Raw genomic sequence first — 72,089 nt, 5'->3', positions numbered from 1 at the left:
TCTAATGAATGGGAACTGGGCAGCACATGTTTATGTAAATCATAACTGCACTTGCATAGGGATTTTTAAGACAGAGGAAGCAGAGATGGCATATGATAGTGTCGATGAAAATGTATGCTAGTTGCTTCCCATGCGATTCCCATAAGCTAGCTTTCTATGACCAGTCGATGACACTCTGGAATTTTCGCTATGGTGTCTGGAAGGGAAGTAACAGTTATGTCTTATCTAGTGGCTGGAAAGATTTTGTGCGAGTAAAGGATCTGAGATCAGCGGACAAAGTTATTTTCTTCAAGTGTGAGCTTTTTGAGATGGGGTCAGCTGTTCACACTTATTTTGCAATTGATGTGGAATATAACAGGGGAAAATATGTCATTGCTGATGGCGAAAAATTGCCTTTGAAGGAAGGGGTGCAGAACTTTGGCCTTGAACAGAATCACAGTGGAAATGAACAGGCTCGAATAGATGGAGCCTTGAACTTTGGCCTTGAACAGAATCACAGTGACTTGAACATAATCACTTAATCTCATCTACCTGTACTTGTCTATGTTCTTGATTCATGCAGGTATTGCAGTTTTGCAAGGCAACAAAATTTTGAGTATGCTTAATTTTTTCATTTTCTTGTTGGTTTTAAATAAAAAGAGCCTTCAAAACATAAGCTCAAACTAATGTGATTCATTTTGAGTCTCAATCAAATCTTGCATTAATTTCTCTTATAATTTTCTTGTGTCATGACTTCATTTTGATATTTTAATTTAAAATTACCTATAACATCAACTAGGACCCAACAATATGACTCTATTAAATATATCATTTCTATGTGTTAAAATTTCAGGAATTGAGCTCATTAAATCCATCACAATAGCCCAGGTAGATATATAGGTACTATCCTTCATTCTTTTGATCTATTTTACATAAGATCATCGGTGAGACCCTCAAATCCTTGGATGGAGCCCATTTATCAAATTATTGTTAGAATTTATTGTATGCAATTCTTGTTAAATGAGTGTATAATTTATTTTTACCTACTTTTTATGAAGTTATGTACTTAAAGATTTATATGTTACTTTTGTAAATTAATAAAATTTCATTTATAATCTATAAACGAGTTATATATAATTCACATATTTGTCAGTTATCTATTTAAATCACTCTAAAATGTGGTAGAGAATAAAATATTATTTTTTGTTAATTTTAAGTGGTTTTAGAATTTGGCATTTATAAGTTATATTTCTTTTGATATTATAGATCGGAGTTAGGTTAAATAGCAGCATTATAAAATATTTTAAGAAGAAATACGAGTTACGAGAATCTTCCATTCTCTCATTATTTAAAATATATTTTCCTCCCCTATACTTATTGCCTTATCATATTTTGTCCCCCATACTTATTTTCTTATGATATTTTGTTAAGTTGATATATGTACACTTATTAATCGTACTTGGCCACATTTGTTGTTCCTTAACCATTTTGATCCATGTTTCACTATACTTGATTTGTCACGTACATATTTTATTTTCAGAACTGTTGGAAACATTTTGTATCCATTTCTTACGGGGTGTTAAACTTATATGTGTGGGTAAATTACTCATAAAATTTTTATAGTCTTTGGTGTTCTCGATACTAAATCTTATTAGTTCTGTGAGTATACGAGCACGTCTCGGCGTATGAGGCATGATTAAGATCATGATCTTTGTTTGTTTGTGAGAATATTTAAAATTTTGATTTTATCTTTCTTGTGGATAACTGGAGAAGATACTGTTTGTACTATTCTATTCTTTGCTCAGTAGTGTTTACTAGGGAGCAAAGGTTTTATACGATGCACTTATTAGTACCCACCTTACTTGTTCTCAACGATTTGTTTGATTTGTCTGATTAGTTTATTTCTATGACTCTAAATATATACTGTCATATTACTCCTGTTCATACCTAATTATTTATATCAAAGATACTCATTTATTTTACATTTTAATGATATTTTTGTATTGGACATTTGACTCACTCGTGTTTATTTCTTTTCACATATAGTCAGTGGTACAGCAGGGGTCTGATGAGTAATGCCCAAATTTTAGCTTGTTTATCTACTTGAAAATAAAGTCAAGGATATGTTATATTCCATATTACTTTGAATCTTGTTAGAGAACTTTATTTTGAAGATTTTAAACTTCTGTTAGTTTAATAAATTAAGTTTAGCTTGTTTTTGCTTCCATTAATAATAAGACTTATCTTGTGTAGCCTCTACTTGTTTAAGTGGGGTGGTACCGTATGAATAGTTATTATGTAATCTCTGTTTGGATTGTTGACCGAATACCAATATGAAACATGTTCGAATACTATTCACTTCTATGGTAATAACCGGATGATTGAAAGTTAAACTGTCAAGCTTATTTAGAAGATCTAAAGAAGAAGACCATCAATGTTCAATCTTTATGTATCGATTAAAATTGTAGCAAAAGTTGTTGCTCTAGTTGGAGTAACTCGATACCAAATTTTGCTAATAAGGCGAAGTTGAGAACTTGGTAAATTTTTAATACATGCCCGCTTTTAGTGGGGATATTATATCAAATTTATTTAGGAGAAGAAAGGTTTTTTCTTTATCCTTCTTGAGGATAACTGGAGAACACACTGTTTGCACTATTATATTCTTTGCTCAGTAGTGTTTACTAGGGAGCAAAGGTAAATCTTGTTTTTGCTTTCATTAATAAATAAGACTTATCTTGTGTAGGCTCTACTTGTTTAAGTGGGGGTGTTACAGTATGAATTGTTATTACGTAATCTCTGTTTGGATTGCTGTCAGATTACGAATATGAAACATGTTCGAATACTGTTCACTTCTATGGTAATAACCGGATGATCGAAAGTTAAACTGTCAAGCTTAGTTAGAAGATCTAAAGAAGATGACCATCAATTATCAATCTTTATGTATCGGTTAGAATTGTAGCAAAAGTTGTTGCTCTAGTTGGTGTAACTAGATACCTAATTTTGCTAATAAGGCGAAGTTGAGAACTTTGTAAAATTTTAATACATGCCCGCCTTTAGTGGGGATATTATATCAATTTCTTTTTAGGAGAAGAAAGTTTTTCATGTGATAAGGCTTTTATGTTGCATAATTACTTAACAATTAATAAGTTTGAAGATGACTCAAATTAAACATTACTTCTAGCATTGTCATTAAGCCATATTATGAGAAACGCATTTCTGAGTTACATATAGATTAATACTTGGAAAGGTTTGATTTTGAATCATACGAAAGATGCGAACCTTGTCTCATTTTTAAAATGACTAAAGCTTCTTTTACCCGATAAGGTGAAAGGGCCAACGAACGATTAAGACTTATACATTCTGATTTATGTGGTAGAATGCATATGATGGTAAGGGCTAGCTTATACTACTTCACAACGGTTACTGATGACTTCATTAGATATGGATATGTATGTCTTATGCAGAATAAATCTGACTCTTTTGAGGTGTTTAAAGAATATAAGGCCAAAGTAGAAAAGCAAACATGGGAAAGTATAAAAGTTTTACGATCAGATTGTGGAGAAGAATACTTAAGCCTCAAAATCAAGAGATTCTTGAAGGAGTGGGATATTGTATCATGACTTACTACTTTTGGAACACCTCAATGGAATAAAGATTCTGAGAGGAGAAACCATATTTTGTTGGACATAGTACGATCGATGATGAGTCAAGCGGATCTTCCAATCAGTTTCCACGGTATGCTTTAGAACCGATTGCATATACACTTAATCAAGTTCCGACTAAAGTGTGTCAAAAGACAAGTTCGGACCAAAATTAAGAAAATGATATTCTGTGAAATACCCAAGTGAGACTAAAGGGAATAGTTTTTATAATCCTTGCGAGAACAAAGTGTTTGTTCCTCAGACCGTTGTATTTTTTGAGTGAGAACTACTTTTTAATAAAACCAGTGGGAGGATAATAGATTTCGATGAAGATCTGGAATCACATGATAACATTGAACCAGAGTTGAAATAAGATCAGGATGTACATTAAAATATTAAAACTAATCTTGTTAAGGAAACACGGATTGTTCGTAGATCTAGTAGGATTCAACATGAGCCCCGGAGAAATTATGGATTTCTCTTGACTATGAATAGAATTATTATTAAATTATGAAAAATATTTACATAAATTATTATAAAATCATGTATTATTTTTTAAAAAAATATACATTTATTTATTATATATATATATATATATATGTTCATTACAAATATTAAAATTTAATTAAAAATATTAATTGTCATATATTAATTAGGGTGTGACATATATGGTAAAATTCTACAAGAGCTTAGTGACAAAAATATGCACGAGCCATATAGAATTGCAACAGATTGGTAATAGAACAAATACAACTGATCTACAATCATAACAGATTAGCAAGGAAACAAAGATAACGTATTCATAGTTATTAACCGATTACTAACGGAATACAAGTTGGGCTAAAATGGGAAAATGCAGTTTACTTTACTAATCCCTTAGTAAACTATTAGTTTTCTGTTAGTATTCTATAGTTATATATTTGTTGGAAATTCATTAATAATTCCGTTATAACTTTTGGTTTTGCATACAGAAAATTTTGTTGGCAACTTTTCATTACTCACCCGTTTGGAGACAGTTGATGTTGTGTATACCTTTCAAAAGTTTGAAATTGGTCGGCAATCAGTTGATAATTATTAACAGATAGATTTTTGTTGGCAATTTTTTTGTTAAATTGGAGATTTCTTGTACTGATTTAATGATTCTAATTTCTATAAATGTTTTTTTATATAATTTGATCAATTTATTTTAAATTAAATTGCAGCGTCTTTCAGATTTCCATTATCAATTGAGATAAAATCCAATTTCAAACACATTTGAAATTTTTAAATAAGGATACAAAATCCAAATCATAACTAGAAAGAAGTCTCTAACTCAAGTATATATACACACATCCATCCCAATGGGTCTTTTTATTCTATTTTCCCAATTAATCCCCGATCACCAGGTAGAAACACAACCCAAGTTTAGGTAGCACTCGTAGCTTAGTTAAGTTTCAGTCAGTTTATTATTGATCGAATTTGATTTTCTGTCAATACGAGATTTGTTAAAACATACACCAGTATAAGCCTAATTATTTGGAAAAGGGGTCATCATGCCTAAATATGTCAATCCTTTGTTGAATAAGGTCCAGGATGCTTCACAATGGTACATGCTCAAGGCTAAAGATCTCAATGAAAATGTTTTTTTGGAAACGAGGACCTGTCTAAAATCAGTGATAATAAGGATACAGAGTTAACATACAAACCCTTTATTAAATTCTATCGAAACTCTTTCCCCGTGGAATTTGCTCAAGAAAGAAGATGGCATGTCTAATTGTCATCACATTAAATTGGAGTGAAAGCAAGTCAGCAAGACAGTTGCACGAAGTCTGAAAGTGAGTTCGAATGGTTATAACTTTTGCGAGAAGCAAAGTTATTTATACGTGATAAATAAATTCTAATTAAAATATTAAATCACAAATAAATAAAATCCTCACCCAGGTCACCTCGCGTACGCGAGATGCTGAGATATTCTCCCAAATCGCCCTTCGACCCGACCCGACCCGGTCTGGTCCGGTGTGTGGCAGGGCGGGGCGGCGACACGCGCGTGTGTGTATATGCGCATGAAGCACACAAGAACACAATGCACCATCACACACCTTTGTAGTTGTACACTACCCATGTGTGTGATACTATATAAAGCCAATACCCCCTTTATTTATTTTTAATGTGGGACAAAACATATTCTCTTTTTTCAAGTTCTTTCAAGCCACTAAGTTTAACTCTAATTCTCTATGGATTTCATTATGAAAAATTCTTAAAACCATACATGAAAGTTTAAGTTCACATATCATTGAATAACTTCCAATCATTAGATTTTATGATTATCATCAAGAACATAATAAAACTATGATCTAAAATCCAATTTTTTCTAACAATTCCCCACAAATCCATATAGAAATGAGATCAGTTTTTTTCATCATGACTTATTTTTCAGAGTCGGTACCCTTTCAGGTTTGAACCCTCCTAAGTTCTCTACTTCAATGGCTACCGGATTCAGATGGAATGTTTCACCTTGAATCTTAATATGTTTAGTATAACCATGTTCCATAGACGACGACAAGTCAACGGCTATGGTTCCAATCTACGGCTTTGAGACATTAATGGTTTTATCTCCATCCTGTTAATCGAATGCTTCAAGGAATAACCCTTTCTCCTCTAATTACGATCACATAATTACATTCGCTTAGCTGGGCATCTCCTGAGATATACTGCCTCTATCTCGTCAAATGACTTGATCCCATTCAAAGTTTTAACACTCTTACTTTTCTAGCAGTGTCAGTACCTTCTAGGTTTATAGGGGATAGACTCAGATGCAGCAGTATCATCAACGTAGCAATGGTACTACCAATTCATCCTTACAGCTTGTTATTACCATATTGAATACACTTCGAGGGATCTCTTCTCATGTGTATTGGGTTCCCACTGTTGATGAATTATGATGGGTTCACAGTCCCATCCCCAACCTTGACTTGAGGACCACTGCAGGTTCCAGTCCTTTAGTCAAAGGATCCGCTATATTATTCTGAGTTCCTATGAACTCTATAGCTATAATCCTATCAGTCACTAAACCCCTTATAGACTTGAGTCTAACTTGGATATGTCTCTTTGTTTTAGTATTATGCTTTTTACTGCTAATCTTGTCGATAGTTGTTCGACTATTACAATAAATAGCAATAACAGGAAGCGGTCTACTATCGCAGACATAAGTCCGTGTAACCATTCAGCCTCCATCCCCGTGGCATCTAGTCCGTCTTCATGACTTCCAGGATATTGCTCCACCTGCCAAGGTGAACACATATCCAGTCACTCCATCGGAACCAGACTGCTTAGCTATCCAACTTGCATCATTGTACCCTTCAAGCACACTAGGAAATCTCATGTAGTGTAAACTAAGGTACATTGTGCCTTTTAGATATCTAAGTACTCTATCAAAAGCATCCTAATGAGTTCTGTTTGGACAGCTTATATATATAGCCAACTGAGACACAAAATTTGAAATATCTGGTCTAGTACAGTTAGCAAGGTATTGCAAGCTCCCAATAATCTGAGAATACCTTAACTGAGACACAGGAACTCCTGAAGTATTCTTGACAAGGGAAACTTTAGGATCATAGGGTGTACTAACGGTTCTACACTGTGAATAACCATATTCCTGAAGTATAGATTTCTCTATATAATGAGATTGTGTTAAGGTTATTCCCTCAGCTGACTGAATCAGTTTGATTCCAAGAATCACACTAGCCTCACCCATATTCTTCATTTCAAAATGCCTTCTCAAGAATTATTTTGTCTTGTTAATAATCTCAATATTGGTTCCAAACAATAAGATGTCATCCATATATAGGCACAGGATAACACACTCACTACCTTTAACTTTGGTGTAGACACACTTGTCACTTTCATTAACCATATAACTGAATGGCAACACAGTTTCATCAAACTTTTTATGCCAATCCGTGGGAGCTTGTTTCAATCCATGGATAGACTTGAACTACTAGAAATATGGGATCAGACATCGGCTTAGAACTAATGTTAAAAAAAATCTGAATCGATGTCTTCGCATGTGATGTTAAATGTCATCAGCCTTTGACATCGGTTAACAGCCGATGTCTATTACAGTGCTATATATCGGTTTTAAGATTAAATGTGATGTCTTTGCAACAAATTTCAGCTTATATTACAGTATTTCTAGGTGAATATGAGTATATGATGAGGTATTTATCCATTAAAACATGAAATCAACAAGCTCTAAAAGCCATTAATTTAAATTCTTTCGAATAAACCGATGTAAAATGCTAGATCAGACATCGGTTAAATTAGTTGCCCGATGTGAAATATTTGATCAGAAATCGTTTAAATTAGCCCCCGATTTGAAATGATGGATAAGACATTGGTTTTCTTCACGAAACCGATGTTAAATCTTTTAGTTTAATATCAGCCAATTCCTCTAACCGATGTTATTTGACTTAAAATATATTGAGTTTCTTTTCAGAACTGATGTCAAATGACTATTTCATATTGGTTTTTAGTTCTTTTTCATTTAATATTATTTTACATGATGTCTTTTGTACATTCTTTATATCGGTTTACATGTACCATTGTGATGTCAATGTTCTGGAAATTGCATGCCATCCTGGTACTATTTACAGCCACAGGGAACTAAAATAATGCAACATCACAATAAAAATATCCAAACAGAAATAAAAAGGTACTCATCCAAATTACAAGTCTAATACCAATATATTACTCATACCATATTATACATGTATTTCAAATAAAATACAAGCATTTCATTAGCCAACTCATACTATACTAATTTTTAAATACCCTATTCATAAATTCCGACAACTCCATCCAATTTAGCCAATCAACCCAATTTTAAAAAACTAAAGAAGAGTCTGACTTCTGCATGATCAAACCAAAGAGCAGCAAATCAACCCTGCAGGACGATAATGTGTACGTCTGGTTCTAATGGTGCCGATGATTTAGACTGTAATAAAAATAAACAATATCAATCATTATTGCGGAACATTTGATATATAAACTATTATTAATAAAAAGTTTATGTTAGATGATAATATGATTTCATAAAAAGAAGTAATAGAGATATAAAGTATGATCCCAATAAAGATCCGAAAGCCATGTAAAATCCTCCTCTGCAGAACTCTCCACAGACTCATCTATTGGGTCTCTATGAGCCTCGATATTTAACTCTTTCATTTAATACAATTCCATTTCTATAGTGATATTAACTCGGTTATCTATCAGTATAATTTAAATCCTTACCAGATGATAGAACGTAATTTCAACACCTTCATTTGGCAAACCATCTACATCTTCACCATCATTTGTAGAATGCCAAAACATCTTGATGAACACTTGAAATGCATCCATATGATTTTTAACATATATTAATCTTTAAAAGATAACTGGGTCTTCGAGTAAACTGGAGGGGTAGTAGATCTCTCATTCTTACAATAGGTAGTTTTAATTATATATTTTATTCTACTAGTGTTTCTCTAACTTCACCTTACTATAAATCATATTTCATGATATTATATAAAATGTTTGGTCACAAGAAAACAGACGCAATGGTATAAAAGAATGGTAAAAGAAAAGGGACTGGCGACTAACAACAAACTTAAAGATACATAGTGGCTAATTTATGTGATTAAAACTTAAAGATTCTGCAATGGTTTTGAGTAATTGGATACTGTAAATAAAACCGAATATTGATACATGTAGCAGCTCACAGACTTGAAATATTATAATTTTAATCTCCCGGGGAAAAGAAAATGCATCACTTGTGTCCAGAGCTCAAATTATTGACAAATTTAACACACCTACAATTTTATTACCCGGTGAACAAATTTTATTATTTGACTATTTGAGAATATAATATCACTAATACCTATACCAAATTTAAATATGTTATCCTCTGTATAGCAGAATGCTCCTCTAGCCATATAGCAAAACCTGAGAAAAATTAACTGAGTGAAAAGTTTGAAATTAGGTTCGAATATAACTGAAGAAAACACAAAGATGATTTAATGTCTACTGATAAATATAAGATAGACAGACAATCCATAATAAATCAAAACTACAGAATTTAATCAGTGGATCACACATGTAGCATGCTCACTCCCTAGTGAACAAAAAGGTATTAGTTCCATTTTAACTTTTAAACTTTCAGGGGTGTATTTGTAGAGTTGTATTTAAAAAAGCAACCATCAAACAAGAAGCAGCTAGAGCTCCTAAATTATATTAAGAGCAGCTAACTCTCCAGCCTTACCTCTTCGGCCACTAAAGAAAAAGCCAGCTAACTTTCTAGCTGGTTAGCCGAAAAAATTTGCAAGGTTATTGTACCATGGTCCCTCTTGTTATTAGGCTGCAAAATCATGCACAATCTGACTCAAATCTTCAGTTGGAGTATCTTACAAAACTGGTTTCTACTGAAGAATCAAATATAGCGAAAGCGATTAACCAGGCCACTAATGAGATTGCTGGAAATGAAAAAGGGATATCTCATACACCACTGACCCTTGTTGTAAAGAAAAATGGTGCTCCTCATTTAACTATGATTAATTTACCTGGTATGATCATTCTCATTGTTAGTTCTCCAATCATTGTTTGGTAGATATCAAAGGATTGTGGAAAAAAAAAATATAAACATGCTAATATAAAACAAAAAAACTAACTTGCTAGTGTGACATGCTATATTTAATAAAGTATTTGTCTATTTATTTGTCTATTACTTGTTCTCAACGATTTGTTTGATTTGTCTGACTAGTTTATTTCTTTGACTCCAAATATTTATTATCATATTACTCCTCTTCATACATAATTATTTATATCAAAGATACTCATTTATTTTACATTTCAATGGTATTTTTGTACCATACATTTGACTCACTCGTGTTTATTTCTTTTCATAGGTAGTCAGTGGTACAGCTGGGGTGTGATTGCTTGTTTATCTACTTCAAAATAAAGTCAAGGATATGTTCTATTCCATATTATTTTGAATCTTGTTAGGGAACTTTATTTTGAAAATTTTAAACCTGTGTTAGTTTAATAAATTAAGTTTAGCTTGTTTTTGCTTCGATTAATAAATAAGACTTATCTTGTGTAGCCTCTACTTGTTTAAGTAGGGTGGTACAGTATGAATAGTTATTACGTAATCTCTGTTTGGATTGTTGACCGAATACGAATATGACACATGTTCGAATACTTTTCGCTTCCATGGTAATAACCAGATGATTCAAAGTTAAACTGTCAAGCTTATTTAGAAGATCTAAAGAAGAAGACCATCAATGTTCAACCATTATGTATTGATTAGAATTATAGCAAAAGTTGTTGCTCTAGTTGGAGTAACTCCATACCTAATTTTGCTAATCAGGCGAAGTTGAAAACTTAGTAAATTTTTAATACATGTCCACCTTTAGTGGGGATATTATATCAATTTCTTTTTAGGAGAAGAAAGGTTTTTAATTTTATTTAAATAAATAACAGTTTTTATTCTATTTCAGTGATAAGGCTTTTATGTTGCATAATTAGTTAACAATTTATATATTTTAAGATGACTCAAATAAAACATTACTTCTAGCATTGTCGTTAAGGCATATTATGAGAAACGCATTTCTGGTTATATCTCTGTATATAAATACACATTCTATTAGCTATTAACTACAAGCACTAGCCTCTTAGAGATCTTTCTTTGAGCTCAACAAATTGAGAAGAATTTAACAGCTATTTCTGTAAGTTTTATTGTCATTATTCCAATCATGATTTAGCTCTTACAGGATAGTTATATGCCATATTTATAGATTTTATTAAGTCTTAAATATATATGTGTGAACCAATTTGATTTTATTATTGATTGCGGGTTTTGTGTGTCATGTGTTCTTCGAGGTTATTTGAACATTTTATTTCAAATCAAATGTGTAATGTGTAGTCAAAATTATAGTAATTGTTTAAAAGGAGACATTTCTTGTATTGATTAAAGCATATTTGTGTCTATCATTGCCCGTTTTTACATTTATTCCTAGAAAGGGTTGTGATCATTTTATTGGGAATTTTTAGACATCTGATGCATGTTTGATGTATGAAAACCCCCTCTATTACTTTGGTTGTGAGAGATCCAGGAATTAAATTACACTGATATATGGATCGTATTTTGTGAATACACTGTTATAATTTTGTATTTTCAGGGGGCATTTTCATATATTTTCAAAAAAATTAATTATAAAAAATATAAAATTATGTTTAAGGGTGACACATGTCCCACATAGCCCCTTACTAGATCCTCCCCCTGACTGGGATGAGAGAGTTGGGAAACATAGAATGCAGAAAATGTAGTTCCAAAAGTAGTTTTTTAGTTGAGCTAATTAATAAATACATAAATGAGATCTCTTTTTATTCTTATGTGAAAAAATACATTATATTCTATATTTTAGTTTAAATCATAAGTATGGATGTGTTTCCTTCAAACCTTTTTCCTTTCCAGTTTCTAGTTTGGACTTTAAATATGAGTTACTTGCTGCAGATCATTTTCTCTGCAGGTTTTGATAGTTTAGGAATGAAATGTATTAACTTGTTTCATTTACTAACTTTCCTGTGATTGCAGTAAACAATGAAGGATCTCATGAATGTCAGCACATATGTTCGGCAAAGCTTCAGGTTCGACCAGTTTGAGTCATAATCAATCATGTACCAAGCGTGCAAGGCATGATAAAACTATTCGTAGTTCGAGTTCTAAGGGAGTCGTTGCTCTAATGAATGAGAACTGGGCAGCACATGTTTATGTAAATCATAACTGGACCTGCATAGGGATTTTTAAGACAGAGGAGGAAGCAGAGATGGCATATGATAGTGTCGATGAAAGCTTGCGAAAGACAGACAACATTGCACAAGAACCAAATATTCAGAAACAAGTCTGCATTGCTGGTAGCCTTTCTTGCAGGTCTGTCAATATTTTCCAGGCACAGAGGCAACAAGATTGTACACGTACCTGTCTATTTGAAAAGGTACTTACTGCTAGCGACGTAGGTCATAAGCTAGCTTTCTATGACCAGTCGATGACACTCTGGAATTTTCGCTATGGTGTCTGTAAGGGAAGTAACAGTTATGTCTTATCTAGTGGCTGGAAAGATTTTGTGCGAGCAAAGGATCTGAGATCAGCGGACAAAGTTATTTTCTTCAATTGTGAGCTTTTTGAGACGGGGTCAGCTGTTCACACTTATTTTGCAATTGATGTGGAATATAATGCTAATAGAGTACAAGTTGAGGAAGCTAACAGGGGAAAATATGTCATTGCTGATGGCGAAAAATTGCATTCCAAGGAAGGGGTGCAGAACTTTGGCCTTGAACAGAATCACAGTGGAAATGGAGATACCAGGCTCGAGATGGATATCGAGGGTGACAGTGACTTGAACATAATTGATTCCAGGAAAGCACCGGAGACTAGTGTCATGCTCTTAGGGGTGAAAATTGCTTAAGGAGGTATCTGGGAATTTTTACTCTAATCACTTAATCTCATCTACCTGTACTTGTCTATGTTCTTGATTCTGCATGCAGGTATTGCAGTTTTGCAAGGCGCGCAACAAACTTTTGAGTATGCTTAAACTCAAACTAATGTGATTCATTTTTCAGTCTCAATCAAATCTTGCATTAATTTCTCTTATAATTTTCTTGTGTCATGACTTCATTTTAATATTTTAATTTTAAATTACCTAACATCAACTAGGACCCAACAATATGACACTATTAAAGGTATCATTTCTATGTGTTAAAATTTCACGAATTGAGCTCATTAAATCCATCACAATAGCCCAAGTAGATATATAGATACTGTCCTTCATTCTTTTGATCTATTTTACATAAGATCAGCAGTGCTTGGATGGAGCCCATTTATCAAATTATTGTTAGAATTTATTGTGTGCAATTCTTGTTAAATGAGTGTATAATTTATATTTACCTATTTTTTATGAAGTTATGTACTTAAAGATTTAAGTGTTACTTTTGTAAATTAATAGAATTTCTTTTATAATCTATAAACCAGTTATATATAATTCACATATTTGTAGTTATATATTTAAATCACTCTAACATGTGATAGAAAATAAAATATTATTTTTTGTTAACTTAATTTTTATTGGTTTTAAAATTTGGCATTTATAAGTTATATTTCTTTTGATATTATAGATGGGAGTTAGATTAAATAGCAGCATTATAAAATATTTTAAGAAGAAATACGAGTTACGAGAATCTTCCATTCTCTCATCATTTAAAATACATTTACATCCCCTATACTTATTGCCTTATCATATTTTGTCATCAGTACTTATTTCTTATCATATTTTGTTTAGTTGATATATGTACACTTATTAATCTTTTTTAGCCACAGTTGATGCTTGTTGTTGCTTAACCACTTTTGATCCATGTTTTCTAAGAGTATACTTGATTTGCCACATACATATTTTATTTTCAGAACTGTTGGCAACATTTTGTATCCATTTTTTATGGGCTCTTAAACTTATCTATGTGGGTAAATTACTCATGGAATTTTTATAGTCTTTGGTGTTCTCGATACTAAATCTTATCAATTATGTGAGCATACGAGCACGTCTCGGGGTATGTGGCATGATTAAGATCATGACCTTTGTTTGTTTGTGAGAATATTTAAAATTTTGATTTTATCTTTCTTGTGGATAAGTGGAGAAGACACTGTTTGCACTATTCTATTCTTTGCTCAGTAGAGTTTACGAGGGAGCAAAGGTTTTATACGATGCACTTATTAGTACCCACCTTACTTGTTCTGAACGATTTGTTTGATTTGTGTGATTAGTTTATTTCTTTGACTTCAAATATTTACTGTCATATTACTCATCTTCATACCTAATTATTTATATCAAAGACACTCATTTATTTTACATTTTAATGATGTTTTCGTACCGGACATTTGACTCACTGGTGTTTATTTCTTTTCACAGGTAGTCACTGGTACAGCTAGGGTGTGATGAGTGCTGCCAAAATTTTAGCTTATTTATCTACTTCAAAATAAAGTCATAGATATATTCTATCACATATTATTTTGAATCTTGTTAGAGAACTTTATTTTGAAGATTTTAAACTTCTATTAGTTTAATAAATTAAGTTTAGCTTGTTTTTGCTTCCATTAATAAATAAGACTTATCTTGTGTAGCATCTACTTGTTTAATTAGGGTGGTACAGTATGAATAGTTATTACGTAATCTCTTTTGGATTGTTGACCGAATACGAATATGAAACATGTTCGAATACTGTTCACTTCTATGGTAATAACCGGATGATTCAAAGGTAAACTGTCAAGCTTATTTAGAAGATCTAAAGAAGAAGACCATCAATGTTCAATCTTTATGTATCGATTAGAATTGTAGCAAAAGTTGCTGCTCTAGTTGGAGTAACTCCATACCTAATTTTGCTAATCAGGCGAAGTTGTGAACTTGGTAAATTTTTAATACATTCCCGCCTTTAGTGGGGATATTATATCAATTTCTTTTTAGGAGAAGAAAGGTTTTTCATTTTATTTAAATAGATAACAGTTTTTATTCTATTTCAGTGATAAGGCTTTTATGTTGCACAATTAGTTAACAATTTATATGTTTTAAGATGACTCAAATAAAACATTACTTCTAGCATTGTCGTTAAATGATCAACGCATTTCTGAGTTACATATAGATGAATACTGGGAAAGGTTTGATTTTGAATCTATACGAAGGATGCGAACCTTGTCTCATTTGCAAAATGACTAAAGCTTCTTTTACCCGATAAGGTGAAAGGGCCACCGAACTATTACGACTTATACATTGTGATGTATGTAGTAGAATGCTTATAGTGGTAAGGGCTAGCTTATACTACTTCATAACATTTACTGATGACTTCATTAGATATGGATATGTATGTCTTATGAAGAATAAATCTGACTCTTTTGAAGTGTTTAAAGAAAATAAGGCCAAAATAGAAAAGGCAACATGGGAAAGTATAAAAATTTTACGATCAGATCGTGGAGAAGAATACTTAAACCTCAAATTCAAGAGATTCTTGAAGGAGTCGGATATTGTATAACGAGTTACTACTTTTGGAACACCTCAATGGAATAAAGATTCTGAGAGGAGAAACCATACCTTGTTGGACATGGTACGATCGATGATGAGTCAAGCGGATCTTCCAATCAGTTTCCAAGGTATGCTTTAGAACCGATTGCATATACACTTAATCGAGTTCGGACCAAAGTGGGTCAAAAGATAAGTTTTGACCAAAATTGGATAAATGCTATTTTGTGGGATACCCAAGTAAGACTAAAGGGAATAGTTTTTATAATCCTTACGAGAACAAATTGTTTGTTGCTCAGACCATTGTATTTCTTGAGTGAGAACTACTTTTTAAGAAAACCAGTGGGAGGACAATAAATCTCGATGAAGATCTGGAATCACATGATAACATTGAACCAAAGTTGAAATAAGATCAGGATGTACATCAAAATATTAAACGTAATCATGTTCAGGAAACACGGGTTGTTCGTAGATCTAGTAGGATTCGTCATGAGCCCGAGAGAAATAATGAATTTCTCTTCACTATGAATAGAATTATTATTAAATTATTAAAATATTTACATACATTATTATAAAATCATATGTTCTTTTAAAAAAAATATACATTTATTTATTTTATATATATATATATATGTTCATTACAAATATTAAAATTCAATTAAATATATTAATTGTGTATCTCATAGTATGTTTTGAACCTGAAAGGTAAATACAAAATCTACCGACACTAAGTTTTGAGTATTGTGTTTATAATCTTTCATGTGATATACTTAAAATGAAAATACCAAAACCAAATTTTCTTGTTGTTTTCAGAACGTGAACATATAATTCGAACAATACTTTAATCTGTGACTCATAATTAATTAGTTGGTTACCAGCGTAATTTATTTCTTCGTTGAGTCTGCATGTATTTTTTATCCAAATATGATAATATAGTTGTCGTACATTAATTAGGGTGTGACATATATGGTAAAATTCTACAAGAGATTAGTGACAAAAATATGCACGAGCGATATAGAATTGTAACAGATTGGTAATAGAACAAATACAACTAATCTACAATCATAAAAGATTAGCAAGGAAACAAAGATAACGTATCCATAGTTATTAACCGATTACTAACGGAATACAAGTAGGGCTGAAATGGGACAATGCGGTTTGCTTTACTAATCCCTTAGTAAATTATTAGTTTTCTGTTAGTATTCTGTAGTTATATATCTGTTGGCAATTCATTATTAATTCCGTTATATCTTTTGGTTTTGCCAACAGAAAATTTCGTTTGCAACCTTTCATTACTCACCCGTTTTGAAACAGTTGATGTTGTGTATACTTTTCAAAAGTTTGCAATTGGTCGGCAATCAGTTGATAATTATTAACAGATATATTTTTGTTGGCAACTTTTGTTGGTAAATTTGAGATTTCTTGTACTGATTTAATGATTTTAATTTCCATAAGTGTGTTTTTTCTATAATTTGATCAATTTATTTTAAACTTAAATCGCAGCGTCTTTCAGATTTCCATTATCAGTTGAGATAAAATCCAATTTCAAACATAATTCAAATTTTTAAATGAGGATACAAAATCCAAATCATAACTGGAAAAAAGTCTTTAACTCAAGTATATATACACACCTCCACCCCAATGGGTCTTTTTATTCTATTTCCCCACTTAATCCCCGATCACCAGGTACAAACACAACCCAAGTTTAGGTAGCACTCGTAGCCTAGTTTAGTTTCAGTCAGTTTATTATTGATCAAATTTGATTTTCTGTCAATACGAGATTTGTTAAAACATACACCAGTATAAGCCTAATTATTCAGGAAAAGGGGTCATTATGCCTAAATTTGTCAATCCTTTGTTGAATAAGGTCCAGGATGCTTCACAATGGTACATGCTCAAGGCTAAAGATCTCAATGAAAATGTTTATTTGGAAAGGAGGACCTGTCTAAAATCAGTGACAATAAGGATACAGAGTTATCATGTAAACCCTTTATTAAATTCTATCGAAACTCTTTCCCCCGAGGAATTTGCTCAATAAAGAAGATGGCATGTCTAATAGTCATCACATTAAATTGGAGTGAAAGCAAGCCTGCAAGACAGATGCACGAAGTCTGAAAGTGAGTTCGAATGGTTATAACTTTTGAAAGAAGATCCTCGCCCAGGTCACCTCGCATACGACCGGGTCGGTGTGTGGCGGGGCGGGGCGGCGGCACGCGCGTGTGTGTATATGCGCGTGAAGCACACAAGAACATAATACACCATCACACACCTTAGTAGTTGTACACTACCCATGTGTGTGATACTATATAAAGCCAATACCTCCTTTATTTATTTTCAATGTGGGACAAAACATATTCTCTTTTTTCAAGCTCTTTCAAGCCACTAATTGTTTAACTCTAATTCTCTATAAATTTCATTATGAAAAATTCTTCAAACCTTACATGAAAGTTTAAGTTCACATATCATGGAACAACTTCCGATCATTAAATTTTATGATTATCATGAAGAACATAATAAAACTATGATCTAAAATCCAATTTTTTCTAATAATCCCCCACAAATCCATACAGGAATGAGATCAGTTTTTTCTCATCATGACTTATTTTTCAGAGTCGGTACCCTTTCAGGTTTGAACCCTCCTAAGTTCTCTACTTCAATAGCTACCGGATTCAGATGGAATGTTTCACCTTGAATCTTAATATGTTTAGTATAACCATGTTCCATAGACGACGACAAGTCAACGGCTATGGTTCTAATCTACGACTTTGAGACATTAATGGTTTTATCTCGATCTTGTTAATCGAATTCTTCAAGGAATAACAATTTCTCCTCTAATTGCGACCACATAATTACATTCACTTAGCTGGGCATCTCCAGAGATATACTGCCTCTATCTCGTCAAATGACTTGATCCCATTCAGAGTTTTAACACTCTTACTTTTCTAGCAGTGTCAGTACCTTCTAGGTTTACAGGGGATAGACTCAGATGCAGCAGTATCATCTACGTAGCAAAAGTACTACCAATTCATCCTTACAGCTTGTTATTACCACATTGAATACACTTCGAGGGATCTCTTCTCATGTGTATTGGGTTCCCACTGTTGATGAATTATGATGGGTTCACAGTCCCATCCCCAACCTTGACTTGAGGACCACTGCAGGTTCCAGTACTTTAGTCAAAGGATCCGCTATATTATTCTGAGTTCCTATGAACTCTATAGCTATAATCCTATCCGTCACTAAACCCCTTATAGACTTGAGTCTAACTTGGATATGTCTCTTTGCTTTAGTATTATGCTTTTTACTACTAATCTTGTCGATACTTGTTCGACTATCACAATGAATAGCAATAGCAGGAAGTGGTCTACTTACTACAGGTATCGCAGACATAAGTCCGTGTAACCATTCAGCCTCCATCCCCGTGGCATCTAGTGTACACAACTCAGCCTCAAATGTAGAATGAGTCACTATAGTCTGTCTGCTTGACTTCCAGAATATTGCTCCACCTGCCAAGGTGAACACATATCCAGTCACTCCATTGGAACCAGACTTCTTAGCTATCCAAGTTGCATCACTGTACCCTTCAAGCACACCAGGAAATCTCATGTAGTGTAAACTAAGGTACATTGTGCCTTTTAGATATCTAAGTACTCTATCACGAGCATCCCAATGAGTTCTATTTGGACAACTTATATATCCAGCCAAATGAGACACAAAATTTGAAATATCTGGTCTAGTACAGTTAGCAAGGTACTGTAAGCTCCCAATAATCTGAGAATACCTTAACTGAGACATTAGAACTCCTGAAGTATTCTTGACAAAGGCAACTTTAGGATCATAGGGTGTACTAGCGATTCTACATTGTGAATAACCATATTTCTGAAGTATAGATTTCTCTATATAATGAGATTGAGTTAAGGTTATTCCCTTAGCTGACTGAATCAGTTTTATTCCAAGAATTACACTAGCCTCACCCATATCCTTCATTTCAAAATGCCTTCTCAAGAATTCTTTTATCTTGTTAATAATCTCAATATTGGTTCCAAACAATAAGATGTCATCCACATATAGGTACAGGATAACACACTCACTACCTTTAACTTTGGTGTAGACACACTTCTCACTTTCATTAACCATATAACTGAATGGCAACACAGTTTCATCAAACTTTTTATGCCAATCCTTGGGAGCTTGTTTCAGGCCATGAATAGACTTGCACTACTAGAAATATGGGATCAGACATCGGTTTAGAACTGATGTTAAAAAAAATCTGAACCGATGTCTTCGCGTGTGAAGTTAAATGTCATCAGTCTTTGACATCGGTTAACAGTCGATGTCTATTATAGTGTTATATATCGGTTTTAAGATTAAATGTGATGTCTTTGTAACAAATTTCAGCTTATATTACAGTATTTCTAGGTGAATATGAGTATATTACGAGGTATTTATCCATTAGAACATAAAATCAACAAGCTCTAAAAGCCATTAATTTAAATTCTTTCGAACAAACCGATGTGAAATGCTAAATCAGACATCGGTTAAACTAGTTGCCCAATGTGAAATATTTGATCAGATATCGTTTAAATTAGCCCCCCAATTTGAAATGATGGATAAGACATTGGTTTTCTTCATGAAACCGATGTTAAATCTTTTTGTTTAACATCAGCCAATTCCTTTGACCGATGTTATTTGACTTAAAATACATTGAGTTTCTTTTCAGAACCGATGTCAAATGACTATTTCAAATTGTTTTTTTAGTTCTTTTTCATTTAATATTATTTTACATGATGTCTTTTATACATTTTTTACATCGGTTTATATGTACCATTGTGATGTCAATGTTCTGTAAATTGCATGCCATCCTGGTACTATTTACAGCCACAGGGAACTAAAACAATGCAACATCACAACAAAAATATCCAAACAGAAATAAAAAGGTACTCATCCAAATTACAAGTCTAATACCAAAATATTACTCATACCATACTATACATGCATTTCAAATAAAATACAAGCATTCCATTAGCCAACTCATACTATACTAATTTTTAAAAACCCTATTCATAAATTCCGACAACTCCATCCAATTTAGCCAATCAACCCAATTTCAAAAAACTAAAGAAGAGTCTGACTTCTGCATGATCAAACCAAAGATCAGCAAATCAACATGAACACTTTAAATCCTTACCAGATGATAGAACGTAATTTCAACACCTTCATTTGGCAAACCATCTACATCTTCACCATCATTTGTAGAACGCCAAAACATCTTGATGAACACTTGAAATGCATCCATATGATTTTTAACATATATTAATCTTTAAAAGATAATTGGGTCTTGGAATAAACTGGAGGGGTAAAAGATCTCTCATTCTTACAGTAGCTAGTTTTAATTATATACTTTGTTCTACTAGTGTTTCTGTAACTTCACCTTACTATAAATCATATTTCATGATATTATATAAAATGTTTGGTCACATGTCAATAGACGCAATGGTATAAAAGAATGGTAAAAGAAAAAGGACTAGCGACTAACAACAAACTTAAAGATACATAGTGGCTAATAAGAAATTATGTTTATGGATAATCAGCTTATAAATATAACTTCAGCAATGGTTTTGAGTAATTGGATACTGCAAATAAAACCGAATATTGATACATGTAGTAGCTTAGAGACTTGAAATATTATAATTTTAATCTCCCGAGGAAAAGAAAATGCATCACTTGTGTCCAGAGCTTAAATTATTGACAAATTTAACACACCTACAATCTTATTACCCGGTGAACAAATTTTATTATTTGACTATTTGAGAATACAATATCACTAATACCTTATTATCCTCTGTATAGCAGAATCCTCCTCTAGCCATATAACAAAACCTGATACAGAAAAATTAACTGAGTGAAAAGTTTGAAATTAGGTTCTAATATAACTGAAGAAAACACAAAGATGATTTAATGTCTACTGATAAATATAAGATAGACAGACAATCCATAATAAATCGAAACTACAAAATTTAATCAGTGGATCACACATGTAGCATGCTTGTGGCGCCCTCCAAATCCGGGTCAGAAGTTTGGGGTCCACACACACATACACATACCTTATTTATAACCTGCTTATAACAATAATAAAGATAACAATAATATACAGTGACCCTATTTACCAACTACTACGGATCGCAACAGGCTAAAGTATGCACACAAGCCACACATCTACTTATATTACATACCGTTCAAATCCCAATCATTCAAACTCAAACTGAGTATTAAACTTTATTACAAACTTTTACAGACTTAAATTATTCCAAAAGAAGCCTACTAGCTCAGCTTTCTCAACCTGAACCCCTAGCTCTCGCGCTGGACTGGGGATCCTCATTACCAACTGGTTCCTTTTTAGCTGGAAAGAATATAAACAACATCGCATAAATGAGCTAACTAGCTCAGCAAGTCACAATGACAAAACTGAGAATAATGATCATCAATAGAACATGATTATGATATCAAGTGAACAATGGATTATGATTTAGAATTAGATATTATACTTTTAATTTAAAAACCAAGGTTAGGCTGCTGATCAGTCATGCACTAACCCCGAGCAAGGCACACAGCATTGCTCTAACTACTGGATCCAAGGCACACATTGGCCTAACTTGACCATTATATGGTCTGACCACGAATCTGGTCCACAATTTTATAAAAACAATCCAATTCTAACATAATAACTGAATAAGTAATAATAAACAATAACCAGAATCATTAACAACAATGAGTGTTTAACAATGAAAGGGTTTCAATCCTTGTAAGGATCAATAAGGTAATTTTAAAGCTTGGATGCTGGGTAATGAAAGAATTGGATAACAAAGGAATCAATGTTACAGGGTTTCAAGGATTTGGTCTTTCAAAGCATAAGATATGATGGATTGAGTATATAAGTAATTAAGTTCAGCGTTTGGTATTTAGTTTGTATATATTTGTGGAGTAGTATCGTAGATTCGTGGTTCGTGTTTGGGTATACAACAATCAATGGTCTAGAAAGAATCAGGTTACGGCTCAAGATCAATAACTGGAATCAGGGTTTAGGTTTCTGTGCTTCAAAGCACTTGCAATATCACAGGATTATCAAGTACCACAATATCTCGAGAAAATTCAGAACACTTGCCTGGTACTAGCTTACTATTCTGCTCTCGCTTCCAATCACAATTGTCTTATTCCTCAACTACCTGTTTTCCTTTCCTACGCCTTGCCTCTTCTGCTCACATATCATAAACATCTATCAATAATTGACTCATAGAGTTCTATTCAACACATACTTCTATCTACCCTTCGTTTTACCCAAATCCGATTAACGGATTGAAAGTTATGTAATAATCAAGTAAACACCGAATATATAGACTGATAGTTAATCAACAAGTCACATATAGCACATACTACATCACATACTCAATGATATATTATTTATAAAGAAGTCTCGGGTCATAAATAGGCTTTCGGGTATTTAAAATGATTTTTAAAACATTTTTCGGAATTAAAACGGGTCGTTGGATCAATTTCAGGTTAATAAACAGGGTTCGGTTGGCCAATTCTGGCTCCGAAACAATTTTATACTAATTATCGAGCCTTGGAAATAATTTAGAATAATATTTTAAAGCTCGAAATTATTTTTCAGAATTTTTAAATCATTTTTAAGTAATTATATCTAATTAAATAATTAATTAAAATCAATTAATAATTAATTAAATCAATTAATCAATTAATTTCCAAATTAATTGACCAATTAATCGATTATAAATTAACTGAAATTAATTAACTAATTAATTCAGATTTATTTCTGAATTAAAAATAATTTTCGGAATTAAAATACTAATTTTTAGAATTTTCAGAAATTAAAAATGAATTTTTATAATAAAAATAAATAGGAAATATGATTTTTAAACATTTTTAAAACAGGATTCCAATTTTTGCAAAGTCTGGAAACCTGGGGGACCAAACTTCATCGTTTTCAAAAGTACAGGGACCACACTGCAATTTTGCAGTTCCAGTCGCCGGAAAAGTTGGGGGTGACCGGAGAATTCACCTCCGGCATCCTCCTACCACCATTACCTCCAGAATTAAACTACACAACACCAGGAACCTATATCTGCAATCAAAATTCATCAATAAACCCAGACTTGGCCGGAATTTGATCTAGAAACTCGCCGGTTTCCGGCGGGATCGACGTATACTTCAAAACACAACTCCCTTCTCTACAGACCACGTTGATTCATGAAACTTGTACGACTAGATTGCAAATTTCACAGAGAATACAATACACTATACCATAACATCAATCTATTTCAGAATAAGAAACCCCCAAATTTTAATTAAGAACATTCATACGGGTTATAAACCCTAATTTTAAAATTCAAAAATCAAACTCAAATTTGAACATGTTATTGAACTCCAAATCAGACGTATAATATATCAAAAATATCAGGAAAATAAGCTCTATAACATGCAGTCATCAAATCATACAAACAATCATCCGAACAAAAATTCATATTTTTAATAAATTTAGTTCGAAAATAAATAAATTTCCAGAAAATAAACCTTTGATTCTGCAGTGAAACAAAGCTCAGAATCTGATAGAACACTTCAAATCCTTCATTTTGGTTACTCAAGCTTTGAAAACAGAGATCGGTAACGCCTTCGTTTTGCTGTTTGATTCTTAGAACAGTTTTTGTAATTAGGGTTTTTCTGTGAAAATTATAGAATTAACTACCTGCCAATGATTTTGATATGAAATAAAATACGGAAAAAGATTATTTTTAATTACGGAAAATTAGTATCCCGTTGGATCATTCCGGATATAAAACGGTACGTTTATTTATAAAAACTGATCCAAATGGTATCGCTTTTCGGGATAATTATCCAAATCAGTACAATTTGTACTTCGGTCTTGGTCTCAGCGCCTGGTTACACGTACTACGAAGTGATAATTGGGATAGTTTAATAAAAAGCTCTCGTTTATCGAAAATACGGGTTTTATTGATTTACCGAAATGAATATTGTATCGAAAATGTTGCGCCGGGACCCGCGCAGAACAAACCGTACGCCGGATCGAAAAAGTCGAAACATGGAATATGCTCAGAATATTACAATTATGTTAGGAAGGAGTTCTCGGAAGAGTTTCGGGTTCCAAAAACGTAACAACGGTTGACGTCGATTGGTTCCCGTTTTTATAAAATAGATTTTAAATACTCGGAAAAAGATTTTATAAATTTCATATGATCCTTATAAATCCATAAATCAACATGAAATTAATTAGGAAGATATGACAATTATCTATGTTTTATTTTGGACATATAAAAATTAAAATACTCAATTAATATTATTTTTTTGAATATCCAAGTAGAGATAACATTTAACAATTAACTCACAGAATAGATACTGAACACACATAATAATTATTTAATAGCAAAATAATTACACGATATATCCCGGATATTACAATGCTGACTATCTAGTGAACAAATAGGTATTAGTTCAATTTTAACTTTTAAACTTTCAGGGGTGTATTTGCAGAATTGTATTAATAAAAACAATCATCAAACAAGAAGCAGCTAGAGCTCCTAAATTGTATTAAGAGCGGTTAACTCTCCAGCCTTACCTCTTCGGCCACTAAAGAAAAAGCCAGCTAACTTTCTAGGGTATTGTACCATGGTCCCTCTTGTTATTAGGCTGGAGAATCATGCACAATCTGACTCAAATCTTCAGTTGGAGTATCTTACAAAACGGGTTTCTACTGAAGAATCAAATATAGTGAAAGCGATTAACCAGTCCACTAATGAGATTGCTGGAAATGAAAAAGGGATATCTCATACACCACTGACCCTTGTTGTAAAGAAAAATGGTGCTTCTGATTTAACTATGATTGATTTACCTGGTATGATCATTCCCATAGTTAGTTCTCAAATCATTCTTTGGTAGATACAAAGGATTGTGGAACAAAAAAATATAAACATGCTAATATAAAACAAAAAAAAACTAACTTGCTAGTGTGACATGCTATATTTAATACAGTATTTGTCTATATATTTGTCTATTGCAACTATTTGTTTCTATGTGTAGATCTGTATATAAGTAAAATTAACAAATAAATCATACATGTATATGATGTTGCCATAAAATGAAACATTTCAACAGGTATTACCAGAGTTCCGGTTCATGGGCAGCCTGAGGATATATATGAGCAAATTTCAGACATCATAATGGAATATATGCTATTACGAGGAGATACTTTTCATAAACCAACCACTCTTTCAAATTACAATTGTTCTTGTCATCAGTTTTGGTTGATTTTAATTATGTTGTTTGTAGTAATTTACATCGGGTAGCGTGCACATGGGTTTTATCATATGTATATCTGGTAAAATCTTGCTTGGGCCACATTTTGGTGTTCAATACCAATTTATTATAAATACTTGTATCTGGAACACTTATTATTGTCCTGCTATCTGACATTTTTTGGTAAATTAGTAGTTAATTTTGATTCAGTTAGTATTTTGTGCAAGCTTTAGCTTTGAAGCATGCTGGAACAGAAGCTATATTTCTATGATATTTTAACATATAAAGAAATTATCAGGTTCACAAGTTCTTTTCAGCATTGCTTTGGAAAAAGAGTTACCTTCAATGGCTTTTTCTTTAGTGGCCGAAGAGGTAAGGCTGGAGAGTTAGCTGCTCTTAATATGTACAGTCCACAATGGCACCATGTTTTCTTTCATTGGATACTTAAGATCATACATCATATCCTTCCCATCACACCAAGATCAACCTCCCTTGCCCTACCCTATTAAAAAAGTGAGAAAATACATTTAATGAATAGGATCAATAAAATTCATAGTTGGTTACCACTTACCATTTGTATATTTAATTGTTAAATTGTGTATTCCACACATTTCAAAACATCAGTGACAATACATGCTAACAAAGGAGGGAACTCTTTGAACAATTTCACAGTATTCATCTAAACCTATATGTTTATTTCCTTTTGTTTTAGAACAAATTTGAGCAATGCATAAGCTTCATTCCCAATTATAATAATTTACAATGCCAAAATGCACTGTTATATCCCTAATATCTTGTAACTTCAAGGGTTAGGATTAACATGTACGGTATATACATATGATCATTTTTGCAGGTCAAATACTTGTAACTTGTTCCCCGAAGATGAAACAAGAATTGATTTTAAGTATATACAATGTGAATCATGGTTAATAACCAAAAACTATCCATAAATATGTTACATTAATGTACATCATAGTAGCATACTCACCCATATTCTGATATCATGCATACTCTACATTATCCTCGTGCCCAGTTAGTACCTACAAAAATACACAATATCGGAATCAACACATATACTGCCAGCATAACACAAAGTCGATGGATCTGGGGAGAAATTGTACCATTATTATTCTCCATATCCTTGTGAATTGCTTCCCGAGAATTCGAATCTAGGACGAGAGATGGGCGTGCTTTGCATACTGAAGTAGGAACTCTGGTTCCCTTGCCCTTAGATGCTTATAACTATAAAATAATAAATAAATATTTTAACTAATCGACGTTCTGGTCACACAACCAACAACACCAGTAAATCAAAATAATATTATAAACTATACAATTCCAAGGAAAAGAGTGCTACTTACCAACTAAAAAATAGTGTAAAGCCAGTTCTCTTCAAACCCAGTTGTATATACTAGTTATAGTACAAGGAAAATCACCATTTGTAAGGTGGACAGGATAAGATGAAAAGTAGAACTGAGAGGCAGAGTGGAGACCAAGATAAACATAGATAAACATAGATAAAGAGGGGGTGAGAGAGAGATAAGAAAATATATAGTAACATGTACACATAAATCAACTAATTGAACACTAAAATTAGGCAAAACTCAAACAAAATGAAGAAGCCATATATAGGGTTTGACCTTCATATAATTTAAGAGAATCGAACAATTAAGGATTCGTGTAATTAAAAATCAGGTTTATGTAACTGTAATCGGTAGATTGTAATTTAACAGAGAGAGATAAGTGAGAAAGTGAGGTCGAGATAGAGAGTGAGGTGAGAGCTGAAGGAAAAAGTTCAAGAGAGGTAGCCAGGTGAGACAGAGTCTAGTAAGAGAGAAAGAGGGGAGAGATGAGAGAGAGATGAGAGGTGAGAGAGACGAGAGAGCTAAGGTCACGAGAGAGAGAGTGGAGTGATAGATATTTTGGAAAAGGGGGGCAATAAGAATAAAGTGATATTTTATTAAAATTAAACGGGGGAAAGTGTATCACAATTGGGGGGAAAAAGACAAGTAAAATTTTATTTTTTTAGAAATGACCATAGACAAGGGTTAACAAAATAAACCGATGTCAAAGTTCAAAGCATAATTTCACCTTTTTAATTTCTGAAAATAGATAACGGTTAATAAAATCAGCCGATGTCAAAGTTAAAATCATAAACTTGAGAGTTTTAATTTCTGAACATAGACAACGGCTATTAGGTGAAACCGATGTCAGCATTCATATTCAACATCGCTTATTTTTAAACTGATGTTAAACAGGCTTTTAATATTGGGTGCATTACATGCCGATGTCTAAATACCGATATCATGTCTACTATTTCCAGTAATGTTGATCAACTTACATACTTTCCTTTCATTGCTAGATGCAACAAATCCCTCAGCTTGGTCCATACAAATCTCTTCTTCAAGTTCACCATGAAGCAAAGCGGTCTTTACATCCATCTGATGGATGAGAAGACCATGGACGGAAGCCAATGCTATAAGCATTCCGATTGTTACCATCCTAGCAACCAGAGAGTATGTATCAAAGTAATCAATTCCTTCCCTCTGCTTAAAACCCTTAGCTACCAGTCTAGCTTTGTACTTATCTATTGAGCCGTCAGGGTTCAACTTCCTCTTAAAGACCCATTTACACCCAATAGTAGAACACCCAGGAGGGAGATCAACCAACTCCCATATTCCATTAGAAACATTAGAGTCAATTTCACTCTTCACAGCGCCCTTTCAATGCCTAGACTCCAAAGAATCCATATCTTGTAGGGAAGTTATAGGTTCGTCCTTGACATTGTAAGTGATAAAATCACCTCCAAAGTTCTTAACTACCTTTGCACGCTTACTTCTCCTTGGTTCCTCTACTTCCTTAGGAATAGAGCTACTACTAGGTTCTGCCCCCATATTTATCATCTTTTCCACATGATCAGGAATAGAACTCGATGTGTGAGTAGGATCTTCCTTAGAAGTCGCTTCAGGTATTCCAGTCTTCATAGGGTAAACATCCTCAAAGAATGTAGCATCTAGAAATTCAACTATCGTGTTTGCCACTTTACCATCTATGTCAGATTTTAATACCAAAAATCTCACAGCTGTAGTGATTTCAAGATAGCCCACAAAGATACAGTTAACAGTTTTCGGACCTAGTTTCTTTCTCTTGTGTTCAGGAACAAGTACCTTAGCAAGGCACCCCCACACACGAAGATAATTAAGACTAGTCATCCTCCTTTCCACAACTCCAAGGGTGTATTATCCATGTGTTTCGATCACAAGATATTATCCCTTAAAATTTTACAATTTTTGAAATAAGCTTGGGATTCAAATTTGGGATTAAAATTTGAAAGAAGTCATACGTGGTTTGTTGAATTCTTGAAATCAAAAGGTATTTAATTTGAATTTTAAAAAATCTTTTAAAATCTGATGATATTCAATATAGATTGGAAAAAATTATTTAAAATCTGAGTCTATTCAATTTAAAATTTTAAAAATCCATCAAATTACGATGGTATCAAAAGTTCATGGATTTGTTTTTATTTGAAAAAGTGGTAGATTTTGATGAATTTGCTAGTACATTTTTAATATTTTAAAATCTTTTTAAAGTGCATGAGATTTTGAAGAATTTCTAGAATAATTCCCAAAATCATCATGACTCGGCAAGATTTTTCTATCAATTCTGTCAAAATCCACGAACAATTAAAATCTACCCAATGTTTTTTTAAAATTCATGAATTGTTATGATTTTTTTAAAATCGAAAATGAATATACCCCATAAATGTGAGATTAGAGTAATAGAGTTGTTTTATGTGTGACTATATGGTGCTTTCTAAATAATCATAAGCTTTTTAGTTTGTACTAAGAGATTTTATCAGGAGAGCATTATTACATGATTGTTATGTTCCTCATATTTGGATTTAGACACTTACCTTAAGCAATAAGGATGAACAATATAACTATGAATTGATAACAAAATAGTATATAACATATTTTGAAATATTGGTGACTAGTTTAAAGAATCTGACATCAATGATTTAATCACAAAATATTCGAAATCTCATTTAAATTCTTTTCTTTTCTTTTTTTGAAAATAATTAAATTCTTTTCTTGGTTAGTGGCTTCTTTCCTGCTATTAGCTGTTAACTATAAGCACCAGCCCCTCTAAGAGATCTGTCTTAGAGCTCACCAACTTGAGAAGAATTTAACACCTATTTGTGTAAGTTTTATTGTCATTATTTCAATCATGATTTAGCTCTTACAAGATAGTTATATGCCATATTTATAGATTTTATTAAGTTTTAAATATATATGTGTGAACCAATTTGATTTAATTATTGATTGTGTACTGGGGGTTTTGTGTGTCATGAGTTCTTCGAGGTTATTTGATCATTTTACTTTAAATCCAATGTGTAATGTCTAGTCAAATTTATAGTAATTGTGTAATAGGAGACATTTTTTGTATTGATTAAAGCATATTTGTGCCTATCATGGGCGGTTTTTACATTTATTCTTCTCATTTAATTGTGAATTTTTAGACATCTGATGCATGTTTGATGTATGAGAACCCCCTGTATTAGTTTGGCTGTGAGAGATCCAGGAATTAAATTCCAGTGATATATGGATCATATTTTGTGAATATACCTTTATAACTTTATATTTTCGGAAGACATTTTCATATATTTTCAAAAAAAATAATAATTAAAAAATTTAATTACAAAAAATATAAATTTTTGTTTGAGGGTGACACATGTCCCACATAGCCCCTTACTAGATCCTCCCCCGAGTGTGACTGTGATGAGAGAGTTGGAAAATGTAGAATGCACAAAATATAGTTCCAAAAGTAGTTTTTTAGTTGAGCTAATTAATAAATACATAAATGAGATCTCTTTTTATTCTTATGTTAAAAAATACATTATATTCTATATTTCATTTTAAATCATAAGTATGGATGTGTTTTCTTCAAATCTTTTTCCTTTCCGGTTTCTAGTTTGGACTTTAAATATGAGTTACTTGCTGCAGATCATTTTCTCTGCAGGTTTCCATAGTTTAGGAATGAAATGTATTAACTTGTTTCATTTACTAACTTTCCTGTGATTGCAGTAAACAATGAAGGATCTCATGAATGTTACAGCACATATGTTCGGCAAAGCTTCAGGTTCGAACAGTTTGAGTCATAATCAATCATGTACTAAGCGTGCAAGGCATGATAAAACTATCCGTAGTTCGAGTTCTAAGGGAGTCGTTGCTCTAATGAATGGGAACTGGGTAGCACATGTTTTTGTAAATCATAACTGGACTTGCATAGGGATTTTTAAGACAGAGGAGGAAGCAGAGATGGCATATGATAGTGTCGATGAAAGCTTGCGAAAGACAGAAACAATTGCACAAGAACCAAATATTCTGAAACAAGTCTGCACTGCTGGTAGCCTTTCTTGCAGGTCTGTCAATATTTTCCAGGCACAGAGGCAACAAGATTGTACACGTACCTGTATATTTGAAAAGGTACTTACTGCTAGCGACGTAGGTATGCTCTACAGAATTGTAATTCCGAAAATGTATGCTAGTTGCTTCCCATGCGATTCCCATAAGCTAGCTTTCTATGACCAGTCGATGACACTCTGGAATTTTCGCTATGGTGTCTGGAAGGGAAGTAACAGTTATGTCTTATCTAGTGGCTGGAAAGATTTTGTGCGATCAAGTGTCTGGAAGGGAAGTAACAGTTATGTCTTATCTAGTGGCTGGAAAGATTTTGTGCGAGCAAAGGATCTGAGATCAGCGGACAAAGTTATTTTCTTCAAGTGTGAGCTTTTTGAGACGGGGTCAGCTGTTCACACTTATTTTGCAATTGATGTGGAATATAATGCTAATAGAGTACAAGTTGAGGAAGCTAACAGGGGAAAATATGTCATTGGTGATGGCGAAAAATTGCATTCGAAGGAAGGGGTGCAGAACTTTGGCGTTGAACCGAATCACAGCGGAAATGCAGATACCAGGCTCGAGATGGATATCGAGGGTGACAGTGACTTGAACATAACTGATTCCAGGAAAGCACCGGAGAATAGTGTCATGCTCTTCGGTGTGAAAATTGCTTAAGGAGGTATTTGGGAATATTTAATCTAATCACTTAATCTCATCTACCTGTACTTGTCTAAGTTCTTGATTCTGCATGCACGTATTGCAATTTTGCAAGGCAACAAAATTTTGAGTATGCTTAATTTTTTTCATTTTCTTGTTGGTTTTAAATAAAAAGAACCTTCAAAACATAAGCTCAAACTAATGTGATTCATTTTTGAGTCTCAATCAAATCTTGCATTAATTTCTCTTATAATTTACTTGTCTCATGACTTCATTTTGATATTTTAATTTAAAATTACCTAACATCAACAAGGACCCAACAATATGACTCTATTAAAGGTATTATTTGTATCCAACAATATGACTCTATTAAAGGTATCATTTGTATGTCTTAAAATTTCACCAATTGAGCTCATTAAATCCATGACAATAGCCCACGTAGATATATAGGTACTATCCTTCATTCTTTTGATCTATTTTACATAAGATCAGCAGTGAGACCCTCAAATCCTTGGATGGAGCCCATTTATCAAATTATTGTTAGAATTTATTGTGTGCAATTCTTGTTCAATGAGTGTATAATTTATATTTACCTACTTTTTATAAAGTTATGTACTTAAAGATTTATATGTTACTTTTGTAAATTAATAAAATTTCTTTTATATTCTATAAGCCAGTTATATATAATTCACATATTTGTTAGTTATATATTTAAATCACTCTAAAATGTGATAGAGAATAAACTATTATTTTTTGTTAACTAAATTTTATGTGGTTTTAGAATTTGGGATTTATAAGTTATATTTCTTTTGATATTATAGATCGGAGTTAGGTTAAATAGCAGCATTATAAAATATTTTAAAAAGAAATATTTTCAAAACAGATTTAGGCATGATGACCCCTTTTCCCAAATAATTAAGCTTATTCTGGTGTATGTTTTAACAAATCTCATATTGACAGAAAATCAAATTCGATCAATAATAAACTGACTAAAACTAAACAAGGCTACGAGTGCTACCTAAACTTGGGTTGTGTTTGTACCTGGTGATCGGGGATTATGTGGGAAAATAAAATAAAAAGACCCATTGGGGTGGAGGTGTGTATATATACTTGAGTTAGAGACTTCTTTCCAGTTATGATTTGGATTTTGTATCCTCATTTAAAAATTTGAAATGTGTTTGAAATTGGATTTTATCTCAATTGATAATGGAAATCTGAAAGACGCTGCGATTTAATTTAAAATAAATTGATCAAATTATATAAAAAAACATTTATGGAAATTAGAATCATTAAATCAGTACAAGAAATCTCAAATTTAACAAAAAAAGTTGCCAACAAAAATCTATCTGTTAACAATTATCAACTAATTTGCCGACCAATTTCAAACTTTTGAAAAGTATACACAACATCAACTGTTTCCAAACTGGTGAGTAATGAAATGTTTCCAACGAAATTTTCTGTTGGCAAAACCAAAAGTTATAACGGAATTACTAATGAATTGCCAACAGATATATAACTATAGAATACTAACAGGAAACTAATAGTTTACTAAGGGATTAGTAAAGCAAACCGCATGGTCCCATTTCAGCCCTATTTGTATTCCGTTAGTATTCGGTTAATAACTATGGATACGTTATCTTTGTTTCCTTACTAATCTGTTATGATCGTAGATCAGTATTATTTGTTCTATTACCGATCTGTTGCAATTCTATATCGGTCGTGCATATACTACAAAATTTTTGTAATCATACAACTGTTTTTTTTCGTTGTCTGAAAGGTAGTTTTTCCGTTGTCTATCCAACACTCGTGTGATCGAAGGTTGGACAACGGTTGTTAATACAGTTGTAATAAGGGAGATTCAACAACAGTGTTTAACACTGGTTACAATCTCGATGACACAACGGTTGTTTTAGAAAAACAATTGTTGGAACATTTTTAACATGACAGTTTTCTTAGTAATAAACAACGGTTTATTTACGTCAAGAGAAAGTTCTAAATTTTCTTTCCAATTTTAAATATCTTTTCCAAACAACAGTTATTTTATCCATCTATTATTTATATAATAGAACAACAACAGTTATTTTCAGAGGTAGTAATATAAGTATCTTTTAGACAACAGTTTTAGGGTGGTGTTATAATGCAAAAGAGATAACGAATTACTTTTCGGGAACCATTGAAGAAATATTTGTAACACAACAGTTTACTAAGTAATAGACAACAGTTTAAAAAACCATTATCTTATTAGGTATATGCATTTTGCATATCAATTTCATATTTAATTAAAACCAGCTGCATAAAAACCACAAAAATTAGTCCCCTGCCAAAATAAAAATACCATAATCCATACCATAATCCAAAACAAAATCATACCATAATCTAGGCCCCCGCCAAAACAAAACCAATTCACTACCATACCATAATCCATACCATACCATAATCCATCCGTTCAACAATCCAAAACAACCAGATCTACCTACCAAACTACCAGCAATCCACCGAACACAAAATACATTATCGCAAGTCTACTTATCACCAACTACATACATAAAACATCCACTTTACGATAAGTTCAAACGAGTCTACTTGTCAACATACGATAAGTTCAAACGAGTCTACTTGTCAACATACGATAAGTTCAAACGAGTCTACTTGTCACCAACTACATACATAAAACATCAAGTTTACGATAAGTTCAAAAGAAAAGAAAGGCGAGGACCTAGCTTGCACAATGTTTCATAAAATATTTTGCAAACTCAACCCTGATCTCGTTGATGTCATCCTCAGTGTAAACCAGGTTTGATCTACGCAGCCACTGAAATATGATCCAAAATTTTGTATAAGTAACATGTTCTGCCCTTATAAGAGTAAATACAAAGTGGATGAAAAGGCCCATAGATAGTCAATTGTCACCTTATTAGCAAAGTCCAGCTCCTTATCATGAATGATTTCCATCATGTATCGCATCACAAACAGGCCACAATCCTTGTTCCCGGTTTGCACTGGAACTCCCTAAAATATCAAACAAAAAATCATTTAAAATATCCAGTCTCCTTTAATAACATAATTAATATATGATCACAAAAATAAATAAATACCGCCATGTTCTCCCACAATACTTTCTTCTTCGAAACCTTTTTCAAATCCTCCTTGTACATTTTAATGGCACTGCAACCAAAACGAGATATATCAAAATACAAAATAACCACTACAAAATATGGTCGGACAAGATTTATAAGTTAAGACTTAATAATCAAATTTTATAACGTGAACTCTTACTTGTCGACAACATCCACCCATTCTCCATTTGCAATTCGGCGTTTAAGAGGGTCCATATAGTAGACTACCTCTGCGTCTGGATTGACAACTGTCAGGGTCCAGTGGTTGCTACAAAAAATAAACAGAGGTGCTTGTTAAATAGTAAAGCCTAAATTTGATGCTTTTTTGTCACTCAAACAACTTAAATATCATAAAAAAAAATTACATTTCTATTGAATTAAAATCAACCTAAAAATTATTTAAACTCACTATTTGTGAAAAATAATCTAAAATGTGATACTAGTAGAGTGTAATTTACTGTAATAAACATGATCAGGTATAACATCAAAAATTGAAGGCTCATACTGATAAAATTTAAATTCCAGTAAATAAATCAACTTTAAAACTGAACCTATACAATTATCATCAAATTTGAACTTGAAATATTATGAGGTTGAACTATACAATTTCCCCTGTCTGAGAAACAAACCTAACATCTAATAACAAAATCAATTAAATAGTGTAAGCCATTTGATTACTTTTATATTAACTTCAAAACTGTCAAGGCATTTGATTACGTTTATACTGAACCAATGCAATTAATATAAATTTCAACAAATATTATCGAGTTTAACTATACAATTGAACCCATTCCTTACAAAATTAAAGCTAAATTCTTGAAAAAATTAATAAAAAACTGGCAATGCTTAACAACTTAATAGCTTGGGATAGTAAAAATACTTACACATCATTGTACGGCAGGAGAAAATGCTGCCCTTTCCTAGAATCTTTAAATCTTGTACACAATTCACGCGACCTCTGCACTGCACTGCCACATCCAATGGCACCGATTGTGCCTGGATCTACAAAGCTAATCATGTTGACCATCTTATGCTTCTTCACATATTCATTCAAGAAGCTACAAATTAAATTAAGCAGTCCTTAGTAAAGATTGTCATATTTATTCCAAGGCTATATACTCCAAAAAAAAACTTTGAATGAAAAGCTTACTGAATAAAAAGGCAAATGACAGAGCCGGCCATTTCACCGCCAGAGCACACTGCATGTATATCAGATAAGAACATGATTTGCTTCTTTGTAAAGCCAAATGCTTCTTTGCTTAGCTCAAAAGAAATTGTTCGGCCACCACTCAAGGCTTCCTTTGCCCATGTCCACAAACGTTTCATTGCAGAAGGATAATTCGGACCAATTTGAACAACAAGCTCTGGTTCAACATCTTCAATTACTTTATACGTCTTCTTCATTTTCTTAGCACGGGCTTTCTTGGTTTTCTAAAACAATTGCAAATAAAAATAATTAAAAAAACAGACTAAACAAACACATAGTACATATATTAACCATACTAAAAAAACATTCTGACCTTGGCGGCCAAAACATGAGAAGTACTGCTATTGTTTCCTGCAATTATCATGTTTCTCGGCCATGCAATAAAAGTTCCCATGGCTTCTTGAACAGTCAAAATTTCATTCCCGATAGGGAAGGGAATCTTAGCATCTCCTTGAATGACTTTAGTGATAGACACCCTTGCGTTATTTTCTCCAAGACTTACTCCATGGATAGTCTTCTCATGTCCTTCGGAAACGCGTACTTCATCAATTGTTGCACAAGCAACAATGTTGCTCAACGATCCAACAGCCAATCGGCATACAGAACCACCTGAAGAATCCACTTTCATTTCCTCAACAGCCCTTCCATTATCATCCTCACCTGCCACCTTTTTATTATCCTCAAGCTCCACCGCTAAATCCACAAACAAATTATCTATCAATGTCACATTTTTATGATCACCTACAGCCACATCCACATCCACATCAACCCCACCCTTAGAGTGACAGCTTGCCTGCTGGGAATTTGGTTTCGGACTACCATCATATTGTACACCATTTTTCGATGAATGTGCATTGTATTTTTCAAATTCAGCAGCCCAAAATGCATCTCTCTCTTTAATAATTTTTGGAGTCTCCTCTGCCATGTACTTTTGAATTGCCTCACGTACCCTTTCTTCCACTGTCCTCGCTTTTTTTTCCCTCGGAAGATCAAAATAAACCGACTGCTTCACATGAATTCCCTGACCACGTACTCTGCCTCCGTGCTCAGGCTTACCGAGCGCCATTGTTAACACATCATTAGTACCTTCAACTTTAAGCTTTCCTTCCTTAACCTCCTCCTTCATCTTTTTCTACAAAAAATTCAGTAACATTTTTCACCATAAGCACATACATCCTTTAAGCACATTCATCCTTTAATTAAAATATTACACAACTAACACCAATTTGTTTTTACTAGTTATAAGCACATTCATCCTTTAATATATTTAATTTAATAGATTCAATTGCAAGCACAAGAGACAACTTAGTTTACTTGGTGGTACAGGGGACCTAGTAAGTACATTCATTGACAAACTAATCCAAGGATAAAAAAATGTTAAAATAAAATATTAACCAACACAGAATACAAAATCTAGACATTTAATATTATGAACCAATTTTCAATATAAACATGTGTATTTGACTCTCTTAGTGAACAGGGGATTATTAAAATATATAATTAACTACTAATATTAAATATGATACAATCAACATGCTACTAGCACTAAAGGCATACAAACAAATCCTAAGTTAAACTAGAGACCACTAATTCTAATTATACATTGTAATAGAAAAAGATAAACTATAGAAAGGCTTCATGTGTATATAATTTATTAAAATTTAACTTTTGAAACTTCAGTTCCTTATTAAAAAATACACAAATATGTGCATCAAATAGAATGGACAATTATATTAATAACTTACAATTTCCTTGGCTTTTTCTGCAACTTTATCATTTAAAAAATTACCATCTTCGTCCATCCTTGCTAGGATCCAAGTGTCTGACCGATCTACTTCCTCTGCATCTGGATGAGATTCAGTCTACATTTACATGTAAAGGATCACCTTAGTAATAACATAAACATGCTTGTAAAATTAATATGAAGCAAAAAATGTGCTTGTTATTTCATTTCACTAACCCATTCATTCTCGAGATTAGCAAGACCTTTTCCAGACATTCGATGTGGATATTTACTCAGCTTCCTTCTTTCTTGTTGTTCTTTATGAATTTTCTTTATAAAAAGCAGCAATAAGGTTAGAAGATCATAACTAAGTAAATATTAAAATGAATAAAGCTAAGTAGAAATATACCAGAAACTCAAGCGACGTGCGGTCAGCAACAAATATGTCCCAGTGTGATTTTTCTATAAAAGTAAAATCTGCAGGAGGATGTGCAAAAAATTGAGGTTGATCCAGATAAGGAAGAATGTAGTACTTGGTCAGCCGATATTTAAATTCCCTCCATTTTGCCCCGGCCGATCTGAATACCAACTTTTTTGCAGACTCAGGTACAACATAAGCCATCTACGTACATATACCAACAAATTTAAAGTTAAAAGGTGCTAGTTAATGAAGAACAAATAATAAAAATAAAAGTTAAAATGATGGAAATTATTTATATTCATTTTACCTGCACACAGTCCCAATTTTTTGTCTTTGTCTCTTTAGGAACACATTTCCAAGAATCATGCCAGATCGGGGTTTTGGTTCTTGCCAAAACTCCAATATATGATTGCATCTCTTTACCTTCTTCACCATATGGCTCTCCTTTTGCATTAAAAGACACAGTAAGTTTGATCCCTCGGATCTTGCATTTCACAATTCGGTGCATCGTTACACAGCCTCGCTTCAATAGTTTTAGTCCTTGAGTATTGTCCGGTTTGGTAACAACTTTTTCTCGTTTTCTTTTCTTTGATATTTTCTTTTGTAAGTTTTCAGAAATGGCCTTCTTCACAGTTTTTGGGGGAGAACTCAATGGAGTGGAGGTCTCGCTATTCGTGGACTTTGTCTTTCTTAAAGCCCTTAGCACACTCATTGTCCTTGGATGGGGTGAAGATCGTGTCTTTTTGAACCCATTCCTGTGAGACGCTTTCTTTTTCAAATTTCCCTTATCTGCCTTGGTCTTCTTCTTAGGAGTAGCCATAACCTATGAAGTACACAAACAAGGAATAAGTACAACATTAACATGAAAGTAAACTCAATAAAACTCAAAGACATTACAGGTAAAAGAACCTAAAAACAACAAAAGAATAACCATCTGAGATATCTTAACTTTCCCACTTAAAAGCGTATTATAAATTTTACTTAAAATGACACACTTTGAGTGCCTAAACTAACCAGAGATGTACACAAACAAACATTCAACTACCAATAAAATCTAGCTTATAATCGTATAACTTACGGCATGTGAATAAAGATAAATTATCCATTTATTATAGGACAGTAACACAGGGCACATTCAACTAACTAATCGACTGCAGAGTTATAACAAACAAACCAGTAATTTCATCTCAAAAATCAATAGAAACATGAAACAAAAAACAAGAAATTAGCACAGTTACAAGATTTCAAACAGAAATTAGCACCCTGTTAATATCCATTTGGAACAAAAAACAAGAGAATAGCAAGAACCGGGGGTTTCATCATGAGATAATTACAGTTTAAAACCAGGGGTTTCATCATCAACACTCAACACTCCACAATTGCATGCAAAATTTACATAATAAAACAAACCAAAGACACTCCACAATAACATCAAACATTGCATGCAACATTCCGCAAAGCAAAGACACTCCACAATACCATCAAACAGAGCATGCAACATTTAAATCTCATAAAATATTGAGTTAAAAATAAAAAACCCCAACATAAATTGAAGAGGGTTTTATAGTTCTAAAATAAATCAAAAAACCCCAAATAAATTGAATAGCATCTTAGAAACTTATTAAAAACATGTAAAAATCAAAAACCCCCAAATATAGATGAGGGCTTTACGGTCTCTAATTGAATTAGAAACATACCAGTATAATCGAATGGAAGAAGAGGAAGAAGATTGTGTGAAGAAGAGGAAGAAGATTGTGTGAAGAAGATCGCCGTGAAGAAGAGTAACTGATGATGGGGAAGAAGGGGGTTGGGGAGTTATGACGAGGAGTAACTGATGGGGAAGAAGGAGGTTGGGGAGTAAAGTTTTTGAGGGGATATTTCGGGGGGATACTAAAAAATAAAGGGGGGAGATGAAATTTAAAAGAGAGGGAAAATGAAAAAAATTCACTTCAAACCAACGGCCTAGATACAGATCTGGTTTAATCCAATGATCAACAAAATCTGTTATTATTTAATTTTTTTAAAACCTAAAAATCAAAAATTAAAATATATATAAATTATCCATATATTTGGAGATATAGTAACTGTTGTAAGATCAACTATCACATAACGGTTCTTACAGGATACCGTTATCGTATGCTATATTATTTAAATAGTAGTTGTGTAACGGTTTCTTACACACACCGTTGTCTCATATATTTTCCAACAAGAGTTTTTTGTCCTAAACCGTTGTCTATAATCTAAAACAAAAATAAGAATAATCTATTGTAAAACTTTTAATTTTTAAATGTTCGATGTTTGCGAGTGCACATATGTTGATAAAACATTTGACGTAATCCATAAAAGTTAAATTTTTGGTACCTTAAAAGTTCGATAATCTGATTCGAAGACTTCGATTATATCACTATAAACAAATAATAATAATAATTAAGAATATTACTATAAATAAACGTAGATTACGCTGACAGAGACGTTTGTGAATAAAAATTTATTAAACAACTAATAATTAAAGATATTAAGTTTCTCTTTGTAAAATTTTAAAATAATTAAAGATGGAGTTGTAACTAGGGTGGAGCACAGTTTGGTTTGGGACATTTTTTGGCCAAAACTGGAACTAAAACCGTATGTCCTTAATTTTAATATTTAATAAATATAAGTTGAATTTACGACTTATAAGTTGATAAGTAAGTTATGTTTCAAGATGTCAATCTAATCAAAATTCATTAATTTTAATTAGATGTTGAATTGTTGCATTATGTTTTTAGTGAAAATAAATGTAAAGCTATTTTATTGAAAGCTGAAAAAGACTTTCATTCATAAGAAAAAAGAATTACTATCGTTGGGATCTGATTCTGCAGTAGAATCAGATCCCAACGATAGTAATTCTTTTTTCTTATGAATGAAAGTCTTTTTCAACTTTCAATAAAATAGTTTTACATTTATTTTCACTAAAATTATAATTCAACAATTCAACATCTAATTAAAATTAATAAATTTTGATTAGATTGACATCTTGAAACATAACTTTATAAAATAAAGTTGATGAAGAAGAAAAAATCAAAATATATTCAGAACAAAGTACGTCGTTACTAACATTCAACTTATCAGCTTATAAGTCGTAAATTCAACTTATAAGTAGGGTCGACTGATAAGGTGACTTATAAGGGGTTACGGTTACGATATAAGGATCACTAGGGGAGGAGAATTTATGATTATGCCTCCTGAGTTAGAGTTTGTCCCTAAATGCGGTTTAGCTTGGTTCACGTGGTTTGCAGGCTATTGCGTGAACCCGTAGGGTTTACCCAGTGTGCACCTGAAGGGTAGCGGCTGCGGGTTACCTACAATAAAAAAAATTATTCGGGGTTAAGATAGGGTTTAAAGTATAATGTTTAGAATAATTGATGAATATGCTTAATAAGAAAGATTCAATTAATATAAAAACACATCGGAACATCTTTTTCTAGAAAAGGTATCAATATTGTATATGATAATCATATTCATATTCGAAGCACATCCATATGTTTGGATCATTGAAAGGGTGATTTAAATATCCGTATAATTGGATCATCGAAAATATTTACAAATTTAGAAAATATCGATAAACATGGGATATCAACTCCAAAAAGTCGAACTTATCGCTAGTGAGTTATATGTAACAGTTTACAAACAAGTATTTAATCTAGTGTTGGGCAATAGTTTTTCAAAAACACTATTATGTAAAACAATATATAGTTCGGAACTCCCAATTGTCGATACGATCAAGTTGTAAAAACAAATAACAAACTAAAGATAATTAGATGATTTATTTACCGATCGTTTAACACTAATAATATAAAAAATATTGAAATTGAAAATGATAATAAAGACATTCTAAACGATTCAAACTACACTAATATCTATTAAAGAACATCTTCACAATTTTTCGTGTAATATAAATTCGATATTCTTATTACCGACATACTATTTCGTTAAAATAATTTGTGATTATTTATTTTTTAATAAATTATATAATTTATTCCTCTATATTAATTTATTCAAATAAATAAAATCCAAATTATTGTGGTCCTAGAGAATAAATGAATTAATATTATTCAAAATATTTTAATTTATGAGCCATGTATTTTTTATATAATAATTTAGTTGAGACTTAAACATATTATTAATTACTTTTTATTTCAGACATATATTTGTTCAGACATATGTATCTGTCGGAACAAGAACACATTTATTTACTTGGTAGTTAGGCCGTTCATCCATGTCCATGTGCTCTCAAATCCATAATACTCTCAAATCTATGCTCAAATTCGGGCTAATACTCTCAAATATATGCTCAAAATCGTGCTCATACCCTCAAGTCCTCAAATCTAGATATCAAATCCATGTCACATCAAGATTCCAAGACATCAAGATCTCGGGTTTTAAATTTATTTTCACACTTGAACAGGTAAGTACAGTCTTTTATGAAGTCGGGTTTATATGTACTCTCTTTTGAATTCATTTTGATGAATTCATTCTTTTGTGATTCTGAACTAGGGTTCATATTGATTTGGGGGAAATATAAAGACTTCACAATTCATTTTTAAGAAGCTATAAGGACAGGTAAGTACTTTAATTTATGCATTTGGGTTATATAAGTCCTCTGTTTTGATTTCATTTTGATGCCTTTTTTACTTCAATTAGGGTTCAGTTATAAAGATTTTGGGGAAATTTAAAGATTTCATAATTTAGTCTGAATTTGAGGTTCTATTCAGACTTTTAAAAGATGGATAGGTCATGGTTAAAAGCGGATAAAAGAACGAAAGAGTTCAAAAAAGGAGTGGAAGATTTGTTAATATTTGCATTTGAGAATGGTTATAATGCAGAAAAAATCAGTTGTCCATGTGTAAACTGAACACATAGTAAATCATGGAGAGCGCAGATAGTTAAAAACCATCTTTTTCAAAATGGTATTGATCAAACTTATACACGTTGGATATGGCACGGGGAGAATAATTCTGTAGAAAGTTCTAATGAAACCGACACTTCGAAATCTATCAATCAAGGCACCTCAAGAATGGGTGAACGTGACGAGGACGACGACGATGATATGTCTTCTGATGAAAGTTCTGACGAAACCGACACTTCTGATTTCATTAACCATGTTAAAGGTGAACATCAACCTCTTTATCCTGGATGTGGGAGGTACACTAAGATGAAAGCTCTGGTCCAGTTATACAACTTGAAAGTGAAGCATGGTATGTCTGATTCATGCTTCAGTGATATTCTGTTATTACTTGGCTCTTTACTTCCAGAAGGCAACAACATCCCTTCTTCCTTCAATGAAGCAAAAAAAACTTTATGTGAATTAGGAATGGGGTATGAAAAGATACACACATGTCCGAATAATTGTCTCTTATACCATGGCGATTTAGATGAAGAACAAACTACTTGTCGCGTATGTAAGGCCTCTAGATGGAAATTGAACAAAAAAGGAGATGAACTTGAAGGGGTCCCTGCTAAAGTTCTATGGTATTTCCCGCTGATACCAAGATTACGAAATTTATTCAATACACCTCACATTGCAAAGGACATGACGTGGCATGACACCGAGCGACAAAAGGATGGTAAAATGAGGCATCCGGCTGATTCAATAACATGGAAGGATGTCGACCAAAAATGGCCTGATTTTGCATCAGAGACTAGGAACCTTCGATTAGCTTTATCTTCCGATGGTTTCAATCCTTTTCATGGAAACCGTACTGATTACTCAAGCTGGCCTATTTTGCTATCAATTTATAACCTTCCTCCATGGCTTTGTATGAAGAGAAGGTATATTATGCTCTGCTTGTTAATATCTGGACCGACTGACCCTGGAAATGATATCGACGTGTTCCTTCAACCACTAATAGAAGATCTGCAAGAGTTGTGGCATGGGAAACAAATGTACGACACTTATAAGAAAGAGTCTTTCATGCTTAGGGGCATTTTATTATGGACAATAAGTGATTATCCTGCCTTAGGGAACTTGTCAGGAAATGTTATTAAAGGGTATAATGCGTGTACTATTTGTATTGATGAAACGAAAGCTACTAGGTTGGTTAATTACCGTAAGACGGTGATTATGAGGCATCGAAGATGGTTGCCCCGTAATCATCCTTATAGAAGGCAGAAATCAGCTTTTGATAACACTGTGGAGAAGGGGGTCGCCCCTGTTCCATTAACCGGAGAAGAGGTTTTTCAAAGAGTACAGCATTTAAGGGCCCATGTATTTGGAAAGAAACAACGGCAACCACGATGGAAGAAAGGTGAACCTAGACCTGTTTGGAAAAAGGTTTCAATATTCTTCCAACTTGAGTATTGGGAATTTTTGCCAGTTAGGCATGTTCTCGATGTGATGCACATCGAGAAAAATATATGCGAAGCCCTTGTTGGAACTTTACTAAATATTCCGGGGAAGACAAAAGATAGGGAATCTGTTCGTCTTGATATGGCTGAAATGGGAATAAGAACGGAGCTGAGACCTAAGACTCCTGGAAAGAAAGAAAAGGTGCTGTTGGCATCATGGAACTTAACGCATGCAGAAAAAAAACAGTTTGCTCATCATTTCTTAAAATGAAGTTGGCAGATGGATTTTGTTCAAATATTAAGAATCTTGTAAACATGGAAAATCTTCGGCTTGTTGGAATGAAATCTCATGATTGTCACACGATATTGCATCATTTGCTTCCAATCTCAATTCGATCAGTATTACAAAAACAAGTCAGGTGCACAATTATTAGGTTTTGCCTTTTCTTCAAGGCAATTTGCAGTAAAGTGATCAATGTAGACAAGTTGGAAAAAATGCAGAGTGAGTTAGTGGAAACATTGTGCCAGCTTGAAAAGCACTTTCCCCCTTCGTTCTTTGATGTGATGATCCATCTCTCAGTTCATCTCGTGAGAGAGGTTAAACTTTGTGGGCCAATATTCCTTCGTTGGATGTATCCCTTCGAGAGATATCTAAAAGCGTTTAAAGGATATGTACGGAACCCGGCTCATCCCGAAGGGTGTATTGCTGAGGCATACGTTGCCGAAGAGGCGGTGGAGTGTTTGGTGAATTTTGAAAAATCTACCGTAGGAGTGTCTCAAAATGCAAAGTATGAGCAGAATGCAAGACCTCTATCTGGTGCGACATTGATAAAGCCGAGCGATGAGGACTTGCATCTAGCACATTTGTGTTTTCTCCAAAATACAACTAACATTAGACCATATTTTGAGTAAGTTAGTGATATTTAAGTGTGTGTTATTTCATTATTTTATGCACTTTGATTAATATACTAAAGAAAGTGATTTTTCTCGCAGCGAGCATATGGCATCTTTGATGACAAGATACCAACAACATGAAAATGATGAAGTCTGGCTTAAAAACAAGCAAAATGCAGAATTTCATAAATGGTTCAGGAAAAAGGTATAATTGTTATTTGAATAAAAACATCATAAATAGGCCTAGTTTATATTTTTTCCTGGTAAATGTATTTGTTATTTGTTTATTTAAGCAAACATCATAATTAATATTTATCAATTTGTTTTAAATAGATTCAATCAGAATTGTTGGATGACCATAACAACATACCTGAGGAGATAAGGTGGATTGCTGAAGGGCCCAACAAGAATGTCCCTACATTTAGCGGATATAGAATCAATGGTGTTACGTTTAGCACCAAGGAGCGTGATGACACTCGACAAGTTCAGTGTAGTGGTGTCTGTGTCGTTGCAGATACAATGCTTGTACAGGGTAAGGAGAAGAATATTGAACATACTTCACAGACCTACTATGGAGTTATAACAAGTATATGGGAGTTGGACTATAACAAATTTAGAGTCCCAATATTTCGTTGTAATTGGGTAGATATGAACCAGGGGGTTAAGGTAGATGACTTGGGATATACAATTGTTAATTTGAACAAATTAGGTTTTGTAAATGATCCGTTCGTGCTAGGGAAACATGTTAAGCAGGTTTGTTACATTGATGATCCTCTTGAAAAACATTGGTATGTCGTGTTGAAATTACCGGAAAAGAACTGTTATGAACAATGTGACGATGAAAATGATGGATCAGTAGAAATAGAACTTGAGAATGAGCTGCACTTGCCAATGTTTCCCGATGTTGACGAACTTGATGAGGAAAAAGCTAGTTATATGCGGGACGAAGATGAATGGATTCAACTCCCATGATGGTAAAAATTACCTTCTTTTAAGTTAAATTGTCTAGAAAATTACCCCAGCATGAGTTACCTCTCTGCCTTCTATAATTTATTTATTCGTAAATCTTTTTTTATTTCTCGAATTATTATTTGCCAAAATTTGATAATTTTAATTAATCAGTGTCAATTACGATTACTGTTTTAATATATATGAAGTTAGCAGTTTTTTTTAATTTTTATAAATGATTTATCATACTGGAATTTGTCATTTTCTAATTTATCGCTCCCTTTTTTCTTGATTGTTTGGACTGTCTGGCATTTATAGGTTGGATTCAGTGTCATCTAATTATTGGACAGTAGTGTTGATGGGCCATAAACCCTGTTAATCTTAAATTTGTAACCATGTTCAGTTTTTTTATTTTTCTTTCAGTGACCAATGTGATTATTGATCCGGATTTCATTGTTTCCCGTTTTTGCCCATTTTCGTGGAAAAGCCTGTTTGATTGCATTATTGGTTTTATGGACATGCCTAATTAAAACTGTTGGTCGCTTATCAACGTTTTGGTTGGAATTCTGATCGAATAAGGTGTTCATATATGATACCCTCCTTCTTCTCTGCCAACAACTTGTTACTGGGGGTGGAGGGTTACCAGCACCTTCTTCCACTATCTTCAGCTGGAGGAATTTGGTCCAAGTCAACTGGTGACGATTAAAAAACGGGAACTTACTGCCAATGAAAAGACCCTGCTCTAGCTGCAGAAAAAGTCAAGAACACGGGTATTAGAAAGACACAGCGAGGAAGAAAATACTCAGTAATCATCTAACATCAACTCATCAAGTTTCTTCAAGAAATACTCTTGATATTTTACTTATTTATGAACTGTTATCAATTTGCTTACCTGGAATACATTTCTTTCACCCACAATTGCTCCATTGACAAACTTTGTGTTGTCTCTTGTTATATTAGCCTGTAAGAATGCCATTCGGTCAATGCCAGTGCCACTGAGGGTTGTCGGAGGTCCATCAGCACTTACGCCTCCACTTGGAAACACCCTTTGCTCAGCTGGACATATATTACTACTTTCATCTCGTGTTGTTATCTCTTCCATCACAATTCCATAAGTGAACTTGCTTTGACGAGTGAAATTCTGCAATAAGTAATTATTTGTTGGGTGTGATAAGTAAGCTTACATAACATCTTAATAAGTAATTTGGTTTGTGAATTATCCAATTGAAATTAGTTGTTGACTTGAGGAAATATTCTGATTTGCCAACTTGATTGAGGGTTTTTTGCTAGTCTATATTGGTTGGATGATATTTTGTTAGGTAGTCATTGGTTGGCTACTTTTGGATTAATTTTCTGGGGATTTAATATATATACAACTCATTTTTTTTATTTAAACATTACTCAGAGACAACAGTTTATAGATAATCTATTAAACCATCTTCTACCTAGAGTTTAGACAACATGCATGAAGAACCAAACCATTGTGTGTTTAAGTTTCTAACAAGTTTTTTACATCTCAAACCGTTGTCTATTAGTTGATAGATGAAAAAAGTAAACTGCTGAGTTGTTAAAATTTTGTGGGAGATTAAATTAAAATAGGAGGGAGAATGAAAAATAAATAATTCAAAACAACCTCTAAAAGTATCTTTTAAAGTGTGGTGTTTAGACAACGCGTTATAAATCCGTCGTGTAAATCTTATAAATATAATGCTTTAAAACACCATTATCTGTGGCCTTTCCTTTTAACAATGGTATAAACGCACAGTTGTTTGATTTTTAATGAGACAAGGGTAAGAATAAGCACTTGTCCAAATTACACAACATAAGCAGCAAAACCATCGTCTTAATCTGATAAATGGTTGTTATTTAACAACAGTTCTAGCGTGTTGTCTTAGTATTCTAAGACAACCTTTTAGTTTGCACACTGTTGTCTGATTCCATGGGAGGGCATAACAAAGACAACAGTTTATGAACTAATAGATAACTATTGTCTGTCCTTAAGCTCACACAACTGTTTTTTTTTCAAAATCATTTCACCGTTGTTGTATTTTTTAGGACAACGGTATTTTTTTTAACCGTTGTCTTTCAACCGTTGTCTGATTGCATTTTTCTTGTAGTGCGAGCACGTCTCCGGGTATGAGGCATGATTAAGATCATGATCTTTGTTTGTTTGTGAGAATATTTAAAATTTTGATTTTATCTTTCTTGTGGATAAATGGAAAAGACACTGTTTGTACTATTCTATTCTTTGCTCAGTAGTGTTTACTAGGGAGCAAAGGTTTTATAGGATGCACTTATTAGTACCCACCTTACTTGTTCTCAACTATTTGTTTGATTTGTGTGATTAATTTATTTCTATGACTCTAAATATTTATCGTCATATTACTCCTCTTCATACCTAATTATTTATATCAAAGATACTCATTTATTTAACATTTTAATGATATTTTTGTACCGGACATTTGACTCACTCGTATTTATTTCTTTTCACATGTAGTCAGTGGTACAGCTGGGGTCTGATGAGTAATGCCCAAATTTTAGCTTGTTTATCTACTTGAAAATAAAGTCAAGGATAAGTTCTATTCCATATTACTTTGAATCTTGTTAGAGAACTTTATTTTGAAGATTTTAAACTTCTGTTAGTTTAATAAATTAAGTTTAGCTTGTTTTTGCTTCCATTAATAAATAAGACTTTTCTTGTGTAGCCTCTACTTGTTTAAGTGGGGTGGTACCGTATGAATAGTTATTAGGTAATCTCTGTTTGGATTATTGACTGAATACCAATATGAAACATGTTTGAATACTGTTCACTTCTATGGTAATAACCGGATGATTAAAAGTTAAACTGTCAATCTTATTTAGAAGATCTAAAGAAGAAGACCATCAATGTTCAATCTTTATGTATCAATTAGAATTGTAGCAAAAGTTGTTGCTCTAGTTGGAGTAACTCGATACCTAATTTTTCTAATAAGACGAAGTTGAGAACTTGGTAAATTTTTAATACATGCCCGCTTTTAGAGGGGATATTATATCAATTTTTTTTAGGAGAAAAAAGGTTTATTCTTTATCCTTCTTGTGGATAACTGGAGAAGACACTGTTTGCACTATTCTATTCTTTGCTCAGTAGTGTTTACTAGGGAGCAAAGGTTTTATATGATGCACTTATTAGTACCCACCTTAGTTGTTCTCAACGATTTGTTTGATTTGTCTAATTAGTTTATTTCTTTGACTCTAAATATTTACTGTCATATTACTCCTCTTCATACCTAATCATTTATATCAAAGATACTCATTTATTTTACATTTTAATGATATTTTCCTACTGAACATTTGACTCACTCGTATTTATTTCTTTCCACAGGTAGTCAGTGGTACAGCTGGGGTGTGATGAGGGCTGCCCAAATTTTAGCTTGTTTATCTACTTGAAAATAAAGTCAAGGATATGTTCTATTCCATATTATTTTTTATGGGCTCTTAAACTTATCTATGTGGGTAAATTACTCATGGAATTTTTATAGTCTTTGGTGTTCTCGATACTAAACCTTATCAGTTATGTGAGCATACGAACACGTCTCGGGGTATGAGGCATGATTAAGATCATGACCTTTGTTTGTTTGTGAGAATATTTAAAATTTTGATTTTATCTTTCTTGTGGATAAGTGGAGAAGACACTGTTTGCACTATTCTATTCTTTGCTCAGTAGAGTTTACGAGGGAGCAAAGGTTTTATACGATGCACTTATTAGTACCCACCTTACTTGTTCTGAACGATTTGTTTGATTTGTGTGATTAGTTTATTTCTTTGACTTCAAATATTTACTGTCATATTACTCTTTTTCATACCTAATTATTTATATCAAAGACACTCATTTATTTTACATTTTAATGATATTTTCGTACCGGACATTTGACTCACTGGTGTTTATTTCTTTTCACAGGTAGTCACTGGTACAGCTAGGGTGTGATGAGTGCTGCCAAAATTTTAGCTTATCTATCTACTTCAAAATAAAGTCATAGATATGTTCTATCCCATATTATTTTGAATCTTGTTAGAGAACTTTATTTTGAAGATTTTAAACTTCTATTAGTTTAATAAATTAAGTTTAGCTTGTTTTTGCTTCCATTAATAAATAAGACTTATCTTGTGTAGCATCTACTTGTTTAATTAGGGTGGTACAGTATGAATAGTTATTACGTAATCTCTTTTGGATTGTTGACCGAATACGAATATGAAACATGTTCGAATACTGTTCACTTCTATGGTAATAACCGGATGATTCAAAGGTAAACTGTCAAGCTTATTTAGAAGATCTAAAGAAGAAGACCATCAATGTTCAATCTTTATGTATCGATTAGAATTGTAGCAAAAGTTGCTGCTCTAGTTGGAGTAACTCCATACCTAATTTTGCTAATCAGGCGAAGTTGAGAACTTGGTAAATTTTTAATACATGCCCGCCTTTAGTGGGGATATTATATCAATTTCGTTTTAGGAGAAGAAAGGTTTTTCATTTTATTTAAATAGATAACAGTTTTTATTCTATTTCAGTGATAAGGCTTTTATGTTGCACAATTAGTTAACAATTTATATGTTTTAAGATGACTCAAATAAAACATTACTTCTAGCATTGTCGTTAAATGATCAACGCATTTCTGAGTTACATATAGATGAATACTGGGAAAGGTTTGATTTTGAATCTATACGAAGGATGCAAACCTTGTCTCATTTGCAAAATGACTAAAGCTTCTTTTACCCGATAAGGTGAAAAGGCCACCAAACTATTACGACTTATACATTGTGATGTATGTAGTAGAATGCTTATAATGGTAAGGGATAGCTTATACTACTTCATAACATTTACTGATGACTTCATTAGATATGGATATGTATGTCTTATGAAGAATAAATCTGACTCTTTTGAAGTGTTTAAAGAAAATAAGGTCAAAATAGAAAAGGCAACATGGGAAAGTATAAAAAATTTACGATCAGAGCGTGGAGAAGAATACTTAAACCTCAAATTCAAGAGATTCTTGAAGGAGTCGGATATTGTATAACGAGTTACTACTTTTGGAACACCTCTATGGAATAAAGATTCTGAGAGGAGAAACCATACCTTGTTGGACATGGTAAGATCGATGATGAGTCAAGCGGATCTTCCAATCAGTTTCCAAGGTATGCTTTAGAACCGATTGCATATACACTTAATCGAGTTCGGACCAAAGTGGGTCAAAAGATAAGTTTTGACCAAAATTGGATAAATGCTATTTTGTGGGATACCCAAGTAAGACTAAAGGGAATAGTTTTTATAATCCTTATGAGAACAAAGTGTTTGTTGCTCAGACCATTGTATTTCTTGAGTGAGAACTACTTTTTAAGAAAACCAGTGGGAGGACAATAAATCTCGATGAAGATCTGGAATCACATGATAACATTGAACCAAAGTTGAAATAAGATCAGGATGTACATCAAAATATTAAACGTAATCATGTTCAGGAAACACGGGTTGTTCGTAGATCTAGTAGGATTCGTCATGAGCCCGAGAGAAATAATGAATTTCTCTTCACTATGAACAGAATTATTATTAAATTATTAAAATATTTACATACATTATTATAAAATCATATGTTATTTTAAAAAAAAATATACATTTATTTATTATATATATATATATATATGTTCATTACAAATATTAAAATTCAATTAAATATATTAATTGTGTATCTCATAGTATGTTTTGAACCTGAAAGGTAAATACAAAATCTACCGACACTAAGTTTTGAGTATTGTGTTTATAATCTTTCATGTGATATACTTAAAATGAAAATACCAACACCAAATTTTCTTGCTGTTTTCAGAACGTGAACACATAATTCGAACAATACTTTAATCTGTGACTCATAATTAATTAGTTGGTTACCAACGTAATTTATTTCTTCGTTGAGTCTGCATGTATTTTTTATCCAAATATGATAATATAGTTGTCGTACATTAATTAGGGTGTGACATATATGGTAAAATTCTACAAGAGATTAGTGACAAAAATATGCACGAGCGATATAGAATTGTAACAGATTGGTCGGCAATCAGTTGATAATTGTTAACAGATACATTTTTGTTGGCAACTTTTATTGGTAAATTTGAGATTTCTTGTACTGATTTAATGATTTTAATTTCCATAAGTGTGTTTTTTCTATAATTTGATCAATTTATTTTAAACTTAAATCGCAGCGTCTTTCAGATTTCCATTATCAGTTGAGATAAAATCCAATTTCAAACATAATTCAAATTTTTAAATGAGGATACAAAATCCAAATCATAACTGGAAAAAAGTCTTTAACTCAAGTATATATACACACCTCCACCCCAATGGGTCTTTTTATTCTATTTCCCCACTTAATCCCCGATCACCAGGTACAAACACAACCCAAGTTTAGGTAGCACTCGTAGCCTAGTTTAGTTTCAGTTAGTTTATTCTTGATCAAATTTGATTTTCTGTCAATACGAGATTTGTTAAAACATACACCAGTATAAGCCTAATTATTCAGGAAAAGGGGTCATCATGCCTAAATCTGTCAATCCTTTATTGAATAAGGTCCAGGATGCTTCACAATGGTACATGCACAAGGCTAAAGATCTCAATGAAAATGCTTATTTGGAAAGGAGGACCTGTCTAAAATCAGTGACAATAAGGATACAGAGTTATCATGCAAACCCTTTATTAAATTCTATCGAAACTCTTTCCCCCGTGGAATTTGCTCAATAAAGAAGATGGCATGTCTAATAGTCATCACATTAAATTGGAGTGAAAGCAAGCCTGCAAGACAGTTGCACGAAGTCTGAAAGTGAGTTCGAATGGTTATAACTTTTGAAAGAAGATCCTCGCCCAGGTCACCTCGCATACGACCGGGCCGGTGTGTGGCGGGGCGGGGCGGCGGCACGCGCGTGTGTGTATATGCGTGTGAAGCACACAAGAACATAATGCACCATCACACACCTTAGTAGTTGTACACTACCAATGTGTGTGATACTATATAAAGCCAATACCTCCTTTATTTATTTTCAATGTGGGACAAAACACATTCTCTTTTTTCAAGCTCTTTCAAGCCACTAATTGTTTAACTCTAATTCTCTATAAATTTCATTATGAAAAATTCTTAAAACCTTACATGAAAGTTTAAGTTCACATATCATGGAACAACTTCCGATCATTAGATTTTATGATTATCATGAAGAACATAATAAAACCCCTTATAGACTTGAGTCTAACTTGGATATGTCTATATTATTCTGAGTTCCTATGAACTCTATAGCTATAATCCTATCAGTCACTAAACCCCTTATAGACTTGAGTCTAACTTGGATATATCTCTTTGTTTTAGTATTATGCTTTTTACTGCTAATCTTGTCGATAGTTGTTTGACTATTACAATAAATAGCAATAACAGGAAGCGGTCTACTATCGCAGATATAAGTCCGTGTAACCATTCAGCCTCCATCCCCGTGGCATCTAGTGTACACAACTCAGCCTCAAATATAGACCGAGTCACTATAGTCCGTCTTCTTGACTTCCAGGATATTGCTCCACCTGCCAAGGTGAACACATATCCAGTCACTCCATTGGAACCAGACTTCTTAGCTATCCAACTTGCATCATTGTACCCTTCAAGCACACTAGGAAATCTCATATAGTGTAAACTAAGGTACATTGTGCCTTTTAGATATCTAAGTACTCTATCAAGAGCATCCTAATGAGTTCTGTTTGGACAGCTTATATATATAGCCAACTGAGACACAAAATTTGAAATATCTGGTCTAGTACAGTTAGCAAGGTATTGCAAGCTCCCAATAATCTGAGAATACCTTAACTGAGACACAGGAACTCCTGAAGTATTCTTGACAAGGGAAACTTTAGGATCATAGGGTGTACTAGCGATTCTACACTGTGAATAACCATATTTCTGAAGTATAGATTTCTCTATATAATGAGATTGTGTTAAGGTTATTCCCTCAGCTGACTGAATCAGTTTGATTCCAAGAATCATACTAGCCTCACCCATATTCTTCATTTCAAAATGCCTTCTCAAGAATTATTTTGTCTTATTAATAATCTCAATATTGGTTCCAAACAATAAGATGTCATCCATATATAGGCACAGGATAACACACTCACTACCTTTAACTTTGGTGTAGACACACTTGTCACTTTCATTAACCATATAACTGAATGGCAACACAGTTTCATCAAACTTTTTATGCCAATCCGTGGGAGCTTGTTTCAATCCATGGATAGACTTGCACTACTAGAAATATGGGATCAGACATCGGCTTAGAACTGATGTTAAAAAAAATTTGAATCGATGTCTTCGCATGTGATGTTAAATATCATCAACCTTTGACATCGGTTAACAGCCGATGTCTATTACAGTGCTATATATCGGTTTTAAGATTAAATTTGATGTCTTTGCAATAAATTTCAGCTTATATTACAGTATTTCTAGGTGAATATGAGTATATGATGAGGTATTTATCCATTAAAACATGAAATCAACAAGCTCTAAAAGCCATTAATTTAAATTCTTTCGAACAAACCGATGTGAAATGCTAGATCAGACATCGGTTAAATTAGTTGCCCGATGTGAAATATTTGATCAGAAATCGTTTAAATTAGCCCCCGATTTGAAATGATGGATAAGACATTGGTTTTCTTCACGAAACCGATGTTAAATCTTTTAGTTTAACATCAGCCAATTCCTCTAACCGATGTTATTTGACTTAAAATACATTGAGTTTCTTTTCAGAACTGATGTCAAATGACTATTTCAAATTGGTTTTTAGTTCTTTTTTATTTAATATTATTTTACATGATGTCTTTTGTACATTTTTTATATCGGTTTACATGTACCATTGTGATGTCAATGTTCTGTAAATTGCATGCCATCCTGGTACTATTTACAGCCACAGGGAACTAAAACAATGCAACATCACAATAAAAATATCCAAACAGAAATAAAAAGGTATGCATCCAAATTACAAGTCTAATACCAAAATATTACTCATACCATATTATACATGCATTTCAAATAAAATACAAGCATTCCATTAGCCAACTCATACTATACTAATTTTTAAATACCCTATTCATAAATTCCGACAACTCCATCCAATTTAGCCAATCAACCCAATTTTAAAAAACTAAAGAAGAGTCTGACTTCTGCATGATCAAACCAAAGAGCAGCAAATCAACCCTGCAGGACGATAATGTGTACGTCTGGTTCTAATGGTGCCGATGATTTAGACTGTAATAAAAATAAACAATATCAATCATTATTGCGGAACATTTGATATATAAACTATTATTAATAAAAAGTTTATGTTAGATGATAATATGATTTCATAAAAAAAAGTAATAGAGATATAAAGCATGTACCCAATAAAGATCCGAAAGCCCTGTAAAATCCTCCTCTGCAGAACTCTCCACAGAGTCATCTATTGGGTCTCTATGAGCCTCGATATCTAACTCTTTCATTTAATACAATTCCATTTCTATAGTGATATCAACTCAGTTATCTATCAGTATAATTTAAATCCTTACCAGATGATAGAACGTAATTTTAACACCTTCATTTGGCAAACCATCTACATCTTCACCATCATTTGTAGAACGCCAAAACATCTTGATGAACACTTGAAATGCATCCATATGATTTTTAACATATATTAATCTTTAAAAGATAACTCGGTCTTGGAGTAAACTGGAGGGGTAGTAGATCTCTCATTCTTACAGTAGCTAGTTTTAATTATATACTTTATTCTACTAGTGTTTCTGTAACTTCACCTTACTATAAATCATATTTCATGATATTATATAAAATGTTTGGTCACATGACAACAGACGCAATGGTATAAAAGAATGGTAAAAGAAAAGGGACGGGCGACTAACAACAAACTTAAAGATACATAGTGGCAAATTTATGTGATTAAAACTTAAAGATTCTGCAATGGTTTTGAGTAATTGCATACTGCAAATAAAACCGAATATTGATACATGTAGCAGCTCACAGACTTGAAATATTATAATTTTAATCTCCCGGGGAAAAGAAAATGCATCACTTGTGTCCAGAGCTCAAATTATTGACAAATTTAACACACCTACAATCTTATTACCCGGTGAACAAATTTTATTATTTGACTATTTGAGAATATAATATCACTAATACCTATACCAAATTCAAATATGTTATCCTCTGTATAGCAGAATCCTCCTCTAGCCATATAGCAAAACCTGATACAGGAAAATTAACTGAGTGAAAAGTTTGAAATTAGGTTCGAATATAACTGAAGAAAACACAAAGATGATTTAATGTCTACTGATAAATATGAGATAGACAGACAATCCATAATAAATCAAAACTACAGAATTTAATCAGTGGATCACACATGTAGCATGCTCACTCCCTAGTGAACAAAAAGGTATTAGTTCCATTTTAACTTTTAAACTTTCAGGGGTGTATTTGTAGAGTTGTATTTAAAAAAGCAACCATCAAACAAGAAGCAGCTAGAGCTCCTAAATTGTATTAAGAGCAGCTAACTCTCCAGCCTTACCTCTTCGGCCACTAAAGAAAAAGCCAGCTAACTTTCTAGCTGGTTAGCGGAAAAAATTTGCAAGGTTATTGTACCATGGACCCTCTTGTTATTAGGCTGCAAAATCATGCACAATCTGACTCAAATCTTCAGTTGGAGTATCTTACAAAACTGGTTTCTACTGAAGAATCAAATATAGCGAAAGCGATTAACCAGGCCACTAATGAGATTGCTGGAAATGAAAAAGGGATATCTCATACACCACTGACCCTTGTTGTAAAGAAAAATGGTGCTCCTCATTTAACTATGATTAATTTACCTGGTATGATCATTCTCATAGTTAGTTCTCCAATCATTGTTTGGTAGATATCAAAGGATTGTGGAACAAAAAAATATAAACATGCTAATATAAAACAAAAAAACTAACTTGCTAGTGTGACATGCTATATTTAATACAGTATTTGTCTATTTATTTGTCTATTACTTGTTCTCAACGATTTGTTTGATTTGTCTGATTAGTTTATTTCTTTGACTCCAAATATTTATTATCATATTACTCCTCTTCATACATAATTATTTATATCAAAGATACTCATTTATTTTACATTTCAATGGTATTTTTGTACCATACATTTGACTCACTCGTGTTTATTTCTTTTCATAGGTAGTCAGTGGTACAGCTGGGGTGTGATTGCTTGTTTATCTACTTCAAAATAAAGTCAAGGATATGTTCTATTCCATATTATTTTGAATCTTGTTAGGGAACTTTATTTTGAAAATTTTAAACCTCTGTTAGTTTAATAAATTAAGTTTAGCTTGTTTTTGCTTCGATTAATAAATAAGACTTATCTTGTGTAGCCTCTACTTATTTAAGTAGGGTGGTACAGTATGAATAGTTATTACGTAATCTCTGTTTGGATTGTTGACCGAATACGAATATGACACATGTTGGAATACTTTTCGCTTCCATGGTAATAACCAGATGATTCAAAGTTAAACTGACAAGCTTATTTAGAAGATCTAAAGAAGAAGACCATCAATGTTCAACCATTATGTATTGATTAGAATTATAGCAAAAGTTGTTGCTCTAGTTGGAGTAACTCCATACCTAATTTTGCTAATCAGGCGAAGTTGAAAATTTGGTAAATTTTTAATACATGTCCGCCTTTAGTGGGGATATTATATCAATTTCTTTTTAGGAGAAGAAAGGTTTTTAATTTTATTTAAATAAATAACAGTTTTTATTCTATTTCAGTGATAAGGCTTTTATGTTGCATAATTAGTTAACAATTTATATGTTTTAAGATGACTCAGATAAAACATTACTTCTAGCATTGTCCTTAAGGCATATTATGAGAAACGCATTTCTCGGTTACATCTCTGTATATAAATACACATTCTATTAGTTATTAACTACAAGCACTAGCCTCGTAGAGATCTTTCTTTGAGCTCAACAAATTGAGAAGAATTTAACAGCTATTTCTGTAAGTTTTATTGTCATTATTCCAATCATGATTTAGCTCTTACAGGATAGTTATATGCCATATTTATAGATTTTATTAAGTCTTAAATATATATGTGTGAACCAATTTGATTTTATTATTGATTGGCGGTTTTGTGTGTCATGTGTTCTTTCAGGTTATTTGAACATTTTATTTCAAATCAAATATGTAATGTGTAGTCAAAATTATAGTAATTGTTTAAAAGGAGACATTTCTTGTATTGATTAAAGCATATTTGTGTCTATCATTTGCCCGTTTTTACATTTATTCCTAGAAAGGGTTGTGATCATTTTATTGAGAATTTTTAGACATGTGATGCATGTTTGATGTATGAAAACCCCCTCTATTACTTTGGTTGTGAGAGATCCAGGAATTAAATTCCACTGATATATGGATCGTAATTTGTGAATACACTGTTATAATTTTGTATTTTCGGGGGGCATTTTCATATATTTTCAAAAAAATTAATTATAAAAAATATAAAATTATGTTTAAGGGTGACACATGTCCCACATAGCACCTTACTAGATCCTCCCCTGACTGGGATGAGAGAGTTGGGAAACATAGAATGCAGAAAATGTAGTTCCAAAAGTAGTTTTTTGGTTGAGCTAATTAATAAATACATAAATGAGATCTCTTTTTATTCTTATGTGAAAAAATACATTATATTCTATATTTTAGTTTAAATCATAAGTATGGATGTGTTTTCTTCAAACCTTTTTCCTTTCCAGTTTCTAGTTTGGACTTTAAATATGAGTTACTTGCTGCAGATCATTTTCTCCGCAGGTTTTGATAGTTTAGGAATGAAATGTATTAACTTGTTTCATTTACTGACTTTCCTGTGATTGCAGTAAACAATGAAGGATCTCATGAATGTCAGCACATGTGTTCGGCAAAGCTTCAGGTTCGAACAGTTTGAGTCATAATCAATCATGTACCAAGCGTGCAAGGCATGATAAAACTATTCGTAGTTCGAGTTCTAAGGGAGTCGTTGCTCTAATGAATGAGAACTGGGCAGCACATGTTTATGTAAATCATAACTGGACCTGCATAGGGATTTTTAAGACAGAGGAGGAAGCAGAGATGGCATATGATAGTGTCGATGAAAGCTTGCGAAAGACAGACAACATTGCACAAGAACCAAATATTCAGAAACAAGTCTGCATTGCTGGTAGCCTTTCTTGCAGGTCTGTCAATATTTTCCAGGCACAGAGGCAACAAGATTGTACACGTACCTGTCTATTTGAAAAGGTACTTACTGCTAGCGACGTAGGTCATAAGCTAGCTTTCTATGACCAGTCGATGACACTCTGGAATTTTCGCTATGGTGTCTGTAAGGGAAGTAACAGTTATGTCTTATCTAGTGGCTGGAAAGATTTTGTGCGAGCAAAGGATCTGAGATCAGCGGACAAAGTTATTTTCTTCAATTGTGAGCTTTTTGAGACGGGGTCAGCTGTTCACACTTATTTTGCAATTGATGTGGAATATAATGCTAATAGAGTACAAGTTGAGGAAGCTAACAGGGGAAAATATGTCATTGCTGATGGCGAAAAATTGCATTCCAAGGAAGGGGTGCAGAACTTTGGCCTTGAACAGAATCACAGTGGAAATGGAGATACCAGGCTCGAGATGGATATCAAGGGTGACAGTGACTTGAACATAATTGATTCCAGGAAAGCACCGGAGACTAGTGTCATGCTCTTCGGGGTGAAAATTGCTTAAGGAGGTATCTGGGAATTTTTACTCTAATCACTTAATCTCATCTACCTGTACTTGTCTATGTTCTTGATTCTGCATGCAGGTATTGCAGTTTTGCAAGGCGCGCAACAAACTTTTGAGTATGCTTAAACTCAAACTAATGTGATTCATTTTTCAGTCTCAATCAAATCTTGCATTAATTTCTCTTATAATTTTCTTGTGTCATGACTTCATTTTAATATTTTAATTTTAAATTACCTAACATCAACTAGGACCCAACAATATGACACTATTAAAGGTATGATTTCTATGTGTTAAAATTTCACGAATTGATCTCATTAAATCCATCACAATAGCCCACGTAGATATATAGATACTGTCCTTCATTCTTTTGATCTATTTTACATAAGATCAGCAGTGCTTGGATGGAGCCCATTTATCAAATTATTGTTAGAATTTATTGTGTGCAATTCTTGTTAAATGAGTGTATAATTTATATTTACCTATTTTTTATGAAGTTATGTACTTAAAGATTTAAGTGTTACTTTTGTAAATTAATAGAATTTCTTTTATAATCTATAAACCAGTTATATATAATTCACATATTTGTAGTTATATATTTAAATCACTCTAACATGTGATAGAAAATAAAATATTATTTTTTGTTAACTTAATTTTTAGTGGTTTTAAAATTTGGCATTTATAAGTTATATTTCTTTTGATATTATAGATGGGAGTTAGATTAAATAGCAGCATTATAAAATATTTTAAGAAGAAATACGAGTTACGAGAATCTTCCATTCTCTCATCATTTAAAATACATTTCCATCCCCTATACTTATTGCCTTATCATATTTTGTCATCAGTACTTATTTCTTATCATATTTTGTTTAGTTGATATATGTACACTTATTAATCTTTCTTAGCCACAGTTGATGCTTGTTGTTGCTTAACCACTTTTGATCCATGTTTTCTACGAGTATACTTGATTTGCCACATACATATTTTATTTTCAGAACTGTTGGCAACATTTTGTATCCATTTTTTATGGGCTCTTAAACTTATCTATGTGGGTAAATTACTCATGGAATTTTTATAGTCTTTGGTGTTCTCGATACAAAATCTTATCAATTATGTGAGCATACGAGCACGTCTCGGGGTATGAGGCATGATTAAGATCATGACCTTTGTTTGTTTGTGAGAATATTTAAAATTTTGATTTTATCTTTCTTGTGGATAAGTGGAGAAGACACTGTTTGCACTATTCTATTCTTTGCTCAGTAGAGTTTACGAGGGAGCAAAGGTTTTGTACGATGCACTTACTAGTACCCACCTTACTTGTTCTGAACGATTTGTTTGATTTGTGTGATTAGTTTATTTCTTTGACTTCAAATATTTACTGTCATATTACTCCTCTTCATACCTAATTATTTATATCAAAGACACTCATTTATTTTATATTTTAATGATATTTTCGTACCGGACATTTGACTCACTGGTGTTTATTTCTTTTCACAGGTAGTCACTGGTACAGCTAGGGTGTGATGAGTGCTGCCAAAATTTTAGCTTATTTATCTACTTCAAAATAAAGTCATAGATATGTTTCATCCCATATTATTTTGAATCTTGTTAGAGAACTTTATTTTGAAGATTTTAAACTTCTATTAGTTTAATAAATTAAGTTTAGCTTGTTTTTGCTTCCATTAATAAATAAGACTTATCTTGTGTAGCATCTACTTGTTTAATTAGGGTGGTACAGTATGAATAGTTATTACGTAATCTCTTTTGGATTGTTGACCGAATACGAATATGAAACATGTTCGAATACTGTTCACTTCTATGGTAATAACCGGATGATTCAAAGGTAAACTGTCAAGCTTATTTAGAAGATCTAAAGAAGAAGACCATCAATGTTCAATCTTTATGTATCGATTAGAATTGTAGCAAAAGTTGCTGCTCTAGTTGGAGTAACTCCATACCTAATTTTGCTAATCAGGCGAAGTTGAGAACTTGGTAAATTTTTAATACATGCCCGCCTTTAGTGGGGATATTATATCAATTTCTTTTTAGGAGAAGAAAGTTTTTTCATTTTATTTAAATAGATAACAGTTTTTATTCTATTTCAGTGATAAGGCTTTTATGTTGCACAATTAGTTAACAATTTATATGTTTTAAGATGACTCAAATAAAACATTACTTCTAGCATTGTCGTTAAATGATCAACGCATTTCTGAGTTACATATAGATGAATACTGGGAAAGGTTTGATTTTGAATCTATACGAAGGATGCGAACCTTGTCTCATTTGCAAAATGACTAAAGCTTCTTTTACCCGATAAGGTGAAAGGGCCACCGAACTATTACGACTTATACATTGTGATGTATGTAGTAGAATACTTATAATGGTAAGGGCTAGCTTATACTACTTCATAACATTTACTGATGACTTCATTAGATATGGATATGTATGTCTTATGAAGAATAAATCTGACTCTTTTGAAGTGTTTAAAGAAAATAAGGCCAAAATAGAAAAGGCAACATGGGAAAGTATAAAAATTTTACGATCAGATCGTGGAGAAGAATACTTAAACCTCAAATTCAAGAGATTCTTGAAGGAGTCGGATATTGTATAATGAGTTACTACTTTTGGAATACCTCAATGGAATAAAGATTCTGAGAGGAGAAACCATACCTTGTTGGACATGGTACGATCGATGATGAGTCAAGCGGATCTTCCAATCAGTTTCCAAGGTATGCTTTAGAACTGATTGCATATACACTTAATCGAGTTCGGACCAAAGTGGGTCAAAAGATAAGTTTTGACCAAAATTGGATAAATGCTATTTTGTGGGATACCCAAGTAAGACTAAAGGGAATAGTTTTTATAATCCTTACGAGAACAAAGTGTTTGTTGCTCAGACCATTGTATTTCTTGAGTGAGAACTACTTTTTAAGAAAACCAGTGGGAGGACAATAAATCTCGATGAAGATCTGGAATCACATGATAACATTGAACCAAAGTTGAAATAAGATTAGGATGTACATCAAAATATTAAACGTAATCATGTTCAGGAAACACGGGTTGTTCGTAGATCTTGTAGGATTCGTCATGAGCCCGAGAGAAATAATGAATTTCTCTTCACTATGAACAGAATTATTATTAAATTATTAAAATATTTACATACATTATTATAAAATCATATGTTATTTTTAAAAAAAATATACATTTATTTATTATATATATATATATGTTCATTACAAATATTAAAATTCAATTAAATATATTAATTGTGTATCTCATAGTATGTTTTGAACCTGAAAGGTAAATACAAAATCTACCGACACTAAGTTTTGAGTATTGTGTTTATAATCTTTCATGTGATATACTTAAAATGAAAATACCAACACCAAATTTTCTTGTTGTTTTCAGAACGTGAACAAATAATTCGAACAATACTTTAATCTGTGACTCATAATTAATTAGTTGGTTACCAACGTAATTTATTTCTTCGTTGAGTCTGCATGTATTTTTTATCCAAATATGATAATATAGTTGTCGTACATTAATTAGGGTGTGACATATATGGTAAAATTCTACAAGAGATTAGTGACAAAAATATGCACGAGCGATATATAATTGTAACAGATTGGTAATAGAACAAATACAACTAATCTACAATCATAAAAGATTAGCAAGGAAACAAAGATAACGTATCCATAGTTATTAACCGATTACTAACGGAATACAATTAGGGCTGAAATGGGACAATGCGGTTTGCTTTACTAATCCCTCAGTAAATTATTAGTTTTCTGTTAGTATTCTGTAGTTATATATCTGTTGGCAATTCATTATTAATTCCGTTATAACTCTTGGTTTTGCCAACAGAAAATTTCATTGGCAACCTTTCATTACTCACCCGTTTTGAAACAGTTGATGTTGTGTATACTTTTCAAAAGTTTGCAATTGGTCGGCAATCAGTTGATAATTGTTAACAGATACATTTTTGTTGGCAACTTTTGTTGGTAAATTTGAGATTTCTTGTACTGATTTAATGATTTTAATTTCCATAAGTGTGTTTTTTCTATAATTTGATCAATTTATTTTAAACTTAAATCGCAGCGTCTTTCAGATTTCCATTATCAGTTGAGATAAAATCCAATTTCAAACATAATTCAAATTTTTAAATGAGGATACAAAATCCAAATCATAACTGGAAAAAAGTCTTTAACTCAAGTATATATACACACCTCCACCCCAATGGGTCTTTTTATTCTATTTCCCCACTTAATCCCCGATCACCAGGTACAAACACAACCCAAGTTTAGGTAGCACTCGTAGCCTAGTTTAGTTTCAGTCAGTTTATTATTGATCAAATTTAATTTTCTGTCAATACGAGATTTGTTAAAACATACACCAGTATAAGCCTAATTATTCAGGAAAAGGGGTCATCATGCCTAAATCTGTCAATCCTTTGTTGAATAAGGTCCAGGATGCTTCACAATGGTACATGCTCAAGGCTAAAGATCTCAATGAAAATGCTTATTTGGAAAGGAGGACCTGTCTAAAATCAGTGACAATAAGGATACAGAGTTATCATGCAAACCCTTTATAAAATTCTATCGAAACTCTTTCCCCCGTGGAATTTGCTCAATAAAGAAGATGGCATGTCTAATAGTCATCACATTAAATTGGAGTGAAAGCAAGCCTGCAAGACAGTTGCACGAAGTCTGAAAGTGAGTTCGAATGGTTATAACTTTTGAAAGAAGATCCTCGCCCAGGTCACCTCGCATACGACGGGGCCGGTGTGTGGCGGGGCGGGGCGGCGGCACGTGCGTGTGTGTATATGCGTGTGAAGCACACAAGAACATAATGCACCATCACACACCTTAGTAGTTGTACACTACCCATGTGTGTGATACTATATAAAGCCAATACCTCCTTTATTTATTTTCAATGTGGGACAAAACACATTCTCTTTTTTCAAGCTCTTTCAAGCCACTAATTGTTTAACTCTAATTTTCTATAAATTTCATTATGAAAAATTCTTAAAACCTTACATGAAAGTTTAAGTTCACATATCATGGAACAACTTCCGATCATTAGATTTTATGATTATCATGAAGAACATAATAAAACTATGATCTAAAATCCAATTTTTTCTAATAATCCCCCACAAATCCATACAGGAATGAGATCAGTTTTTTCTCATCATGACTTATTTTTCAGAGTCGGTACCCTTTCAGGTTTGAACCGTCCTAAGTTCTCTACTTCAATAGCTACCGGATTCAGATGGAATGTTTCACCTTGAATCTTAATATGTTTAGTATAACCATGTTCCATAGACGACGACAAGTCAACGGCTATGGTTTTAATCTACGACTTTGAGACATTAATGGTTTTATCTCGATCTTGTTAATCGAATTCTTCAAGGAATAACCATTTCTCCTCTAATTGCGACCACATAATTACATTCACTTAGATGGGCATCTCCAGAGATATACTGCCTCTATCTCGTCAAATGACTTGATCCCATTCAGAGTTTTAACACTCTTACTTTTCTAGCAGTGTCAGTACCTTCTAGGTTTACAGGGGATAGACTCAGATGCAGCAGTATCATCTACGTAGCAAAGGTACTACCAATTCATCCTTACAGCTTGTTATTACCACATTGAATACACTTCGAGGTATCTCTTCTCATGTGTATTGGGTTCCCACTGTTGATGAATTATGATGGGTTCACAGTCCCATCCCCAACCTTGACTTGAGGACCACTGCAGGTTCCAGTACTTTAGTCAAAGGATCCGATATATTATTCTGAGTTCCTATGAACTCTATAGCTATAATCCTATCTGTCACTAAACCCCTTATAGACTTGAGTCTAACTTGGATATGTCTCTTTACTTTAGTATTATTCTTTTTACTACTAATCTTGTCGATACTTGTTCGACTATCACAATGAATAGCAATAGCAGGAAGTGGTCTACTTACTACAGGTATCGCAGACATAAGTCCGTGTAACCATTCAGCCTCCATCCCCGTGGCATCTAGTATACACAACTCAGCCTCAAATGTAGACTGAGTCACTATAGTCTGTCTGCTTGACTTCCAGGATATTGCTCCACCAGCCAAGGTGAACACATATCCAGTCACTCCATTGGAACCAGACTTCTTAGCTATCCAAGTTGCATCACTGTACCCTTCAAGCACACCAGGAAATCTCATGTAGTGTAAACTAAGGTACATTGTGCCTTTTAGATATCTAAGTACTCTATCAAGAGCATCCCAATGAGTTCTATTTGGACAACTTATATATCCAGCCAAATGAGACACAAAATTTGAAATATCTGGTCTAGTACAGTTAGCAAGGTACTGCAATCTCCCAATAATCTGAGAATACCTTAACTGAGACACACGAACTCCTGAAGTATTCTTGACAAAGGCAACTTTAGGATCATAGGGTGTACTAGTAATTCTATATTGTGAATAACCATATTTCTGAAGTATAGATTTCTCTATATAATGAGATTGAGTTAAGGTTATTCCCTCAGCTGACTGAATCAGTTTTATTCCAAGAATTACACTAGCCTCACCCATATCCTTCATTTCAAAATGCCTTCTCAAGAATTCTTTTATCTTGTTAATAATCTCAATATTGGTTCCAAACAATAAGATGTCATCCACATATAGGTACAGGATAACACACTCACTACCTTTAACTTTGGTGTAGACACACTTCTCACTTTCATTAACCATATAACTGAATGGCAACACAGTTTCATCAAACTTTTTATGCCAATCCTTGGGAGCTTGTTTCAGGCCATGAATAGACTTGCACTACTAGAAATATGGGATCAGACATCGGTTTAGAACTGATGTTAAAAAAAATCTGAACTGATGTCTTCGCGTGTGAAGTTAAATGTCATCAGCCTTTGACATCGGTTAACAGTCGATGTCTATTATAGTGTTATATATCAGTTTTAAGATTAAATGTGATGTCTTTGCAACAAATTTCAGCTTATATTACAGTATTTCTAGGTGAATATGAGTATATTACGTGGTATTTATCCATTAGAACATGAAATCAACAAGCTCTAAAAGCCATTAATTTAAATTCTTTCGAACAAACCGATGTGAAATGCTAGATCAGACATCGGTTAAACTAGTTGCCCAATGTGAAATATTTGATCAGACATCGTTTAAATTAGCCCCCCAATTTGAAATGATGGATAAGATATTGGTTTTCTTCACGAAATCGATGTTAAATCTTTTTGTTTAACATCAGCCAATTCCTCTGACCGATGTTATTTGACTTAAAATACATTGAGTTTCTTTTCAGAACCGATGTCAAATGACTATTTCAAATTGTTTTTTTAGTTCTTTTTCATTTAATATTATTTTACATGATGTCTTTTATACATTTTTTACATCGGTTTATATGTACCATTGTGATGTCAATGTTCTGTAAATTGCATGCCATCCTGGTACTATTTACAGCCACAGGGAACTAAAACAATGCAACATCACAACAAAAATATCCAAACAGAAATAAAAAGGTACTCATCCAAATTACAAGTCTAATACCAAAATATTACTCATACCATACTATACATGCATTTCAAATAAACTACAAGCATTCCATTAGCCAACTCATACTATACTAATTTTTAAATACCCTATTCATAAATTCCGACAACTCCATCCAATTTAGCCAATCAACCCAATTTCAAAAAACTAAAGAAGAGTCTGACTTCTGCATGATCAAACAAAAGATCAGCAAATCAACCCTGCAGGCCGATAATGTGTACGTCTGGTTCTAATGGTGCCGATGATTTAGACTATAATAAAAATAAATAATATCAATCATTACTGCAGAACATTTGATATATAAAATAGAATTAATAAAAAATTTATGTTAGATGATAATATGATTTCATAAAAAAAAGTAATAGAGATATAAAGCATATACCCAATAAAGATCTGAAAGCCCTGTAAAATCCTCATCTGCAGAACTCTCTACAGCACTTGGATCAGGCTGAGACTTATCCATTGGGTCTCTATGAGCCTCGATATCTAACTCCTTCATTTAATACAATTCCATTTCTATAGTGATATCAACTCGGTTATCTATCAGTATAATTTAAAACCTTACCAGATGAAAGAACGTAATTTCAACACCTTCATTTGGCAAACCATATACATCTTCACCATCATTTGTAGAACGCCAAAACATCTTGATGAACACTTGAAATGCATCCATATGATTTTTAACATATATTAATCTTTAAAAGATAATTGGGTCTTGGAATAAACTGGAGGGGTAAAAGATCTCTCATTCTTACAGTAGCTAGTTTTAATTATATACTTTGTTCTACTAGTGTTTCTGTAACTTCACCTTACTATAAATCATATTTCATGATATTATATAAAATGTTTGGTCACATGTCAATAGACGCAATGGTATAAAAGAATGGTAAAAGAAAAAGGACTAGTGACTAACAACAAACTTAAAGATACATAGTGGCTAATAAGAAATTATGTTTATGGATAATCAGCTTATAAATATAACTTCAGCAATGGTTTTGAGTAATTGGATACTGCAAATAAAACTGAATATTGATACATGTAGCAGCTCAGAGACTTGAAATATTATAATTTTAATCTCTCGGGGAAAAGAAAATGCATCACTTGTGTCTAGAGCTCAAATTATTGACAAATTTAACACACCTACAATCTTATTACCCGGTGAACAAATTTTATTATTTGACTATTTGAGAATACAATATCATTAATACCTTATTATCCTCTATATAGCAGAATCCTCCTCTAGCCATATAACAAAACCTGATACAGAAAAATTAACTGAGTGAAAAGTTTGAAATTAGGTTCCAATATAACTGAAGAAAACACAAAGATGATTTAATGTCTACTGATAAATATAAGATAGACAGACAATCCATAATAAATCGAAACTACAAAATTTAATCAGTGGATCACACATGTAGCATGCTTGTGGCGCCCTCCAAACCCGGGTCAGAAGTTTGGGGTCCACACACACATACACATACCTTATTTATAACCTGCTTATAACAATAATAAAGATAACAATAATATGCAGTGACCCTATTTACCAACTACCACGGATCGCAACAGGCTAAAGTATGCACACAAGCCACACATCTACTTATATTACATACCGTTCAAATCCCAATCATTCAAACTCAAACTGAGTATTAAACCTTATTACAAACTTTTACAGACTTAAATTATTCCAAAAGAAGCCTACTAGCTCAGCTTTCTCAACCTGAACCCCTAGCTCTCACGCTGGACTGGGGATCCTCGTTACCAACTGGTTCCTTTTTAGCTGGAAAGAATATAAACAACATCGCACAAATAAGCTAACTAGCTCAGCAAGTCACAATGACAAAACTGAGAATAATGATCATCAATAGAACATGATTATGATATCAAGTGAACAATGGATTATGATTTAGAATTGGATATTATACTTTTAATTTAAAAACCAAGGTTAGGCTGCTGATCAGTCACGCACTAACCCCGAGCAAGGCACACAGCATTGCTCTAACTACTGGATCCAAGGCACACATTGGCCTAACTTGACCATTATATGGTCTGACCACGAATCTGGTCCATAATTTTATAAAAACAATCCAATTCTAACATAATAACTGAATAAGCAATAATAAACAATAACCAGAATCATTAACAATAATGAGTGTTTAACAATGAAAGGGTTTCAATCCTTGTAAGGATCAATAAGGTAATTTCAAAGCTTGGATGCTGGGTAATGAAAGAATTGGATAACAAAGGAATCAATGTTCCAGGGTTTCAAGGATTTGGTCTTTCAAAGCATAAGATATCATGGATTGAGTATATAAGTAATTAAGTTCAGCGTTTGGTATTTAGTTTGTATATATTTATGGAGTAATATCGTAGATTCGTGGTTCGTGTTTGGGTATACAACAATCAATGGTCTAGAAAGAATCAGGTTACGGCTCAAGATCAATAACTGGAATCAGGGTTTAGGTTTCTGTGCTTCAAAGCACTTGCAATATCACAGGATTATCAACTACCACAATATCTCGAGAAAGTTCAGAACACTTGCCTGGTACTAGCTTACTATTCTGCTCTCGCTTCCAATCACAATTGTCTTATTCCTCAACTACCTGTTTTCCTTTCCTACGCCTTGCCTCTTCTGCTCACATATCATAAACATCAATCAATAATTGACTCATAGAGTTCTATTCAACACATACTTCTATCTACCCTTCGTTTTACCCAAATCCGATTAACGGATTGAAAGTTATGTAATAATCAAGTAAACACCGAATATATAGACTGATAGTTAATCAACAAGTCACATATAGCACATAATACATCACATACTCAATGATATATTATTTATAAAGAAGTCTCGGGTCATAAATAGGCTTTCGGGTATTTAAAATGACTTTTAAAACATTTTTCGGAATTAAAACGGGTCGTTAGATCAATTTCGGGTTAATAAACAGGGTTCGGTTGGCCAATTCTAGCTCCGAAACAATTTTATACTAATTATCGAGCCTTGGAAATAATTTAGAATAATATTTTAAAGCTCGAAATTATTTTTCGGAATTTTTAAATCATTTTTAAGTAATTATATCTAATTAAATAATTAATTAAAATCAATTAATAATTAATTAAATCAATTAATCAATTAATTTCCAAATTAATTGACCAATTAATCGATTAAAAATTAACTGAAATTAATTAACTAATTAATTCAGATTTATTTCTGAATTAAAAATAATTTTCGGAATTAAAATACTAATTTTTAGAATTTTCAGAAATTAAAAACGAATTTTTATAATAAAAATAAATAAGAAATATGATTTTTAAACATTTTTAAAACAGGATTCCAATTTTTGCAAAGTCTGGAAACCTGGGGGACCAAACTTCATCGTTTTCAAAAGTACAGGGACCAAACTGCAATTTTGCCGTTCCAGTCGCCGGAAAAGTCGGGGGTGGCCGGAGAATTCACCTCCGGCATCCTCCCACCACCATTACCTCCAGAATTAAACTACACAACACCAGGAACCTATATCTGCAATCAAAATTCATCAATAACCCCAGACTTGGCCGGAATTTGATCAAGAAACTCGCCGATTTCCGGCGGGTTCGACGTAAACTTCAAAACACAACTCCCTTTTCTACAGACCTCGTTGATTCATGAAACTTGTACGACTAGATTGCAAATTTCACAGAGAATATAATACACTATACCACAACATCAATCTATTTCAGAAAAAGAAACCCCCAAATTTCAATTAAGAACATTCATACGGGTTATAAACCCTAATTTTAAAATTCGAAAATCAAACTCAAATTTGAACATGTTATTGAACTCCAAATCAGACGTATAATATATCAAAATCATCAGGAAAACAAGCTCTACAACATGCAGTCATCAAATCATACAAACAATCATCCGAACAAAAATTCATATTTTTAATAAATTTAATTCGAAAATAAATAAATTTCCAGAAAATAAACCTTTGATTCTGCAGTGAACCAAAGCTCAGAATCTGATAGAACACTTCAAATC

General features: G+C 32.8%; 3 protein-coding genes across 3 annotated transcripts; all 3 read left to right on the top strand.

The window, feature by feature from the left end:
- The first annotated feature begins 31,107 nt into the window (after nt 1-31,107).
- On the top strand, nt 31,108-32,094 carry LOC141661268 (AP2/ERF and B3 domain-containing transcription factor At1g51120-like). Its single transcript, XM_074468252.1, has one exon. It carries the CDS (start codon nt 31,108-31,110, stop codon nt 32,092-32,094), a length of 987 nt encoding a protein of 328 aa, XP_074324353.1.
- An 11,502-nt stretch (nt 32,095-43,596) lies between these two features.
- LOC141661267 (uncharacterized) lies at nt 43,597-45,138 on the top strand. Its single transcript, XM_074468251.1, has one exon. It carries the CDS (start codon nt 43,597-43,599, stop codon nt 45,136-45,138), a length of 1,542 nt encoding a protein of 513 aa, XP_074324352.1.
- A 14,524-nt stretch (nt 45,139-59,662) lies between these two features.
- Nucleotides 59,663-60,511, top strand: LOC141661266 (AP2/ERF and B3 domain-containing transcription factor At1g51120-like). The gene has a single exon (XM_074468250.1). The coding sequence runs from the start codon at nt 59,663-59,665 to the stop codon at nt 60,509-60,511; it is 849 nt and encodes a 282-aa protein (XP_074324351.1).
- The last annotated feature ends 11,578 nt before the right edge of the window (nt 60,512-72,089 follow it).

Source organism: Apium graveolens, chromosome 5 (genome assembly GCF_009905375.1).
Source record: "Apium graveolens cultivar Ventura chromosome 5, ASM990537v1, whole genome shotgun sequence".
NCBI lineage: Eukaryota > Viridiplantae > Streptophyta > Magnoliopsida > Apiales > Apiaceae > Apium > Apium graveolens.
Note: the sequence above shows the minus strand (reverse complement) of the source record. Positions and strands in the feature narration are given on the sequence as shown.

Bases quoted from the DNA above. Each gene is read 5' to 3' on its own strand.
- LOC141661268 (XM_074468252.1), top strand. From the start codon at position 31,108: ATGAAGGATCTCATGAATGTTACAGCACATATGTTCGGCAAAGCTTCA.
- LOC141661267 (XM_074468251.1), top strand. From the start codon at position 43,597: ATGGGTGAACGTGACGAGGACGACGACGATGATATGTCTTCTGATGAA.
- LOC141661266 (XM_074468250.1), top strand. From the start codon at position 59,663: ATGTCAGCACATGTGTTCGGCAAAGCTTCAGGTTCGAACAGTTTGAGT.